The sequence below is a fragment of the Grus americana genome, chromosome 9, assembly GCF_028858705.1.
Source record: "Grus americana isolate bGruAme1 chromosome 9, bGruAme1.mat, whole genome shotgun sequence".
Classification (NCBI taxonomy): domain Eukaryota; kingdom Metazoa; phylum Chordata; class Aves; order Gruiformes; family Gruidae; genus Grus; species Grus americana.
The window spans coordinates 6497080-6569168 of record NC_072860.1 but is presented as its reverse complement, the minus strand read 5'-3'; the positions used below and the strand labels follow the sequence as shown (position 1 = coordinate 6569168).

The 72089-nt window shown below is 37.6% G+C and overlaps 3 protein-coding genes across 3 annotated transcripts; 2 read left to right on the top strand and 1 right to left on the bottom strand.

The window, feature by feature from the left end:
* Nucleotides 1-12631: 12631 nt before the first annotated feature.
* RBP2 (retinol binding protein 2) lies at nucleotides 12632-23398 on the top strand. Its single transcript, XM_054835817.1, has 4 exons — nucleotides 12632-12704; nucleotides 18940-19118; nucleotides 22164-22265; nucleotides 23172-23398. The coding sequence occupies exons 1-4, from the start codon at nucleotides 12632-12634 to the stop codon at nucleotides 23223-23225; spliced, it is 408 nt and encodes a 135-aa protein (XP_054691792.1). The 3' UTR covers nucleotides 23226-23398.
* Nucleotides 23399-40153: 16755 nt separating this feature from the next.
* Nucleotides 40154-58202, top strand: COPB2 (COPI coat complex subunit beta 2). Its single transcript, XM_054835140.1, has 22 exons — nucleotides 40154-40274; nucleotides 42551-42688; nucleotides 43297-43383; nucleotides 45229-45355; nucleotides 46453-46601; nucleotides 47764-47910; nucleotides 49196-49295; nucleotides 49419-49561; nucleotides 49772-49971; nucleotides 50558-50668; nucleotides 50938-51026; nucleotides 51108-51214; nucleotides 51493-51636; nucleotides 52316-52446; nucleotides 52752-52959; nucleotides 53190-53300; nucleotides 54133-54347; nucleotides 54609-54701; nucleotides 54781-54961; nucleotides 55113-55181; nucleotides 57388-57477; nucleotides 57859-58202. The coding sequence occupies exons 1-22, from the start codon at nucleotides 40272-40274 to the stop codon at nucleotides 57952-57954; spliced, it is 2739 nt and encodes a 912-aa protein (XP_054691115.1). The 5' UTR covers nucleotides 40154-40271; the 3' UTR covers nucleotides 57955-58202.
* A 465-nt stretch (nucleotides 58203-58667) lies between these two features.
* Nucleotides 58668-64974, bottom strand: MRPS22 (mitochondrial ribosomal protein S22). The gene is made up of 8 exons (XM_054835141.1): nucleotides 64839-64974; nucleotides 64367-64521; nucleotides 63409-63573; nucleotides 62091-62234; nucleotides 61511-61594; nucleotides 60416-60561; nucleotides 59106-59214; nucleotides 58668-58847 (listed from the first exon to the last, which is right to left on the bottom strand). Exons 1-8 carry the CDS (start codon nucleotides 64957-64959, stop codon nucleotides 58755-58757), a joined length of 1017 nt encoding a protein of 338 aa, XP_054691116.1. The 5' UTR covers nucleotides 64960-64974; the 3' UTR covers nucleotides 58668-58754.
* Between the last annotated feature and the right edge of the window lie 7115 nt (nucleotides 64975-72089).

The following is a 72089-nucleotide window of genomic DNA, read 5'->3' as shown; positions in this document are numbered from 1 at the left end:
ACTCTTGATGCTGACATTTCCAAGTTTATTTTTGGAGAGGAAAAGGGAAGAAAAGTGCCATTTTATATATGCTACAACAACACACCAAAGAACTTATTCAAACACGTTACCAAGCAGCTCCTCCAAACACTCATTTTTAGGTACAACAATGTAGTTCTCTGAAATGCAGTCAGTCCTCTCCACTGTATCACTGATACCACTGTTTATCAGGACAATCCTTAAGGGCAACATATGGTCTAAAATACCACTAGCTAGAAAGCTAATCATCACTACTCCTTTATTCCAACACATATGTTCCATTATTTCAGATATAAACACAGATACTTTCTCAGTTCCTAAGAGCTGCTCACACATTAGTCTGAAAGAATTCTGAAGTAATTACTTGTGAGTTTTAGATCTATTATACCTAAGAAACAGCAGAAAGCACAGAACAGACTTTCACAACACTCTGCAGCAGTAACACATCATACCAACTTTGTCTGAGATTGGCTTCAACCGATCTCAGACATGGGGGCTGACTTAGGAGCTAGACAAACAAGAACTGCAAAATAGATTTCACACTGTCCTAAATGATGCAGAAACAAATGACTCATTCCCTATCAAGCAAAACAAAAAGTAAGTAGAACATCAGAGTTCCATAGCAAAATAGTCTCTGAACAGTCTGGTTCCAGCTCCTTAAGGACCAAAAAACCCCAAATTTCCATTAGAAACATTCCTTGTCATCTTTTGTGCAATGGAACACAAGGTAAACGTCTCCCAAAAACATACGCAGGATTATTTCAGAGTATGTTTGTGCAACATATGTACAATCTTTTATACCGTATTTTTCTCACACCGCGACTCTGCCTTGTAGATATTTGAAGTATCACATTACACAAAACTCCATTTCTGTTTCCAACTCCCAGCATAATGGCGTATATTTTTTACTATATTTCTGAATGTATTTTGGTGACCAAATAAACAGATAGGCACTTAAACTGCTGAAGGTGCTCAAAAACCTTACCAGGTGCTTAACTGTTAGTTAAAATTAGCAGGTACTAAGTACACAATTTGCTTGAACATCATGTGGATTTTTTTAGGACAGCCTTTTTTCCCTCTTCAGCCACGTAAGTGCTTTGAAAAGCTGGCCCAGTGTCATGCAGCACTTCCTACTCCAGCTTGTGTAACTTCAGGAACATTTAGTTGCCTTCTCAATCACATAGTCCCCTGAAGGAAGTGAGTGGTTTTCAGTACAAAAAAACCAGATCAGTTTGGATTAATCAGATTCTTTCATCAGACACTAAAGATTTGAAGCAGGAATGCCTAAATCTTAGTGAAGTGGAGGCAAATGTGGAGTACATTCCCAATTAAAACAAATAATATTGTTCTTCTTTTAAGTCCTCCCTGCACAATGAAAATAAACAAGCCCCACCACAACAAAATCAATAGCAAAATAAATACAGCTTTCAATAACAGAGCTGACCAAAGGTTCACTACAGTTCATCTCTGAAGCCTAAAACCTCAAGACACTGGATCATGTGCCTAAATACAGGATGGCAGACTTCTTATCTTGCCTGGTAATTCCTCCTCCTAGTAATATCTGTATATATAAGTCAAGAGAAAAAATAAAGGCAATAGGTATCCACAGCAAAGGGCACTTATCATAAGAGATATTTCTTTGTGAATTAAAGCCCTTTTGGGACTCACTACAACTTTTTTTGAGTGCGTTATGTGCTGTTGTGCAACATTTGCATTCCATAGGACAAAAAAAAAGGTGTTCATGAAACACCTTGGGCAAAGCAAGATTTCCCTTTCTTCATACTAATTTCCTTCCTGGTGTGAGTGCTCCTTATTTTTAGAAGATTCAGCCTTGTAAAGCTATACCATTTCAGTGCTTATTTGCTGATAATTTTATCTCTTCATAATGTAAGTATTTGCTGAAATAACACTTTTTTCATTCTTTTTTTCCCTTGAAATGATAGCGAAACTACCTGTAATTGCACTGAGGATTTCAAAAGTCAGTATTTCCATGCTTAAGATTAATGCAAATATTTTTACTTGCTGTAATTAGATATCTAAATTCAATCTACTGTCTGCATTGCAAATGTGCTTGAATGGGATTCTGCAAGGTACTAAGATCTCTACCTTGATATGAAAACGATTAAAACACAATGCTATCCACTGACAGAAAGCAAAAACTTATGTCGATGTGCTGGCAAGATAAAAGGCAGATTACTCAGCAGTCTGCATGGTCAGACACTAATGAAAAATATATTAATGGGGGAAGAGGAACAGTTTGGGGCTGCTTTTGTTAAATCTGAACTTTCAAAGTACCCCATTACAGACTCAGTCTAATGAGTGTTCGTTTAACAGACACTATATAAAAAGCTATAATAATGATATGATGTCTTCTTTGAAACTTCAGATATCTCTGCTTGCCACGCAGTAATATAACCTTTACTCACAAGTGAAGGATATGTTGTTGAACAGAGATAGCAAATCAGCCTTCAAAGGCAATGAGTGTATTCCAATGAATGGCAGGCATAAAGCAATTTCACAACTGGCTGTTAGTAGGGCTCTTATACCTTCCAACCATGCTGTACTTTGCCACTGTCACTGTTACATGGTGCTATTTGAATCCTTAGGACTGCTGACTGAAGATGAGCTATATTAGTCACAAGGAGGAAAAGGGACTATTTTTCCTCTCTCATGCTGAATATTGTTCTAACAGATTTTCTTTAAATGCCCATCTGCATTAGTTGCAACTTCTTGATAACAGACCTAATTCAGGCAGCAGTCCTCTCCCCAAAAAGTTCATCTTTCAACTGGGAAGCAATGGAGCACAATACCCTGATAACTAATACACTTTCTTTTCCCTGACACAGTCATCTTTTACTCGCAACAAAGGCAATGATAAACATAATTCTAACAGATATATAGCTTACTACAAAGACTTCTGTTTATGTTTGGCAAGTGAGAAAAAACTACCCATATATATATATTTTTATAAGTAACACATTTCATTTCAGCACATTTCAGCACATTTCATTTTAGACCCCTCATAAGGAGTCTAACAGTACAGAAGAAATACTTCCTGGCTCAAGCTCTTTTTTCATTGTTGCTATCACAGGGGCCAAAGCCGACGCTTCACTTGCACTGCTTTCACACACCTGACAGGGTGAAGATACTTGTTTCCATATTGATTTTTCTCTGCTCCAACCTCAGATCATCTGGAAATTCCCATGCAATCAAGGTGAAACCAAACAACTAATAACTGTAACTTCAAATACAATCTGAAAGGGTCAAGTGGAAAAAAATCTCGAGAGACCTCAGTGGATACTTTCATTTTGCACTAAGTATCAAATAGTTTTAGCAAGACAGAGGTAAATATGGTTGTTCTGCCTTATTCATTCAGCTTCCTTAAGTGCTTTTTGGCAACAATCTAGGCAAGCTGTTATACTAATTATATAATGGAATACAGATAAAAATACACTTTTAAATCCATCGATTGTTTCCATTCCTTCCTTCCTTCCTTCCTTCCTTCCATCCTTCTTAAACCCAGTTAGTATATGAAAAAACTCACTGGTTTTCTTAAAACACCTCCCCCCACCCCTCCCATCTTCCCGGGCTCAACTTCACTCCCGGCTTCAACCTCCGCCCCCTCTCAGCGGCACAGGGGGACGGGGAATGGGGGTTACGGTCAGTTCATCACACGTTGTTTCTGCCGCTTCTTCATCCTCAGGGGGAGGACTCCTCTCATTGCTCCCCTGCTCCAGCATGGAGTCCCTCTCATGGGAGACAGTCCTTCACAAACTTTTCCAACATGAGTCCTTCCCACGGGCTACAGTCCTTCACAAACTGCTCCAGCGTGGTCTCTCCCACGGGGTGCAGACCTTCAGGAGCAAACTGCTCCAGTGTGGGTCCCCCATGGGGTCACAAGTCCTGCCAGCAAACTTGCTCTGGTGTGGGCTCCTCTCTCCACGGGTCCACAGGTCCTGCCAGGAACTTGCTCCAGCGCGGGCTTCCCACCCTCCTTCAGGTGCCTCCACCTGCTCCAGCATGGGGTCCTCCACGGGCTGCAGGTGGAATCTCTACACCCCCTCATCCTTCCTCCATGGGCTGCAGGGGGACAGCCTGCTTCACCATGGCCTTCACCACGGGCTGCAGGGGGATCTCTGCTCCGGCGCCTGGAGCTCCTCCTCCCCCTCCATCTGCACTGACCTTGGTGTCTGCAGAGTTTCTTACATCTTCTCACTCCTCTCTCCGGCTGCAAAAGCTCTCTCTAACTTGTTTTTTCCCTTCCTAAATATGTTATCACAGAGGCGCTGATTGGCTTGGCCTTGGCCAGCGGCGGGCCCGTCTTAGAGCCGGCTGGCATTGGCTCTATCAGACACAGGGGAAGCTTCTAGCAGCTTCTCACAGAAGCCACCCCTGTAGCACCCCCTCCCCCTGCTACCAAAACCTTGCCATGCAAACCCAATACATGGACATTTCAAAAAGTAACTTTCAAATACTGTCTTAAAAGTAACTCTCCTAATGAATTGGTTAGGTTAACTTGCGTTTAACATATAAAGTAGAGAAACGTATCATCATAATCATGACTGAATTTCTGGGGAATCCTTTCCTAATCTGAGATTATATTTAGGCTTCAGTTTTTCAATTTGGATATCACCTAGTTCAATTTTTTTCTCTTTTCTTTTACTCTTCTAGTGAAAGACAGTCTGCCATTCTGTCATATTATGCATATCTATGTATCTATATCTATATCATCTATACCTATACCTATATCTATCTACATCTATAATTTTTTCTTCTAAAATACATATTTTAAGAAACTTTATTTTCATTTATATCTTCTTCTATATTAAATGTACCTAGTACTTTTTATGAAAAACTGAAATTACCATATTTAGCAATTCCCTATTTCAATTCAGACATCCAGTGGTAACGTCAATAAATCAGATGTAAATGATCCTTCCCCCTGCTGTGCATGCATGTTTATCCAGTTCCTGAAACCACATGGTTTCACTGCTATTAAGAACCTATCCTGTCAGATGGCTGGGAGAAATCTTAACTTCACCAATGTATCCTGAGTTATGTTGCTTGGCCCACCACCAATGATTCTTAAATTAATTGATTATATACGTGCTTAAAGAGCCATCTTGCAGTGTCAAGTATGTTGCATTTGCATTTTAGTAGCACAGAGTATACTGATTCATTTAACTACATCAGACAATATTTGGATTTTTCAATTTACTTTTTTTTTTTTAAAGATTACTATAAATTTCCATCTTAAATGCTATTTCTATCAAATAACTTCCAACTTAAAGCCAGAAATTCACCACAAGGACAGACAGACATCTGAACGCCACTGTTACTACAACAAATTATTTTCTAATAAGTTCTAGGATGCTTTGGAGAATTAAACATTGGTTTTGTTTCTCGAATAGGATATGGAAGAATGAAGCCAGAGCCTTTCCCACAGCAGAAGTGCTGTTGTGGAGCTGGAGTTGCAGGCAGAAAAGAAAAACCGTGCAGCACTGTGAGACAAATAAATTTATGAGATTTACAACATGGAGCATCCCTTAATCAACAGGAAATAGAGACTTATGCCTATGTTCTAAGAGATATGCAACAACACAGGATGAGAGCATTCAGTTACCTTGAAGATTTTGTTTCTGGATTAGTAAGCTAGTAATTTTTTCTAGCTGAAGCAGTAAAACTGATTTATGACATAAAGAAAGCATTCAGGAAATAGATACACTCACCTACCTAGGAATTTTCCTAGGAATAGGATAACAGTTCTGTAACTGGTCTACGCTGGTAGCAACATAGTGAAAGAAAACAGGCAGAATATTATTGTGGGGTTTTATCAGTATATCTGGACCTAATTTGCAATCCTTCTGGGACAGTGGCTTTAGGTCCTTAAGGTTACCACAAGAATGGTTTTAATCTTTTTCTAAATTGCTACAGTGAATTCAAAATTGTGCACTAATTGCAACAGCTGATATGACTTTTTCTGTTCATCTGGACTCTAGAACTTTATGCAAAATGTCTCCATTATCAAGTTATACCACTTATGAGGTATGTGAAAACCTGAGGTCTAAGATATTTGAAAGTATCCCTATAAAGTGTTCTCCAGATGAGATAAAGGACTATTTCTGTTTGATAAAATGGATGCTTTAAAACATTATTCTTATAGATGAGACCCTGCATTAAAATGACATTTCAGCTTTTATGGTCAGGCATGAACAAGCTAAAGGAGATACACATTTTCTTAGCTAAATTGTGCTTGTCATAGAAGCATCAAAGAAAAAAACCCATACTGCTTTCTATAGATTCTTTTAATTCAAAAAACATCAATCAGTATTCCAGTTCAATGTCTGAGTAACGCAACCTTTATCTGACAAAGATAAGAAGTGGCAGTTGCAATTACAAAACTTTGCCACAGAATAAATACAATTAAATTATAGATTACAGTTACAGCTATTAATGCACAGCTTATGCAGTGAATTCAGATCCTGAAAAGATCTTTGAAGGGAAAACTTAGGCAGCCTTAATGGCAATGACAAAGCACTTAAACTGGGTTTGGGTTTTCAATCTACATTAAAGTTAGCCCAGGAGGAAGCACGCTTTAGTGGATAATATAAAGGGTTATACTCACTAACTTGCTCTGACTAGTGGCTTATGTCACAACCCTGGCCAAACCATGTCACTACCTAAGTTTTTCTGATTTTATAAAGGCTAATGATTTTTACCTGCTTCCTTGAAGCCTGTAGATAAAGAGCATTGAATAAGTATTCAGGAGAACTAAGGAATAAATTCAGTATTCCTCATTTATTTTGAAAATCAAGGTCAGCTTTATCCATTGGCTATTATTTCTCTACAGCATAATTTTTCATAATGCAAACCACTTTTATTAAAGTGAGTTCTCAAGCCAGTAGGATTCACTGGATGATTTTTTATTATTATCAAACTCAGTAACATGATCACTAGTGACATTATGAAGTCTCTAAGAGCTAAGCCAAAGTCCTTAGCTGGAGAGGAGGATAAAGTATGTAACACCTGCATCCAACTCCATCAGCAAAAGCAGATGGAGTAAGAGAGATAAGAATGACTGAAGACAGTCATTGATTAAAAAAAAAAAAAAAAAAGGAAAAATAACCAATGGCAGGAAGCTAATTATTTTATTTCTAAAAGAGTGATTAACAACATATTTTTGTGCATCATTGTTTAAATTGAAGGTAAACACACAATGTACCAAACTGGCATAACTGCAATTTATGTGTATGTCCTCACCCTACCACACCATTTGCAACCTGTCCCTACTGTTCTGTCAACAAGATGTCAGACGTGTTCCTCTACTGAGATGTGAATGAAGGAATTCTCCCTTCTCTTAGGTGTCAAAAAAAGTTTGTTCCTGCAGATTTCTGTTTTGGCATGCTAAGAACTGACATTAAATAACAAGTGTTTAGCTAACAACCATATGTACAACCGGTCAAACTTCCATCCCTTCTCTGTAGGGTCCAGACCTGAACAAGTAAGCAAGCTTAAGAGTCAGAAGCCAAAACTGTAATTAACTCCAAGACACTGAGGTAGGCTGGTTATACTTGATTGCATCTGACCTGGCAGGAAAGCTTATAAGCTAGAGATATCCAAGGTAGGTTAGTGCCATTTGATATTGGGGGAGGGCAACCATTAACAACTGGGCAATCAAATACTATTTGCTGAGCCCATTTAGCAAATAACACCTTTTGATTCTGTCCTCTCCTGCTGTACATGTCTCTCATACTGCTCCTGCCACTTCTTAGTACATTCTCTGCCCAGTAGCTGATGACTGTCTTCACCCACCTGAACCCCCAAGGCCTACAAGCCATCTTACAAACTGATAAGAAGCGGATTGCCTCCCTCCAACTTACTTTTAGTTGTCATAATGTGACTACTCATGTTTGTGCTGAGCAGAGCCTCAAGCCTGGTGAGATAGCACCTCTGACAGTTTTTGCAGTAGCAGCCATCACTGAATAGATTTTAAGTGATTAATTTCTTAAAAATAAAAATAAACCTAGTAAGTGCACATGTGCTAACAAGTTAAAAATAATAATAGGTGTCTGTGACTGTGCTGCTTCTGTCTGAATCTTTCAGGGGAATTCAGTTGCTAAGAACAACTAACGCAGCTTACCATATTTCTATGTGTTAAACAACAATCAAATAACTATAGGCAAAAGTGCCAGCTGTCAAGCATGAGGAGCGTAGGGGCTGATCGGGGGAGTACAAGACATTTTTCTCCTGTGTTATATATGCATATTAGATAATTTAAAAGGAAAATGAAATGAGGCAAGGACACAGTGGGAAGCACGCTACCCTCTCTTCAAAGTACCATGCCCAAAAGTTTACAGAAAAAATTCTGTTTGACCAGTAGCTCTGTTCTTTATATAGTGCTCCTAACAGTGCTTTACAGCATAATTTTTCCCAAGGAGAGTACACTACCAGCTCTTTCCAATAGCAAGAATGCTGAACTTTGTTAAGCTACCCATGTAGGATTTCTCTTCTGGGCAGGTCTCAGATACAGCAAGAGGAACTGGAGGCAAGTGTTAGAAGTAGCATCCATGACTGCTGACTCATTCCACAGAAACAACATTTGGGCCTCTACTTTTCAATCGTGTCAGCCTAGGCTCTTTTTATGAGATGTTTTGTTTCAAACTGCCACTAGTCAATGTTGATTTCTAAGGCAGAGGCAAGAAAAGCCATCTTTGTTTCCTCATATGCAAATAAAGACTGAAAAAGTTACTTAGGCTTTTAACAAAAGTCTTTTGATTTTTCATGACTTTGCTTTATTTCCAAGGTCTTACTACTCAGCCATAAAACTTATCCCTGGGTTGAAACCTGACACACAAGCTATGAAATCAACGCTTTAGTTTTTAACATTGATTTTATATTGGAAAACCTGAAGAAGACACCTCCCTCCCCCCATTGCCAGGGTTCAATACACGCTATACAGGGCATCCCTAGTGATTTTACTGGTGGTCTTGCAAGGGAAGGATGCTGAGAACAAATAATCATGACGATGAAGAGAAGGCACCTTTTCTTCATTTCCTCAAACTTATGCTGATGGCATAGAAAGGAAATATTGTTTTGCCATTTGGAGATTTTGTCTCTATGTATGTAGTATATAAACAATAAATGTAGAGGAAATAAAGTAATTTCTGAGATTTCAAGTGGATAATAAGTCAAAATTGTGAAGCTGAAATGTGACAAGCAGCAGGTCAGTATAACTAGCAAGGCACAGACCCAAGGGACCGCTGAGGATACAGTGGGTCAGTGAACTGCAAACTTACAATTACCCACAATGGGCTTTAAAAAAAATTGTGTTAACATCATCTGTACTGTCTCTTGGCTTCATATGATGGAGGCATGCATTTGAATGTGGTAGAGGTTTGACTGCCTCTCAAGATATTGATCCATAAACTGAAAATTCTCTTTGTGGAGCTCTTTAAAAGCTCATGAAGCATCACAGAACTCTGTCAAGTCAATATTTCATGTTTTATTAATTTCCTACTTAGCTAGTTTTTTGAATGGTTAAATTTAGTGTCTGTAAACCTCCTAGTTGCATATTTACCTGAAAAGGTTCAAAAGAGCTATTTCAGGCTGATGGATAAACACATGCTTAGAGAATTCCTAATATGGAGTTGTGGTTTAACCCTAGCCAGTAACTGAGCACCACGCAGCTGCTCACTCACCCCTTCCTCCCCAAGGGGTTGGGGAGGAGAATCAAAAAAAACCCCATGGGTTGAGATAAAGACAGTTTAATAGGATAACAAAGGAAGAGAATAATAATAATAACAACAATAGTAACAATAATAAAACAAGTGATGCACAAATAAAATTGCTCACCACTTGCAGAGAGGAAAAAAAACCCCAAACAATGCCCGGACTATTTCTGAGCAGCGCTCTCAACCCCAATTCCCCTCCCCAGTTATATACGGAGTGTGACATTACATGGTATGGAATATCCCTTTGGCCGGCCTGCGTCAGCTGTCCTGGCTCTGCTCTCCCAACTTCTTGTGCGCCTGGCAGGGTGTGAGAAGCTGAAAAGTCCTTGACTTAGTGTAGACACTACAACTACCTAGAGACAACTAAAACCATCGGTGTGTTATCAACATTATTCTCATACTAAATCCAAAACACAGCACTACACCCACTACTAGAAAGAAAGTTAACGCTATCTCAGCCAAAACCAGGACAGGAATTTACAAAATACACACACTGAAAAAAAAGTTATTTCAACAAATAATAAAGGATGGGCATAAACAAAGCATAATTGTGAAAACCTGTACCCTTATATGGGTATGCTGCTAACTAATTACAGCCTTATATGTAAAGGATGCTCTCATCTCATAATTAATTTTCTCTGACTGTGCCTAGGTCTGCATATCTACAGCAATAGAACCGTCTATTTCCTGGTTAGTTCTTAATGGACATTAATTGTTGATCATCACATGTACCAGTTTCAGTCACTTCTGCATCTTACCAAAATGACTGTTACATAGGAAGCAAACTACTTCAGAACTAAAATCAATGAGCATATAAAATCTCTCACCATGAGTTTATAGCATATGCTTTGATTTTAGAAGGTGATTAGAGACATTCAGTCTGATTCATTCATCATAAATCCACCACTAGACATTTGGAGGTATAAGGTAAAACACTGACTACCTGCTTATAAATTGGACATCATCCCTTTAGTACACTGAAGGAGAGAATAACTTCCAGTTGGAAAAACAGCGTAAAAATGCACTTAAAGATTATTATGCATGTGCACGAGGGAACCGATGTTGCTTATACAGCTGATTTTGAGTGGCTGTGAGTGATTGGCTTGGGAATGATAACCTTTCCTTTTTCTTATTTTTCTAGAATCTTTCAATAGATTTTCAATAAAATGTGGAGGCTAAGAAAGCACACAAAGATACGTAAAATCAAACTTATTGCATAAGTATTACATAATATCACTACAGAACAATGTTTTAAGCACAAATATTTTCAAATTTCACTTTCAACATAGCATCATTCATAGTGTTTCATCTAGGGGGGAAGCAAATACATAGGTAGGTGTGTTCAGCCCAATAAATTGTGCCTGAAATGAGGCATACATTTTAGAAAGCCCTCCCCCGCCTATTTAAAGATTTCAAACAGCGATTACCAACTTCCCTGGGTAAACTGGTCTATGGACAAAGTATACTCTACATTTAAAAATGCAGATATCTTTCTGTGTGCATTCACATAGGAATTCCCCTAACTTCAATTTTAAGTCACTGCAGTTCCTTGAGCCTTTGTTCGATATCTGATTGAAAACCCTGTTAATATCTTCTGTAGGTATAGATCAAGATATTTCTTTTCCTTCTCTTAAATTAGGTCCTTAAATATCATGGAAAGGCATTCTAAGAACGCAGCTGCCAGAAGCTCTCAATTTTTTTTAGTTTTTTACTTTTTTAATCCCTGTATAATTTTTCAGCATTCGTGGAATTTTGCATTCAATTTTAATGAAGTGAAAGCATACAGAAGACATTGTAAGACCAGTAACTCTTCAATTTACTTATTTCTGAGTTGGATTTCTAGACCTTAATACTTTTCTAGTAAAATTTTTAATACTATCCCCATTAAAAAAAATAACAAAAGAAAGAAGAGAGAAAGAAAAGCAAGCAGTTTTGGACTCCTCATCACTTCAATTATTCTATCTGTAGAGCCCTCTGTAAGTTATCCTCACTATTTAAAGCCAAAAAAAAAACCAAACCTTAATTTATATTAATTTGCTTTTAGTGCTTACTTTAAATTCCAATAAAGTTCCACAGCACATTCAAATTCTCTATTCAGACACATTCTGAATGTGCTTCTTTGCACAACTGAAATCTGTGCTTTTTCCCACAACAATGTAATGCTGCTGGATGAAAAATACCTTTCTAACACAAACTGCTATGTTTCAGAGTAATTAAAAAATCATTTTTAGGGTAGGATTGATACTGATTATGATTTATTTCAATTTACTTTACATTTGCTAAACTTACTGTTAAATTAAAACAAAAATATGGAAGTGCAGTTGGTATAAGTGCAGTTATTGGTATATAGATAGTTTGAAAATCAAAGGAAAATAAAAATATTTTCAACAGAAATATTCCCTTTTCTGCCCTTCCTTGCATTTTTTATCCATTCAAGATTTCCATCAATTTTAAATGGGACTTCTGGATATGTCAGCTCTGTAAGACTGGTTCCTCATAAGGAAATGTGACACATAGAAAGGAACTGAAAAAGAGAATTCATCTTGGAAAGTTCAACTGGGTTGTACAATTTGCTACTGTGTTCAATATATTTCAAAGGTATCACATAATAGCTAGTACTTCTTTACAAAGGTCACTGTAAAATCATATCCTGTATTACTACATATTTCAGAAAGTGTTCCTTGTCTGCCAGCTGTTCAACTGAACTTTGTTAATGAAGGCAAAGTTTTCTAGGGTTATCACTCTGACCCTTAAACTGTATTATCTAGAAAACCATAAACCTTATAAAAAAAGATATGAAAAGGTTTATAAAACATTCTCATAGCAGATCCTGTTTCCAGCCTCACCTCATCATCTGAAGTTGGTTTTAAGCTCTTGCCACCATGCCTGCCGATTACAATGGGACGTGGGAAATGGAAACCAATGAAAACTTTGAAGGCTACATGGTTGCTTTAGGTAAATGAAAAAATATTAACTATATAGAGATAAAGAGAAAATGTTTCAATTATAAGTAAAATGCTTCTAAAAATTAATGAGAGTATTTCTGTAATGTGCGTTGTGGCATAAGGATTTCTGCAAATCACATTAAAAATCAAATAATTGTGATGTACTTATAATTACAGTTATCTAAGTATATAACTTTGACTTGTAGCCGAAGATATTTGTCTGTGTTTAGATAAATGAAAAAACAGATGCAGATGAGGAAAAAAAACCAAACCAGACTTTCAGATACAGAAGCTCTTTTTCATTCCCTGTATATACTTACTGTAGCAGTCAAGCCACAACTTGGTTGGCTCTCTTAAAGAGCAATAGGTTATTATATATCACTAAAGCAACAATACTGTTTAATACTTAATTAGTGCTTTGAATTAGTAGAAATTATCTGTATCAGTGCATGGTAAAGGTGATAAAAGCCTTTAAAAGCATTTAAAGATAAATGGACAGATATTTCTGACAATTTTTGTGGGAGTCATTCTTATAGAGCAAGGAGACTTAGGTCACAGGAGTTCTTAAACGTATGTTTACATGGTTAACTAAGCTTAATTTGAGTTGGCTATGACCTTCATTGATGACAGCAATATATGTGTACATGCAAAAAGAGATGTTCTGCTCTTTAGGCAACTTTAATTTACTACTTTGTTAGCCTCTTTATCATTAGAGGCCTGATAGCTACAGTTTGTGTATCCATTGTATAGGATATTAAGCATATTCTTGTGATGCTAGAATACCAAAACACTGTTAACTGAATGCAAGCAATATCCTTGTCGGTTCATATCAAGATCAAGTTTATGTTGTTTGTAGATTTATTTTTCCCCACACTGACAGACTCAATTTTTGTAATGACTGTGAGATATTTTTATGAGAGAAATGTCTTCTTTTGCTGCACCTATTATTTTCAATATAAATTGCCTTTCAAGCATTTTTGTTCTCATAAAGGCATAAACTTTTTGCTCCAGGTCATTACGATTATGCAAGTAGTATGCAGGAAATCCTTCCTCTACTTAGGTTAGCAGAGACGTAGATCTTTAATTTGCTGAAAAGCAAATGAGGAAGTACAGTGTACTTATTGATTTTGAACCATCTTATGAGGAAAGGGTGAGAGAACTGGGTCTGGTTAGTCTGGAGAAGACTAAGAGGGGATCTCATCAATACTTATAAATATCTAAAGGGTGGATGTCAAGAGGATGGGGCCAGACTCTTTTTCAGCGGTGCCCCATGACAGACAAGGGGCAACAGGCACAAGCTGGAACACAGGAAATTCCATCTCAATATGAGGAAAAACTTCTTCACTTTCAGGGTGACAGAGCACTGGAACAGGCTGCCCAGAGAGGTTGTGGAGTCTCCTTCTCTGGAGATATTCAAAACCCGCCTGGACGCGATCCTGTGCAACATGCTCTAAGTGATCCTGCTCAAGCAGGGGGGTTGGACTAGATGATCTCTGGAGGTCCCTTCCAACCCCTACCATTCTGTGATTCTGTGAAAAGAAGAAATAATAGAAGACATCAACATTTCTCAAGAATTTCTTCAGTACCCTCTGGACTGGCATTTAAAGAACAGTTATCACCTTTCCACCACTGCAGTAATATAGCTGCATTCTAAAAACCGCAAAAAATATGGGAGTTAGATTTATACATGCATGAGAAGTGTAATCTTTAGAATTGGGAATCTTCTCTCAACTCTAGTACATCACAGATGAAGGGCATAAAGGACTGGTTTCCTTACCGCACATGATGCCTATAAAACTTATACAGGAAAAGTAGTCATTAGAGTTGGCTAATTTAACCTAGACTGGAGGAGTATGTCTGGCTCTGAATCATAAATTAGCATGTGGCAAAAATCAAACCTCTATTTTATTTTCATGCTTATAATTGATAGCCCTCAGGGGTCCCAGTGGGTCTATGCACTTCTCATTCCCAGATGTCTCATTGTTTTCTATCTAGTGGTCATTGATTTCTATCTTCCGTTCAGCTTTTGCTCTTCTTATTTCTCTGTCTTTCTACAGTAGCTGACACCACTGTAACAGTGATGCTGATAAACAGGAGCTTTTTCAGGTCAAAGTACCTTATACGTTTCATCAGAAGTCAAGATCAGACTTGTGGATTCTTGTGCTTTTTTCAAAAGATGTTGAGTCAAGTTAATGGAAAGCTAACAACGAACTTGTTTGCTCAGATTCCAAAATATCTACTTGCAAAGATGTAGATTATAAAAGCAATCCAGTGGTTCAGAATCAATGAGTATGCTGTATAGCCATCTTCCACAAGCTAAGAAAATGTATTTCTTAGGAAAGAGTCTACAACGTGGAAGGTAATTAGGTAATTAAATCTAACAATCCTCAATGTCTACACTAGTGACTGACTGAGGGATAACTACCACAAAATCCTTAATTGAGATGAAAAATTTGATGCTTTAACTGATTTTCTACTAGTTTTACTCTCATCAAAGAATCCTAACCCTAATTTATTTATCTATTCAGATTGAAAAAGAAGAAATACACATAAACACATAAAAATAAACTCTCATCATTATTCAACAATTGAAAATAGTCATAATTTCCTCGAAGCTTCAACTCTTTTAAGAGAGAAAGGCAAGTTTCATTATTCACAGTTTCTAGCCCTTGCGTTTAGGGAGAAAAGCTCAATAACTTTAGGGAAGTCTGTAAATACATATATGCCTGTGAGGTACAAAAAAAATAGATTTTTGAGAAATAAGAATGGTTAAGCCAATATCATGAATTTCAGGAGAAAGATACACAATAACTGAAGTAATTTGAGTGCCAGAGTTTCACAGTTACGCATAAAGAATAATTACTACTTTATATGCAACTGAAATATGATTGCAGCATTAACTATGCCAACTGCAAGGGAGCCATGGGGCCTGTTGGTCTGGATGATATTTCAGTCAACTTCTAGTTGTCACAAATTGACTATTCCAGGCTGTCTTCATCTACCTCAGGTGTCTCTCACTGCCTGCCTCAGCTTCTGGTCTTACCTACGATTCTTGTGTCTAGCCCAGTTCTCTCTGTTTTGGCTCCGCTTCAGTTCAGTCTCAGCTCTTTGCTCCAAGACCTGACCTACTTTTGTGGGGTGTTACTCTAACCACCAGTCATGATGGTCATCCTGCTCTAGTTCTGCCTTGCTTTGTAGTGATAAATTTCATCATACTTGATAATGGTCTTTTGATAATTATCTTGATAAAGATCTCTTTAGGTTTATTCTTTGCTTATTTTTTAGAATGCAAATTAAACATATAAACATTAAAAATATGATGTGCATATTTCCTTTTCAAAAGGATTTGTAATTTTGGTGATATCTTTTCATCTGTTTGTAGTGACCATCTCATTATTGTTCCTTTCTTCCCTTCCAGGGTATTATTGGATGAGATTTTTGTATTGTTTATTTGAGTTGAGCAGTAACATTTCACTTGTGTTTGTCTTAAAATCCAGGAGAAATGTCAGGGAAAAGGATAGCAGCTGCTAATAATATGCATTTCTTTCAATTTTAATTTACCCACTGTAGAATTTAAACTGTTATTTTCAACCAAATTCAATAAGAATTTAGTGTCTAACTGTCATAATACAAGTATTAATTATATCAGCTCTAAACTAAACTTAAATTATTACCATCCTTATATTCTGATCTTTTCATAATAAGTAATCCATTTTCCAATTTTATGATTCCTTTTGTACCATAAATACTAGCATGAACTGGTCTGCAGCAGTTACTCATTGCATCTCAATGGCATCCTTAGAACCATTTCAGTTAATGAATAAATTATGACTTTTTTATTATTAAATCAAGTGGATGTTTGATCCCTTTCTGATCTTATATATCCCAGTGGAAATTGAGAGAAAAATGGATGGATTCAGCCTACAATGGGGTCTGGACTACAGGCATCCAATACTGTGAAGCCTGCTCTAAAAAGAGAGAGTAACAGCTCATGAGAATAAAAGAATTTGACCCACTCGGTAGCCTGAAACAAAGCAAGAGGAAGAATGTATTAGAATAAGGAACGCAAGATAGATGTATTTTTCCTGGGAAATACTTTGATTAATTACCTACCCTGGGCAGACTGTACTGGAGAGGTACTCACTGAACTTTCTGATGAAATTTTCAAACTACTTTCCCAATACGAATGCCAGCAACTGGTTGGGATGAGGGAGCTATTTGCACCGGTTGTCTGGATCTGGCCCTTCATAAGTACATTGTGATTTTTTGTGTATACATGCATATATATACTATAAGTTATGCTATTTAAAAAATACCAATGATTTAGCAAAAAAAAAGAAAAAGCAAAGATGCATATGGCTATAGGTGATTCTCAGAATGGAAAGAAATTACATGGAAAGGGTGAAAAGATATTCTTCTGCTCTGATTCTCACAATTTTACATGTGGTTGATATTTTAGGTATTAAATTGCTCAGGTTCAAAGCACACGGAGTTTTTGTTTTTTCAAAATTCATCCATCCTTATAATTAATACATACACATTTCTATACTTTAATTAAAGAATAGTTTTGCCCTTTAAGCCAGAAACTTTGATTTTATCATAAACATGTTACAAAGTATTTTAATCTACTATAATAGAACAATATATCATTTTTATTGCTTGTATTGTTCAAAATGCAGTTATGAAAACCATGCTTTAATAAAACCTCCCCTGATTTTTCTCCAGGAGCTACAGGACCAATATATTACTCAGAAATAGCATTTCTTTAGAAGTCTAGACTTTTTTCTTCCTCAGAGAGAACTAAATTTTATGTTAGCTAGCTATAAATCAGACCCAGAGATACCTTTAATCCACCACAGCAGATAAAATATACCCAAGAAGTCTTGAATATAAATACTGAACATTATTCCCCATTTTAAAAAGTCCCAATTTTTTTCAAGCCAATCCTCTTACTCAATTCGATTAGTACTTCACAAGTAGTATAATGAATCTACCAAAAGAAAAAGGGCTCCATTAGTATGTGGCATTGCTGAGCTGACAATGATTAACTCACATGCGAAACCACTAAAGGATGGCTAACAAACCAAAACCATTTTTCAATCTCTTGCAGAAGCATGTGAGATTATTTCATTTGCATATAGCACCATAATAAGATTCACTGCCAGCTGGTCAGAAATATTTATTGCAGATGGTAATGCAGCTGGCATTAGGTGGATTGTCTGGGGCAAACTGTCATCATGGTAATATATATTCTCCTTTTGGTAACTTTCAATGCATTCAGTTGCAAGCAGTTGTTTACATTATAATGTTAGTCTTCATCATGAACAAAATAAGGATGTTAAGAAGATCAGTACTGCATAAAATGTTGACAGAATATTAAACAGGAACTGTCAAATGCTGTAGTTTGATACTTTTCTGACTTTTGACTTTGACTTTGTCTCCCTTTGACATCTAAACTAAAATTTATTTCTATGTCTGCTGCCTAACAATAATGGATAAGTCAGGCTTTTATTTCATTGTTTCTTTTTTTACTCATTAGTATAATTTTCATTATTTTAAAATTAATTATTTAACCTCTTGTGTACTCCCACAGGCTATAGGGTCATCATAAAAGTAACATGCCCAAATCCCCTTGATTATACACTCATTCTAACATGCTTATTTTCTGAAAAGGAATATTATTCTGAGATCCTTCTTTTGGGGGTGGCCAACATTTGTAACGCTGCAGGACTCATACCGGTACCCTCATATGCCTAAGATTTACACTGCATGCTTAGAAAAGGGAATGGCTCCCAGGCATAAGATGATAATAGCACTCCTGGCATCCCACAGCTTCATGTGTGAGTGAGGCCAAAAAGGGAATGTCAGTCTTAATAGCTCCTGTTCTTTCACATTCTCAAAAAAACCTGGAGATTCAGGTGATTTAACATCCCGGTATCTATTTGCTACCGGTTGTATGTTGTAGCTCTACTCACAACATTCCCACAGATATCCTGTTAATAAATAAATTTATAATCAGTGGAAGATCCTCAAATTGAAAGTCTACTTGCAAACACAAGATTATTTTTATTTGAAATGATCTTTTTCTCTGCAAAATGTTGCAGGTAAAAGCATTATTTGTGGAAGTATGTTCCACATAATTTTTTTATTATTATTATGTGTAAATATAAGTGCTGTGGTTTTTTATTTTTGGTAACAAATATTGGAATTTTCATTGTTATGCTCTCTTTTCTGTTTTTTGGCAGATATTGATTTTGCAACTCGTAAGATTGCAAAACACTTGAAACAAACAAAGGAGATTATTCAAGATGGAGATAATTTTAAAACAAAAACAATCAGTACTTTCAGAAACTACGAACTGAATTACACTGTGGGAGTGGAGTTTGAAGAACACACCAAAGGACTGGATAACCGAGTGGTAAAGGTAAAACTTTGGTACCTGATATCTGTTTACACTACAGTCAGCACCAGGAGCAGTTCCAAAAATCAGCTGAATACATTAAAAAAAAAAAAAAAGACCAAACAGTATTTTACAGACATCAAAGGATTTTTATAAAACAGAAATAATTTGCATCTTGAGATAGTTTTTTTTCCTGCTACAATCCTTTATTGTAATTGCAAATCAGGATGGTTACTCAGATACATAAGGACAATCATTAATTACATGGTTTTCTAGCAGGGGATATTTTCCCAGCTTTTCTATGATACACCTTTATGTATTTAGAAAGTAGCAAAACTGTATTTTAACTTATGTATCTTCCTTAATGAAACTGTAAATTCATCCCACTCTGTTTTTAATCTGAGCCTGCTCAGCCTCAATTGGACAATTTAACAGTTGGACACTGTTAAAAATAAACCAGCACTCAGCTATTAACTTTAAGGGAGCTTTGGGAAGGGACAAGAAAAGCATGTGAGCCAAAGCTGCCACTGGTACAGGTGGCAGGCCTACTGGCGGTGGTAGACAGGCAAGGAGACCCAGCAATGCATACTTTAATATCTTTAGGATTATAGGGGTAAATTTCTCTAGGAAACTGTAGGCATATGTTCAGACATCTTTCAGTGAGATATGAGGACAAGTAACGTTTGGATCAAGGACCATATTGTGTGTTAGCCCATGCCCTACCTCCTACGACAGACAGAGTCAACTAATAAGTCTGTTCCCGTGAGGTATTCAAACAAGGCTGTATCAGGGAAGTCAGTGAGGAAAAGAGCACTAATGAAATTCACTTACTGAATTCAGCTTCATGTTTCTGTATCAATACTGCTTCTGTTTTACTCTCTTCTCACCCCTAAAATACTTAAGCAAGATTTTCAAAGGTAGAAAGGCCAGTAGATCTTCATTTTCCACTGACTGTCCCCTTCAGAGTCTTGCTAATCTTGCATTGCCTGCCTTTGTCATCATTCACTGAATCTACCCGTATCAACTCTTTTGCCAATTACCACAGTTTTATTCTTCCACTCAGCTCTCAGCTCTCTTGCTCTTCTCCAAACATATGCTGTCTTTCCCATCAGTACCTTCTCAACAAACAAGGTTTCAGAACTTGTTGCCAAACTCTGAGAAGCTGAGATCAAAGCTCACTGTCAACAAGACCTGTCTTGTTTTGGCAATTGCCACAGGAAATTGGCAGCGTAAAGGACATGTTTATGTTTGAACTCATATGATCCTTCACTGGAGTGGCACAAATTTAACAGAAGACATTGTTTACTCACTATGGATCACTTTTCATTCTCAAACTAACTTTGTGCAGTGTAATTCCCATGACTTATTCCAAATTATTTCTCATTCATAGCACTGCAAGCTATCAAATAATAAGACCCATGTTTTTCCAGTATCCTGAATATCCTTATCTATAAATTTTCTTCCTATGACTTTCTCCACTGAGCACTGGGTGGGACATATTCCTGTGACAGAGTTTATGCTTAAAACATTGATCCCATATCTCTTCGGATCAGTTGAAGGCACTACTTACTAAGGAACTAAGGACTCATTGGTTGCATCACTCCTTATAATGCTCCTCTAGTGTTCTTCACCACTACCAAAGCCATTACCTTTCTGTGCAAAATCATTTCACTTGCAGACTCTCCTCTTCATTATCAATTATTAGGAAGGAAGGAAGGAAGGAAGGAAGGAAGGAAGGAAGGAAGGAAGGAAAGAAACACAGCTTGTACAATTATAACCCTACCTGGTTTAATCATTTTTGCCTAATATTCTTTTCTGAACCAATTATATTATTTGTTTCTAACAAGAGGAGAAAGAAAAAGGAAGCATGTCATGCCATTATTCTCTGGACTGCTATCAAAGAATTTTCTGGTCATTTTATTAACAAAACAATGCCTCAAACACATTGAAGTTAGATGAAGGTAATAAAACTGCTAGGCAACATTTAAACGTAAGGAGGGCATGGATAATTTAAAGAGCATGTAGCTTAAAAATTCCGTAAATAAGAAAGAAGTTAACTGAAATGGAATAAGTTTTGTCTCGTTATTAATAGAAAGCTCCCTCGTAAGAGAAATAAATCATCCAGTGCTGAACTAGAAAATGAATTAAGCTCCCAATACTCTTGGAGCTTTTTAATAACTGAACTTCCACTGACTGTAACTGGTCTCTGATGAGGATTTGCCTATGATACATGGTTAAATGTCTCCCTAAAGTACACTGGTTCAAATCTAGAACAATTCAAACAAAGTTGCCTTAAATTTACTCTAGTGTATCTGAGTAGAGAATTTAGCCTGTAAAGAGAACTTCTTCTTACATAGTCATCCTGCTCCTGAACAAGAATCAGCATACACAATACCCTGTTTATTAGTGACAGATTCTGAATCACACTGAATCATGAAATGGTTGAGGATGGAAGGGACCTCTTGAGATGACCTAGTCCAACTCCTCTGCTCAAGCAGGGTCAGCTAGAGCACATTATCCAGCTTATGATCATGTCTTTAATGGTCTTTTGTGAAAGTGCATGAAAGATACTATAAAATAAATAAATTTATTGCATGAGAACATATTAACATACACTTCCTCTTGTTATTTTGTGCAGAGCTGGAAAAGGAGTTAGCATGGCACTAGTTTGTATAAGCCCCCACGTCTTCACTCATGTAACATTATAAACTTTTTATTAATGGCTTTACACAGCAAGAAAATAAAAAATAAAAATAATATTTGCATACATTGTACAAGTATCTGTTAATTCACTCAGGAATTCACTAGTTAGCATGAACACTTTGTGTATGTGAAGAAATACATGAAAATTACAACAAAGCACTGTAAAAGCTTCACATCAAAATGCTGGTTTTATCTTGAATGCATTTGGGTTTTGGTTGAGTGGTTGATTTGGGTTTTTTTAGAATGAAGATGAGGAATGGTAGGAAGCAACTGTAATTGTGTCTTCTCATTGTTAGATTGCGTTTATTTTCAAGTATTCATAAACTTCTCATTAACATATCTGAGTTAATGATCTAATTCATGCAGACACTAGTGACCTGGGATGGAGACAAACTGGTATGTGTTCAGAAAGGTGAAAAGAAAAACAGGGGCTGGAAGCACTGGATTGAAGGAGACCTACTGCATCTGGTAAGGGCTGCTATGCAGATCCAAAGCTCATAACTGAGACTGCTACAAAGTACGGTTCTTCCATTTCAAAGGTTGTGTTACTTGTTCTAGTTAGAATGGTCTTTATTCAGACAGCTCTGATCTCTGAACTCTAAGGAAATCCCTCTTCTGCTGCAACTCAGGAATGCTCAATTTCTTTCCACCTGCTCCCAATTAAGTTATAACCCTGCAGTGTTTTTTTGCTCCAGTCCACTGCCCTCCAGCTATTAACCCTTCTCATTACATTGCACCTCTAACATCATCACATTCTCATATAATCAGTGGTATACAAAAAAAAAACTGTATGGGAAAGATTGCAAGAAAAATATTAATTTTTGTTCTGAAAGAAGCACTATGAAATTTTAGCATACTATGCTGTAATACAGATCAGAAACCTCTGGATACTCAAGAGGATCCTGCAAACAACCTACACTGCAATTATATTGTGCTAGTACAATAAAAAAGATAAAACATTCTTACATCTGAGTTAGTAAACTGGAGCCCAAAGATAAATGAAGTGAGTCCAAGAGAGGCCAGAAGAGCCCGTGCAGGAAATAAACAGTCAGTGAAGTCCAGAAAGATTTCAAAATCATAGATACATAATGATAAAGATTCCGGATCTTGGGAGATCAATCAAGAAATGGGTATGATAATGTTGGATGGTGCAACAGGTGGGTGCAGAAAGATTATGGAGGAGAACTCATTGTTTCTACCTCATGATTTGCATCTAGATATCTACTCCTTCACAAGTTTACCCTACAGATAGTTGGTATGGCCAAACACATTGCCTCAATGCAGTGGCTCAGTTGTAATTTCTGGTAGAATCTGCTGTGTATGCAAAATACAACTTGTACCACAATATACTTACTAATTGTTTTAATACTGTAGGAACTGACGTGTGAAGACCAGGTGTGCCATCAGATATTTAAGAAGAAAAACTAAAATTGACCAGAAAGTCACCCAGATTTCATCACACTATTATGCTGTTATGTTTTGTCTAAAAAGAAGAATCAAGCCAGATCTACAATTCTTTGACACTGTTATGTGAATGTATTTTGTGCATGCTTATGGAAACAAACACGTTTTATAGAAATAACATCAGTTACAAACATCAGTAAAAGGTAAAAAACCAGTCTGGAGCTAAATAAAAGTATTTGTCTTTCAAATAATTCTTTCCTACATCTTTGTAATCATTTCCAGAGGAATGTCCTTTAGCAAAAAGGCTGAAAATTAACAGTCACAATTATCTCAACCACAGTATATCTCTCCACAGTGCTGTAATATCATAATATATTTGGATGACTGAGTAAAATTGGACATTCATTGGACTGTTTCTATTTAATTTAGTCCTGGATCACTAAGTCCACTGTTTCAGGCAACAGAATGGCTCAGTGAACACAATACATGGCCTTTCATATCTAGGTGATTCATTTGAATTTGGCCCAGGTCTATAGCTGCCAGTAGTTATCACCTGATAAATGTCTCAGGGCCAATGTGAAATGCTGTAGCTCCTTAATATGGTCCTAACATGGATCACTGACAATGCTGCTCATCTCCAGTTAGAACTGACATCCTACTAATAATCCTAGTGGAGAAGTCCACTGTTTGAAGCAAACTCTACATTCAAGAGTTGCTCCATGATGTCAAAACTAAGGCATACTTATGACTATAAGAGGAAAACTGCAGACTAAACACAGACTGGGTGTACCCTATGCATAAATAGTATCCAGCGTGCTGCAATCTTCACCTTGTACTTATTTTCAGAGACTTCAAAAAGAAAAGCAATTTCCATGCAACCCTTCTCGGTTTTATTTAGGCTTTTTCAAAAGAATTCATGTTCTTTGCTAAAGGCAAATTTAAGTTAACCATGGATGGTGAGCACTACTTCAGTAGACGAAACCTGAAATTATTCAACAAAATGTGTGCACGTGTTCCACAGAACTGAAGAAGGGCTTGTATGCCCAAAAGCTTATCTGTTTTTTCCCAACTATATGAATTATTCTAATAAAATGTACTGTCTTTCCTACAACCTTGCTTGCAGATACATAAACTTTCACATAAACTTTATCACCATTTCAATTCCCTCTTGTCCATAGACCCCCATCTTCTGTTTAGTATGGGAGGAGCGGAAATTCACTGAACCGATCAGTGGTAGGGAACTAGAGAAAAAATGTGGAAAAAAATTTTGCAGAAATGGAGGAACATATGCTTTCTCCCCATCCCCACCTGCTGCTTAGCCTACTCACTGTCAATAGCTCAGGATAGCAAAGGGGTGAGACAGTCTCCCAGCTGAAAACAAGGTTACATCTGCAAAACTCCAAATCTTATTAATATGTCACTAATACTTACATGGCCATGGGCATGTAAGTGCTTATGTCGGGATATTTTTATGAATTTGGCTTTGCTTCTCCTGGTAAAAGTTGACCTGGTATCAAATTTCCTGCGTACTTCCACAGAGCAATGCTCTAATGTTTGTTCGCATAGAAGAAACTGTACTTGGAGTTGGTAAACTCCTTATTTTTCCATATTCAGCCCTGACCTGGACTGTCCAGTAGAAATATATTTAATTCATATTTCTAAGTCCCTGCTAGTTACTAGGCTAAGAAGTACCACAGTTCATTAAGCATTCAAAATGCTATCAGAATAAAGCAATCACTAGGAAACAAAATGTGCCTGTTTTAATCAGTGACATTTTTCATAGTTGGTAATAGGAATAAGCCTGCACAAGGCAGGATATCATAACTTCACACAAATTTATAAAACAAAGGAAAAGCTTTCATATGTCACAGAGAACTATCATTAATTCACAAATTATGAGTTTGAAGATGGAAAGCAAGCATTCTTCAACTGATTTCTTATTATGCTTACTAGTTTTAGCTAATGGATATGTTTGGGAAGTAAATGAAATAGACAGTTGTGCACTTGACTAGACTTTGATTCGGGGAAAACTGGATCAGACCCTATTTTTTTTCCAATTTTGGAAATGAAAATACCAGACTTTCTAACAGGGAGTGAGAAAATGTGCAAGGTTTTTTACACTCCAAACCAACATTTTCTTCCTGCACATACTGATATGTAAGAACTTGCAGGATCCTTTACCACTGTATGCAGAGAACTGGAGACAGAGGAGATATTCATTATGTTGCATTACTATTACTCCCAAAGGTATACTTGTTTGTATCATATTTGTGATGTTAGGTTGGTCTCTAAGCTGTGCAAAGTCCCTTATCTCCTTGTCAGCAGATTAAATACTTGCACTGGAGGAACGGACCTCACTGGTAAATCAGAGAATGTTCATTGACATTTTTTCAGCCCTCTGGCATGCAGTGCTGTCTCAGCTGTTTTGAAGGATTACCATTTGAATTGATTCTTTTCCTCATAGAGAATATTACTCAAATACAGGAAGGGAATTTACCAGCAATCTTCAGATCCAGAAAACAGAAAACCCTGTAGTATAACAAAAGCACTTCCTAGTGAGTACAGTACTGGGCAAAGAGTCATTACCATTACCTGTCACTGGATTTTTCAAATGACAATGACAAAGATGTGTGTAAGAAATGTTTATGATGGGATTTCTAAAAATCCTCTGAAAAAGGCAATTTCCAAAAAGCCAATTTTTCTCCCTAAAAGTCAACTAGCATTTTCTTATCAACTGTTAAAAGAAGAAAGCAACATTGCAGGCAAACACTGTAGAATAAAGTTGTAAATGCTCCTACCAACAATGTTCTGTGGCTAGTTCCTAAGATGCTATCTTTCTGTTAAGCTCTGAAGGGTCACCTAGGTACTATGTACCATTTTCCATTAATATCCTATGCGCTCTGCTGATTTACTGCTTGTGAAAGATGTCTGCTCCGATGCCATCTGGCAAAAAGTCCAAGTTTTCTAAATCAGCATTTACTTTAAGATCTGATGAAGACAAATAAAATTTCACCAAAAAATTTGTTTAATGGCATTTCTTTGTATTCTTTTTAAGCAAAGGTGCATATATTGCATAAGTGGGAAGAGATTAATACAAAAAAATTATTCCAAATGTTTTTTCCTACTAGAACTCATTCTTTTCACATTCTAATTCATGATTGATTTGAAGGGCAGAGGTTGCAGATATTTTAATTTCAGCTTGCTGATTACACTTGTTATGCAGATGGTGAAGATTAGAAGAAATCATTTTGTGAAAATAAGATTTAAAATAAAATTAACCAGACAAGCTTTTCAATAGCTGCAAAAATTTTGTCAGTTATTCTCTAAATATCACACGTGTTTTAATTATATCTCACACTGTGGTGCTTCAGTCATAATTAAATAGAAATGGGAATGAAATAGATGACAGCACATATTCCAGAGTTCTTACAGGTGGAGGAATCCATGGAAAGATTAGGAGCTTTGCCACATATGACAGTAAACAGAGACTGCTCTTGGCATAAGAACACAAACATGAAAGGCTGTTGCTAAAGGAATGAGGGCACACTATCTGCCATACCCAAAGACAGGAAATGAAAGACAGGACAAGAAGTAACAGACTTAAGTTGCAGCATGGAAACATCAGGTGGACATAAGGCAACACCTCTGCACTCCAAAAGATAACGAAGGACTGGAAGAGGCTGGCAGATGAGCTTGTGAAATCTCTTTCATAGCATCCACTTTCTTCCATCAACACATCAAGCTGAGTCTTTCGTTGTACCTGTAGTAATAGTTGACAAAAAGACTGCCAGGAAGATCTCAAAGATATTATATTCTAACTATTTTTATGAAAAAAAAATGGCCAGTTAGAGTACCTGCCGTAAGAGAAAGCCTACAGCACAAATTCAAGAGTTTACCAAGAGTCAGAAACAAGCCTTAAGAACCATTGGAAATTCTCTTTGCCTGTTTTCATGTTGCCATACTTTGGATTCCTGCTGGTTTTAGTTTAGGTAACAGTCTGTCATAGAAAGGCTTTCTGAAAATCTGGTAAACCCTTCACAAAGGCTTTTTCTGTAAACTTAGTTATGACTTCAGAATAAAACCATGGCATGAAAGTTAAATAGCATATCTCCCTGTGAAAGCTACACAGTACGTTCCTTTGAACTGCTTTTAATACATAGTGCCCTTTGCTGCCTTTTGTCATTGCACTCAAAGTCAAGCATTTTCCTAGAGTTTCTTAATGGTTTTTTTTCTGTCACCTCTATTTAATTAACTTTTGGATTTATACATATGCACCTTTACACACACATGTATTTACATTGGGGGGGAGAGGGGTTCATTAGCCTCATTTGTTAAGAAAATGAGACATAGGTATCCATAATATTTGCCCACACCCCACAGCTTTTGAACCAGTTGCCCAGTGTAGATCGGCCAACCAAATCTGACAAAGGATAAAGACTCTCTAAGATACAACAGTTCTACAATTTTTTATTAAAATTAATGGCCAGATAGAATGCCTTCAGTAAAAGACAGACTACAGAGTGGACTCATGTTTATCAAGTCCCAGAAACATCACTTTGGATAAAAACATGATAAATGCCTGTAACCATGGAAAAACTTCAGCTGGAGTTTATGTCTTGATGCCAATGAATTCAACCACAAGACAAAATCCATAGGAAACCAAGCTTCAGTAGTTTTGCTGCTCACAGTAGTACGTGTTTTATTGGCTACCTTATAATATTTCATATTTTTGCTACTTAATTCTCTGATTTGTCTTTTTCTGGCTATCTATAGCATCTGATCACTTGTTGTTTCAAAATTTGCTCATCTCTTCCTACACGTGTGTAGCAAAAGAGAACTTTAATAACTGAAGAATAAGTATATGTTTTTCCTGGAGGTACCCTAAAGCCAAAGATTGCTTAAATTTTTTGGCGGCCAGACTAAAACAATGTTCTTTCAACATGCCATCCAATGCAGTAGTCCTAAAACCCAACTGAATACTTCACTATGTCTTTTCAAAGCATTGATTCATTGATTGAAAAACACCATACTCCATGGTCATACATTCTAGCTTGATCAGAGAAAGACTATTGAGCCTTTGTCACAAAAGCAAGTAAATTCTTAGTAAAATTCAGTTGGCATAACAAGTAAGCTAACAGCATATTCTCAAAAATTTATAATTTTATCTTTTCTTTACACCTTTTTAATTAAGTGTCGACTTCTGAAATAATTATAAGGGTCTCTAACTGTAGATTGGAGATGGTTTTGCAAGTAGTTCTACTTAAGTCAGAGCACTTCTGTGGAGTCATTTATTCCATTCAGCCAGATCAGACCCTGAGTCAGGTCATACACATCTACTGAATAGAGAGTATAGACTCTGAAACTGCAGAATTTAATACGTTCAAAGTATCAGTGTCAGAAAAATGTGTATTACTATTCAGTTATTGATATCTCCTTCAAAGATTCAATAACAAAACAATGTAATAAACTTTCTGAATGTTTAAGAAGAAGGTTTTTAGGTAAAACATTTTTCTTTTCACTCAGATGTTCAAAACATGCAACTAAAAATAAAAGCATGTGACATATGGCAAATTTTTTTGTTATCTCAAAAAATATTTGAGAATTTAATTTCTTTATATAGATACATATCACATTGTATTTTTTTAAATAAATCACCAACAACTTAATCTTAATTTGACTCTCATTTTCTAAACAATTTTTGAGAATCCAATATCAGCAAAATAGACAGGAATAACACCTGGAAGATGAGCTTTACTGGTTAGAGGATTAAGGCAGAGTTAAATCACTCCCTTTGTGAAATAACAGCCTTGGTTCTCTAAAAACACAGATTGGTGTTTGCTACTAATGGGTGCCTTGAGTAGCATTACAGCAAATTGCTTTCCTTGATGGCATAAACTGAATACACAGAAAATGTGAACACTTAGTTAAAATGTTAGCACATCAAAAGTCACTACAGGAAAATAACTGTTTTCCAGAGAAGGGTTTTGTATGATCATAATTGAACTATTTCTGTTTTAGTGACCTTGTGCCATTTAAAACAGGAAGCAGAACCAGATTTTCTACTGCCATGCTGATTGTATAGTCATTGTGCAGCAGTGCAAAATAATGTTGATGTGACTAAATCACAATGGCGGGAATAAATTAACTATTGGCCATCGGGCTGCAGGATGCAGTGTGGTCCCCAATGGAAGTCTACACAGCTCCAGCCCTTGCCCCAATTTCAACTTCCAAATACAACATCTGCTTACAGCAATAGGGCTATCAGACTGTTTTGGTTATGCCTTTTTCTACCTGACTCACCTTGCTTAGCTTGTATTGTACCTGCACTATGAGATTCTGCAGGGCCAATGCAGTACTACAAGAGGGTAATATTTCTCAGAAGACAATGTCATACCAACTGTCTGAACTCTTTCCATGGAACAAGTTAACTCAAAGGAATTGCAGAATATATTTTAATACAGTAGTTTAAACCTCTGTAATGTTCCATTGACTCAGCATGAAGTGCAAGGTAATGAAGATCCTGGCCCATGAGGTCAGACTTGAGTTTACAGGTTTTCATAAGCTGTTTTTTCACAAGCATAAATCTTGGATATACTGTTGATACAATTTATGTTTGTCTTTTGTTTCAAAGAAGAAAGTCAATCCTTCCCACAGTCATAAATAAAGAGAAAAAAATCTGTTTGGCTTACTGTAGATCTCAATATAAACAAACTATAAGCAAGGCTGTGCATGAAAACACTATAATAACTTCTCAGATATGTGTTTTTATTTATAAAGTATATGAAAGAACTCTGTAGCTGTCCTAATGAAAGTAATTTAAATCAAATGAGACCTAGAACATACTAGGAATCTTCAAATGAAAAAGATTAGAAAAAGGCCCAAATAATTCACCTCTCAATGCATATTTGTTTCCTAATGGAAGTAGACACAGATTAAAATTCTTTCATAGAATAAATGTGAATCACTCTGTTGGGTATAACAACAGTACAACAACTTATCTAAAAATCTGGGCCCGCAAAATATTTAAAATGTATGTAGTCCATTGCCTAGATTACCAAAAACAGTAACAATCAAGACTTCTAAATATATACAATCTGGATATAATCCTGCAGTCACATACGTATACATATTCACACAGAACAGTCAGTTTCACCTTAAGCAGTTTGTAGTCCAAATCACCTTCTCAAACATTAGATCAAAGCTAGAGCATTTGGGCTGCATGTTTTAGTTGTTTTCTGGATTTCAGTTGGACGAAAGAACAAAATATGGAAGCATTTCAATCAATTGGTCTCAGGCTATTAAAAGATTACTAGTTATCCTTCTTTCCTGACCACTCCATTAGGTTTTAGTAATGAAAACCATTACTACTCCTATCCTTTCCTGTCCGCTGCATAAGCAGTAATCTATCTCAACTGACTGAAGAGCATAAAGGTAGCCTGGTGCTTTTATCACCATTTTCCCCCCTGCATTATAATGATTATGTATTAAAAAAGATGCCAGAGAACATCTTTAGGTAGGAAAGGATTCAGTCTGAGAACTTCTATACCTAGTTAAATGCCAGGTCTTATTATCTGGCAGTATTAATTAGAGAGGGGAAAAAAAAAAAAATCTTGCTTTATGTAGCTCTCTTTAATGTGTAAGACTGTAACGTCACTCTATGGCAAAATGACCTGCAAAGTACAGCATGCTTGTCCTATCTAATGCACAATAAAGGTAAGCTTTCTTAAATACTTAATACTAATATGCTCCATGGCCCTTTAAGAAGTTACTTGAAGCCACAGAAGAATTTGCAGCATCTTACTGAAGAGAAATGTTTTAATTTAGTAATTATTTTTAGAAGAGAATTTATATAATGATATTTTTAATAAAATGAGTAATACAATAAGTGTATATATTTTTTTCTCTATACTATCATTTTCAGCATAGAAAAAGTTCCTCAAAAGTGTGGTCTATGCTTCAAATGCTTTTTGCCAGAAACCTCCTTTTGTCACTAAAAGTAAAAATACAAATCTGATGTAAGCTAGTAAAGTCCAGTTTCTGTCTTGTCCAAATCAAATCTACTATCCCAAACAACAGAATTCTCTCAGCCAACATACAGTTACCAAAAATACTGCTGACAAAATAACACTGGCTCCCAGTGTTATTTTACATAAGCTCCCAGCTTCTATTTACATAGTCACTCCTCTGAGTTCCATCTCTGAGAAGCCCCTTAAACAACTCCATCAGTAATTTCTATTACATTTAACATAAAAATATGCATCATTTGTCATGAAATAGTTCACATAAAATCAGATAGTATTTTTGTTAAAGTCTATATTTAAATAATTTTAAAGTTTCAAATGTTGGATAGCATTTCTTCCAGTTACAAATCCATCTAATAAGGCCGGATTTTGTCTGCAAAACAGCCAAGTATGCACAGGGACATAACAATGTCCTATCATACAAGATCTGTTATGGTAAGTTTTTTGTAAAGGATGGCCCAGTGCTGCCCTTTGATACACAAAAAAATTATCACAAAGGAAATGGTTCTTGTTGGTCAACGTGATGCTGGGAACTGCTCACATGCAACTGTCTACCTGCAAATGTCTACACTGAAGTATTATTTAACCAAAAATGAGGAAATTCCCGATCTTTCATCGAAAAGGAGGCTGTTGTGATTTTCCTGAGATTAATGGCAAGAAACTGCCAGGTAGAAACACACACACAGTTTACTGTGGAGTAGCTGACCCATGTTAATTTGTTATTCTATGGTAACCTGCTTGTGTATTACAGACTACAGACCTGAAGTTTATTAGTGCAGAGACTAATGAATGAGGAATAGGAACTACAACACTTGCCTTGATCTATGGTTAAAGAGAATATTTCCGTCTCTCTCTAGCTTGGTCCACACAGGAATTATTTATGGATATAAACATGTCAGTACCAGGATCAGTGATAACTTTTACGAATGTATGAGTACATATCATAAAATGGATATAGTTATGCCAGTATTGAAATGCTTTACAGAAATATAGTATATTCCCCTCCACCTTCCTAGTAAAGAAAAAGGTGCACCAAGTGAAACACATTTATACAAGCTTTTATCTGCACATGTTAATTGTCTGTTAATAGGTGGTGTAAAGGACACTATCCTGACCTGCTTCTATTTTTAAGTTATAGTTGTGAAGCAGACAGACATGAAAAACATGAAACAAAAATTTCAAAAAATGTATGAAGAAAAACTATTTTTAAAAGGGGTTTTGTCAAAGACAAATAAAAAATCAGTATAACAGAGGAAGAAAATCTGACCAAAAAAACCCCAACACACCCCCTCCCCCAAAGCAGACTGGAGTTAAAAGCAGCAAATTGAAATAATTTTTGTTTACGTCAATAGAAGGCCTTCAAAATTATCATTTAAGCATATGCGAAAAGATTTCTTTCCCAGCCGGATTTACTAAAGAAACAATTACAGGATTTCAGGTCTAGACATCAGTCAGGGGAAAGAAAAAAAAAGATGAACAGAATCAAGGCGTCATCTAGTGGCTAATCTTTCAAACACACATCTAAGGGGACAAACTCTGCATTTATTATCTGAGTTTCCTGTCCTTTTCACGGACTCAGAACAACTAATATCATTATTGTAATTTTATATCTCCATAGTAAGTTGAATGACATTCTTATAAAGATTATTTATTTATTTATTTATTAAGACAGTGTGTGTAGTCTAAACCACATCACAACTTTACAAGTACTTTTACTTTGAGATGATTAAATTCCAACTCCATACTAGCTACATATTATTAAATTTCATCAGTTTTAATTTGGATAGCCATATAAAAATAGTAGATATACATTTATGATATAGGATAATTCAATGTGCCTCTTCATAAAGGACATAAACCCATGTGTGGGTGATAGCTTTATCACCTACAATAATAGGTGGGGGGGAAGTTGAATATGTGTTACAGAATGGTAGCATTTTCAAGAGCAGCAGCATAAGAGGAGTTGAACCAGAAACCCAGGATTAAAAGCCTAAACTTTTTTAGCTTGAACTAAGAATCTACATTGATCCTCACTCATCAACAAACTATCTGCTTCATCTTTGAGGGTGAATTTGTCCAGAGGATCTGAATGCTGCAAATCCTATGTCAGGTTCCATTTCTGTAATATATTGACAAAGGACTGAAAAAGAGACATTCAATGCTAAAAGCATTAATTGGTACAGTTAGAGTTTAAAAATTCAAACATTGGACAGGGATGGTTGTGATAACTCACAGTCTTCAGACGAGATGAAGAGGGTACATAGCACACACTTTTACTATTGAATTACATATATGACTGTCTCTGAAAAAATTAGCAATTCAGGTTCTAACAGAAATGGGAAAACGAAACAGAGCTTGTATAGGACTTGTATATATAAATATATTGTTACATTTGCATCTGGCAATACATTATTTATGTGTGATTATTATAAAGGAGCAAGGATAAAATCTAATACAGTTTTCAGCACTGCCTGCTCTACTACATAAATAACTTGTCACTATGTCATTGTGAAGAAAGTTTCAAATACAAAGACATACAGATATGCCATATAATTCTGATTGCTAATTGTTTGAACTACAATGCAGACTGAGAAAGCATGTAACAATCACAAAGAGTGGTCTTAACCTTTCCTAAAATAACCCTACATATTACAACTACTGAAAAAAAAAATAAAAATAGAAATAATTTTTCAAAAATCCCCAAACCTGTTGACAGAGCCACTTTCCATTTGACAGGCATATCTTGACAGAATGGTTCTGGATTACAATCACATTTTGGGTTTCTAAAAGCTTCTTCAGACACTCTGCATCAATTAGGGTGAAAACAAAACTTAGCAGTAGGGTTTTATGTGCCTAGTACACCACAAGCCTGACCTGCATTTGAGCCCATGGTGAAACAACTGCTATCAAACTATAAAACAAAAGACTGCTCATCCCAGAGCATTAGGTCAATTGGGATGAGTGCCTAAGCAATAGGATCTTGGTAACAAGAATTACAGCTACTCTTTAACCTCAGTTTCCTTCCCTTTGTTGAGAAAATACACAACTGAAAGATTTTCTACCATCTTATATCATTGCAGTCCCATAAAATTAATTTTAACATCATTACTCTTCCTTTGAAACAGATACTAATGTAGAATATTTAGACATTAGTGCTGTTCATTTTAACTAAATAAATGTGCTTTGACAGTTTGACTGTATTGTTATGGACATTCTATACGCAGATGTTACACCAGGGACTGAAACCTTATCTCTGCATCTGGAAAACACAAAACTACCTGATCAAGAAAAAACAAACAACATTGTTCATTCACAAGCTATAGTCAATTATCAAAGTCTGGCCACTAAACTTTCATATTGACTGTGTCCATAGTGCTGTTCTTAAGCTTCCTTTTATTACCACTTTATATCTGGATTAAAAATAACTCTATGTCAATCTTGTTTAGCATTAATAGAAAGCAAACACCATATTTTCGGCTTTCTAGAGTGCTGGCCACAGATCATTCTGATGATTGGTAATACTATCCTATAAACATTCTTTGCAAGCTTATGGAAAACCCTGTGCTGAATCATTTCCCAAGCACAGCCCAACTCTGTGGTAATAACAAGGTAATAATATATAATGGCAATTAGAAATGAAAATAAATGAATATTTTTGTCCTGAAATCATGAATATGGCTATAGAAATTTTTAAGTAGCTATTGGACCGATACTCCTCAGTAAAGAAGAAATAATTTTGTAGGTTTTCTAGTTCATGTTATCTCAAGACTACATTCATGGCAAACTAAACTGCTTGCTGAATCAGATCTTAGAACCTGTTTGAGAGATAGGTTTGAAGAAGAGCAGAGAAAATGGAATAAGTTTATCTGAAGCCTCAAAACTCAATAAAAGGACAATAATACCAACATTCAGCTATAGTGGAAAGCATTGTAAATCTGATAAAAAAAGAAATTACATGTTCTAAACTTGGAATACCTGGGAGGATATATAGTGTTGCTTTCCAAACCACTTCTGTGGTTTCAAGGCCTGCCCTTTTGCCACCGATCTTAATGGAAGTGGAATCATGCCAAAATTGTGACTATGGCCTCCAGAAAATAAAACGCAAAGAAGCAAGTGTTAGTAAATCAGAAGCACAAGCAGGTCAATCAAGATCATTCCTGCTAAGTGATTACAAGAATGACATAAAGATAGCACTTATCTAATGAATCAAATGTACTCAGAGAAGCTGTAGCACAAGAGGGTAAGAACTAGAGTCTTTATATTATGTACAACACTTTGTTCACGCTCACTGATAACCTTTTTTGTCAGAGTTCCCTGTTTATGGACATCTCTCTCCTCATTATTAGCATGCAGATAACTTACTGTGCTACCACAGTTAATACTTCATATTATATTTTCTGCTTAAATTAAGTCCATATGAGATGCTGCTAAAAATATTGATGATTATCCTGTTGATGATTGCAAGGAAGCTGGTATTTTGTGCTCCCTTATTAGCTTTTAAAAAATGACTAAACCTTCCTACTGAAACTTGAAAATGCAAGCTGACATAGGTCCCTTGTTGAGAGGAAGACATCCAATACAAAAAATTCTAAACCCACACAGCTGAAGTTTGGCAGAATTGTAAGTTTAAAAGGTAAGTCTGTAATGAAAGTGTCAGGTGATATTATTTTAGGCGACTTCAAATATAAAACTTCCAATCCCTTCTTTGCATACTGCAGTATCTATTTTCTCTGTATGCACCACATATATGTTTGTATTTGAAGCAACAACTGTTTTTTGAAACAGTTTATGCACCATCAGGCTGTTACTGGCAGGTTGCAGGTTTTGGAGAGGACAGGATTATTTTTTCTAATATGAACTTGATGGTTTTGACAATTCTGCTAAAAGTTCTGATTTCTTTACTGGCATTTTAATTCCTCATTATCCTGGTGAGTTTAATACTCTGATCTCTATATGTGAGTCAGGATTGAATCCAAAGCTAGTATGTTTCCAAGAGTGAGAAGAGGCAAAGGCTGGTCATTTTGGACTGAAAGAGACAAACTGCATTCCACAACACTGCTATATCCCTGATCTGCAACAAAGTGAAATACTACAGTTTCAAGGGAGCTTTTAATTCAGATTTACAGTGGGGTTTGTCTCACAGCTCTGCCACCTACATGTTAATAACACCTGTTCTTTAAACCCACTGTGTTCCATCAATCTTTAGCATCTTCCAAGTTAAGCCTGCAATGAGTTTTACTTCAGTTCACTGCACTGCAAGTATTAACTCCTGGCAATGAACAGCACTTCACATTAATTTCGTATATGAAATAAACACTTTACAATACTATACAGTTGACCTAGATAAAAAAAAAAAGGAATAATACAGTAACTCAGGTTACAAGATAACTTAGGGATTCAGTGAGCCATCCATAATACTACCTCAAGATAATAAAGTTAGTCAAGCTCAGAAATGCTGACAAACTGAGACCCAAAGTGAAATGCAGTGATCCTGGGAGGTGCCACATATCCCCATAAAGAAAATAAGCAATGGCTGAAGTCTAGAGAAACAAAGAATTTACATAAGAGTGGTGGTGGCCTGGTTAGAACAATCAAGGTCAAGAAATACTGGACCCTCAGGACTGAGCTGCCTACTGCAACCAGCAGCAGCACACACTATATTTATTACACCAGGTTTGGATCTAGCTAAGAACATGTTAGATTTTTGCCTGAATATGAATTTCCAAGTATATGGAATGAGCCACATGGATATGGCTCTTATTTCCACACCTCTACCATTTACCTGAGAGAAAACGAAAGTGTTTTATTGTTAGCCTTCCTCTTCTCTGTTAAAATTCATTTGGTTCACTGAGGAGAAACTATAGGTGCTTGTGATTGGTATCCCAAACTACTTCAACCTTTTTCTTTGGAAGAATCATATTGTACTATTTTTTATCTTATAATGTTCTGTCTTGCTTTTGGAAAACTTTTTATTGTCATACGTATTCAAAACCTGCTGATAATTTCATAGCCAAAAGGATCTAAGTTGAAATCTCAGAAAAGTAAGGTCAAATGGATTGGCTATGCTGAGAAGCAAAAACCTTGTAAAAAAGAAATCACCAGTAGGCTGAAACAAGACCATAGTCGCTTCCACCTTACAAATGTTGTATCACTTGTTGCAATCCCATTACAGCTGCTGTATTTCTAACTAAATCACCAACAATAAAAATGTGCAGAATGCCTCTATTACAGAACTCAAGTCCGTTTTTTAGTTTTATAAAATTTAATGTGTCAGAAATCAATTTCTTCAACTACCAGCACTTAGCTGGCCACTTGTTTAGAATACTCTTTTTTTTGGTAATAAAAAAGGTCCTTTTTAATGCTTTGTGCTGAGAACTGTCAAGAGATTCGAAAGTGGCTGGAAATGTGTCCTGCGACACTGTATTACCAGTTCCATTATTATACAATTCATTACAGATGCGTATCCACACTTCACAGAAATGCTGTTTGTGTTTCTAACAAGAAGACAGTTGTACAACGGTACTAGACACCACATTGTAAATATTCTGTACAGCTTTACTCTGGTTTCTTAAGGAAGCAAGGCCTATGATTGCACTCTACTGATCTGTAGCCACCTCATCATTTGCCCTACATCATTCTCTCCTCCTGCCTTTCCCTGTCTATGGCCTTAAAGATATCAAGTAGCCACAAAAGTAACAGGAGACAAACAAACTCAAGTTTGTGTCCTTCCTCCAAGGTAAAGACAATGATAGATTTTTTTCAGGCGCAGGAGGAAACAGTCAAATGCCCAGCATGCACCTATGTTTCTCCAGGTAAGCTGCAGCAAGTGCTACTGCACAGGCAAGCAGGCAGGGGTATGAAAGGGGCAATGAGGAACTTCAGGGCAATGTCCACAAGAAGCAGAGTTTCATCTGTTCTACTACTCTGGAAAAAAATGTTTTGTTGGGGGTTTTTACCTGAAAAATATCTTTCAGTAAATAGGTATAAGAATAGCTGTTGGGTCATATAGAAGAACCTGAAGTAGAAATTTTGTTCTTATTTAATGTCTGTATTGAAAGTCTTCTTAGAGACTCCCCATGGTTCCAGCTACCTTGTATATAACCCCTGGTGAAAGAGCGGCTAGTACAGGATATATAGGAAAGAATATGAAAGGAGAACAAATACATAATAATATTTCCTCTGTATACTCATTTAATTTCCAGTAATTTGTGGATCACGGTCTTCTTGGCTCAGAACTGGTACCCTCGCATCTAACAGCTGTGAGGGATATTTCTTATTCTTAATTTCATTGCTTTATTTCATTGCTTCTCTCCTACAGTAAGGTCAGCCTTAGCTTATACCTTGTGCCTCTTTTCTGCACTGTAGTTTTTCTATTATTACAGTTTCCCAGGAGAAGTTAACAGCAAACTAATTTCTTCCTTTCCCTGCTGTTATTTTCTTGACTAACAAGCTCTATTCCTTCATCTTTCACTTACCTAGCTTGCTGTCTTTGATTTCCCTGTAATAACCTCATCTCTCTCTGGACAGGACTTTGTTGAGTTTTTCAAGGAAAAATATACTATGTGTGCTGTTCATCCCCTACTACCTACATTGTTTAATATGGGTAACCTTCCTCTACATGTCTTCTTTCAGTGTTCCAGCCTGTTTTTCTTTCAGTGTTCCACCTCAGCTATCAAAAAATCATGAATTAGACTCAGAAGTCATGTTACTCAAATCATTACCTTTAAGCAAGCTTATCCAGATTCTACATCCTGAAATTCTGTACTCAAAAGTTTTAAGCATTATTCTTCAATCATTAATATAATGAAATGAAAGTGAAAAGAAAGCCTTAAAGAAAACTGAAAGTCTAAACTTACTCATAACAGGTGACAACACTGTGCCCCTTTTCTTGTTTCAGGTATTTCTCTTCTCACTTATTTTCACCAGGCTCGTGTTTTTCAAATATTAAGTATCTGTCTTTTCTGTCTTTGCTCTCTTGGAGTGAAAATAACAAGAGTTGAAGTAATCTCTCTGTCACTCCTTTGTTTGTTTATGTCCTTCAAACTGTAAACACTCTAGGGCAATGTAATCCTTCTTACTGTGTTGTAGTACAGAGCACACGGGGCTCCCAATCCTCAGGTGAGCACTTGTATCAAAAAGAGTATTTTCTTTAACTGAATCCCAATGACTATAAATATCCTCAGTGTTATTCCTCTCCTTTATACATGAAATGTGGGAGGTGCAATTTTTAATTAAAGATGGAACTTCAATCTGGCAGCAGTGCTAAGAGAATTTTTCTCAACAGTGGTTCTTTGTGCCTCGGTGCTTCCCAAAACCTCACCTTCCTCATGACATTTCTACTAGATGCTGTTTGGGGTTGCAGCATCTGTAGCTTTAGCTGACAAAAAAATTAAGAAGAGGAGAAATGTGTCGCATAGTCTTTCACATCTATAAGGTCTGCACAACTGACCAGGCTCATGTCTGTCTTATTGTGTGAGAGAGGCAAGCTGGGCTGCTTCCAGGGGCTTGCTCCAGGGTCCTGTCACACTCACCACTGAGGACCTGGCCCTCTGACCAATGCTGCCATTACGCACACTGAGTGACCACACCGAGCAGGCAAAGGGGACCAGAGGACCTTTCTCTTCTCTAGGTCGCTCATAACTGGGCAGAGCCCGGTAGCTCTCCACCGCTGCCATCATCTCATCTAACCGAAAGGTCCAAGGTGCCACAAAGGACGTGGCTGGGGACAGTGAGGGCCCCACTTCAGCCGCCGTTCAGCCGCGCACCGCAGCAGCCACTCCAGCCACCCTGAGGTGACAGGACGCGCGCACCGGCGCGCGGCAACTACAACTCCCAGCCCGCCCCGCGACGCGCAGCCGCGGCGCTGTCGACTACATATCCCGGCATGCCGCAGGGCGCGCTCGAGCTCGTCCTCTCGCGAGGCCCGGGAGCGCCGGGTGCCGTTTTCGCGAGAGCGGCGGGCCCGGAAGCTCCACGTCGGAGGGTCGGAGCCTGCCCGGGGCGCGGAGACACCTCAGCCGTCGGCGCTGCGGCGGAGCGACGCGGGGCCATGGTGAGTCCGGCAGCCGCTCGCCGAGCGACGCTCTGCTGCCTGGGGAGCGCGGCGGGGCGGGGGTCCGGCCCCAGGGGCTCGGCCCGGAGCGGGCGGCGGCCCGTGCGGGGAGGGTCGGGGGCTGCCCCGGTGGGTGCCGCGGCCGTTAATGACCGGCTGCAGCGGGGCTGGCCGAACGCACTGCGCGCAAGTCCCCGGTGCCGGAGGCTTGAAAGTCGTTCCTGAGCTGTTCGTACGGGGTCACGGTGAGGCAGCCCGGCCTGGCGCCTCGCAGCTGCTGCTCTGGCCGGCTCCCCCGCGCCCCCAAAAAAGCAGCGCCGTTGGGCGGGAGCTGAAGAGCGAGAGGCCCCGCAGGGGCGAGGGCCTGAGCAGCCGCCCCGCCAGGACGAGCCAGGAGCCAGGCCGGGGTGTCGCGGGCCCTTCCGCACACCGCTGGCCCTGCCTCAGGCAGCTGGGTTTGGCTCCGGGCAGGACAGGACAGGGATAAGTCTGTGCAGGGTGTTCTTGCTCTGTTTGACCTGGGCTTTCCTCTGCCTTTGTTACCTGGAGAGGTCATACTGTGATTCTGTAATTTAAGTTAAATGCAGAAGAAAGCACTTGAAAGCCCCCTAGCATAATTATGCTTGTGGTCACAGAGCACATCCCTTGGGCTGTGTTACCAGTGTGGGATTGCGTGATGATTTATCAAACAGACCTAACAGTTGTCAAAGCGTTTTGAGTATGTGTTGCAGTTAAGCTCTTAACCTCCAGTTAACACCTGGAGTACTGTGTTCAGGTCTGGGGCCCCTGGCATGAGAAGGACATGGACCTCTTGGAGCAAGTCCAGAGGAGGGCCACGAAGCTGATCAGAGGGCTGGAGCACCTCTCCTGTGAGGACAGGCTGAGAGAGTTGGGATTGTTCAGCCTGGAGAAAAGGTGGCTCCGGGGAGATCTAATTGTGGCTTTCCAATATCTGAAGGGAGCCTACAGGAAGGATGGTCAGGGTCTGTTTACAAGGGCATGGAGTGATATAGGACAAGTGGAAATGGCTTTTAGCTGAAGGAGGAAAGATTTAGATTAGATATTAGGAAGAAGCTCTTTACTGTGAGAGTGGTGAGGCACTGGCACAGGTTGCCCAGAGAGGTTGTGGATGTCCCCTCCCTGGAAGTGTTCAAGGCCAGGTTGGATGGGGCTTTGGGCAGCATGGTCTAGTGGAGGGTGTCCCTGCCCGCAGCAGGGGGGTTCGAACTAGATGATCTTTAAGGTCCCTTCCAACTCAAACCATTCTGTGATTCTTAAATCAACCATAGTCTGGTCCTTAGTCATAGTAGATAAGAGCAGTTCTAAGGATAAGCACAGAATCACATGCGATTATCTTGCCTACTTTTCTAGTGTTTATGGTAGGAGAAATAAATGACAAGTTCATTCTCTACCATCAGATGTCATGTCCATAAGTTACGGGTACTGTGTGATAGCTAGGTATCTTTTTCTCTTTGCAGTGTCTAACGTATTTTACTACAGGTTTTATTAATTTTATTCTGTATATTTATTTATGCAGCATTCTGTGATCAGGTATTACCCATTAAGTTCTCAGAGACAAAATGTCAGTAGCATGAAGTGAGCTCAACAGTCTTTAAGTATCTAAGCAAATCTATAATGCTTCAAGTATTTTAGAAAATCACTTTGCTATACTTCATGCTTTTTCAAATACTCTGGCTTTACACTGCCAGTGATGAAAGTGGAAGGTCAGATTCTTTATAAGGGAGAGACTTAAACTTTTTCCTCCTCCCAGTTTTTACAACATAGTGTTCCATTCTAAAACTTAATGTTTGAATTGTAAATGGAAATAAATTTATAATGGGCAAATGTTGTTGTGTTCTGTTGTGATAACTGGCTTTTCCACCTGTTTTTTTTAGGTGAAGTAGCAGGAGGATTCTTTTTGTATCATTTGTATTAGAAGCAAATTTGCTTTGCTTTAGTAATTCAGGGACACCAGGAGGATGTGCAGTGCATCTTTTTTGACTGTACTGGATACTTTTTACAGTATGAAAAAGTGCTGAATTTCACAAAAGTAGATTAAATGGACCCATTGCCATTGGTGGAGATGTAATGTTTCCAGAAAGCCCTACAGAAACTAATAAGCAGATGGATAGAAAAAGACTACTAGTCTTCAGTCTGCCTGAGAAGCAGGATTGACTCTTTTTTAAAGGTTTAACTTCAGCTTTCCTTCTTCCATCGTATTTCTGTGCCAGCTTTATGTTGAATAACTTGATATTCTCAATTCTTTTCCTCTCCAGCCTCTCCGACTTGATATAAAGCGGAAACTAACAGCTCGGTCTGACCGGGTGAAGAGTGTAGACTTGCATCCCACAGAACCATGGATGTTGGCTAGCCTTTACAATGGCAGTGTCTGTGTGTGGAACCATGAAACACAGGTGATGATTTTGGTTTTTGTTTATTAGGAAATCTTCGTAACAGATAGATGTATAAATTCTATTTTTCAATACTAGATACAGAAGAAGAATCTTAAATCACTGCCACTCACTGACTGTACTCTCCCCTTATTACAAAAGTCATTATAATAACAGACAAGGAATATCTTTAGCTGTGACTTTAATGCTGTTTAATTTCCTATGAATTTATTTTTCAAGAATTATCATCTTTGTGGATTCATTGCAAACTAATGCCTTTCCTTCTGAAAGATTAGATGCATCTGTCTTTACCTGCCATCTATGTTTGAAGGTTGTAGGAACTGTTAGACCTGTACTTGTTTATCAAATACAGTTGAAATTGGGCAGCAGCTCCAAAATTATTCAAGGTGGGGTTGGGTTAAGAACGGAGAACATAAAGGTGATGTTCACAGAACAGGCAAGTATCTCCCTTCTTGGACAGGTATGTGCCTTTTTAAAAGTGTGCATGTAGTGTTCTAGGATTCTTGGAGAGTTGCCAAAGGCATCATACTGGACACTGTTAAGAAAAAATAGAGCTGTTTTCAAAACCGATATTTTCTCCAGTACTGTAAACTTCTTATTTTTATTTTTAGACTCTGGTGAAGACTTTTGAAGTGTGTGACCTGCCAGTGAGAGCTGCCAAATTTGTGGCAAGAAAGAACTGGGTTGTTACAGGAGCTGTAAGCTATCATCATCTTGTGATTTCCATATGCAGTAGTACTTTAATTTATTTTCATTCCATTCCTTTGTACATCAAATAATAATATAATTTGATATGAATTTGTAGAAGAGAAAGGAATACTTCACTACAGTTTCCCAGAATTTTTCTCCTTAAAGTAAGCTTAGAAACTTAAACTTGTAATTTCGAAGGAGAGCAACCTAATATCATGGCTAATCCTATGTGTAGTGCAAGGCAGGTCCAGATTCAACTTTTACTGCCAATTAGAACATCCTCAGCACCCAATTTTTGCTAAATATTAGTAGTGCTACTTTAACTAAGATGAAACTATCGACTGTCCTAGGTAAGGTGACGTAGAAGTTACTTTCTACTTTTTTCTTGATTATGTTAAAAACAATTTTTTTAGAGTTTTACTCACCTTTAGAAAATACTCTGCTTTTATTCAATGAGTCTTCTTTGAGAGGAATAGTTTTATTCTAATCATGGTTACACATTTTTCTTGATGGAATGTTTTTTGTCTAAATTGAGGTAATGCCTCAAATTTTTGTCTCAATTTTTTCTAGTCTTCTGCCCTATACAGAGTAAAAAAGTTCTCGTCACTTGACTTATGCTGCTGTGACCCAGTTACTTCAAGCGCACATAAGTTAACACTGTTTCCCAAGAAGTACAACACTGCCTCTTCAGCAACATAAGGGTTCAAACAGCTGCATGGGAACTGGATTAGTGACTGATGAAAGTTAAAGTCTCCACTTGTATTTTCATCAACTTAATTTCACCTCAGTCAATTTCTTGATCTGATTCAGTGTGCAGCTGTACTTGTCCTAGCTTTCCCAAGGGAGGCTGCAATGCAGTAGCAGGAAATGATGAGGAGAGGTCAAGACAGCTGCTTTTAGCAGCAGGACCAAGTCTTAGTGACTATGAAAATGTGACCAGCACCCCATCCAGCAGGATCTTGAAAGCGTACAGTGTCAGGGAATCCACCACTTCCGTGGGGAGATGTTCTAATGGCTAATTGTTCTCACTGTGAAAAATTTTCCTCTTGTGTCCAGTCAGAATCTCCGCAGGAGTAACTTGTACTTGTCCTCTTCTGCCATTCTGAAGAGTTTTCTGTAGGTGTTGTTCCTTAAACGGGCACCTGTGTGAAAGAGGAAAAGACAGAGTAGAGAAGTAAATGCTTTGGATAAAACTAGTGTGGAGTTTATCACTGTTTCATTTACTCTGATGCCCTTGAAAGTAGTGTTGCTCCTGAAAGTTTTACCTGATGTTTAATTCCTTGTCAGATAGTTCTTTTTTTTTTAAAAAAAAAAAAAAAAGGTTTGGGAATACTGCTTTTAATAATACTAGATCTGAAATAAAAATATCTCCTCCCTCCCCCGCAAAAAAAAAAAAATCTCAATTTTTAAAAATAAAGTGGAAATCACCTTTCCACTTGACATAGAGCTACAGCTTCTTTTCTCCTGGCCCCACAGCATTAACATGATTTTAAATTTTATGCTGAAGAACCTTGCTTTTCATTTTCATATAAAGCATTAATAATTTTAAAAGAACTTTTGTACTTCCTTAATATAAAAACAAAAGACTATTTTAAATACATCTTTTCAAAATGAAATTTTAGTTTAGGTTTTTTTGATTTCATAAATGCGTTGGAATAGGATTGAGTAATTTACAGACTTCTGAATCAAAGTATAATTTGTATCATTAGCAGTGTACAGAAAATACATTTTATTATTGTTAGAGGCTCCTCAGTGGTGGAATGTTTGGGGCTTTTTTTTAGCTACCCTGCATTGAATATAAGATGTATTATACAGAGTCCTGTTTTAATGGTGGCTTTTCTTCCCTTTCATAGGATGACATGCAAATTAGAGTTTTTAATTATAACACCTTGGAAAGAGTTCACATGTTTGAAGCACACTCAGATTACATCCGTTGTATTGCTGTGCATCCCACACAGCCTTTCATACTGACAAGCAGCGGTAAGAGTTCTCTGGTCTATTTTTGTATTTATTAACCAGCTATTTCTAGGCTTCTGTTTTCTGTCTAGTGAGGGATTGCATGCTTTTCCTTTTTCTGCTGAAACAGCAGTCCTTGAGCAAGTAGCCAGCATGACAGTTGTCATTTAATGTTATTTCTTTGCTAGGTGTGTTCATGTTTTGGTTTTTAGTGGAATATCAACTGTACTTACAAGTTAAAGCATAACAGTTTATGTTTTTGTCAGAGAAGACCAAAGAAACTTGTTGCTTAATATCTGCTAGAGAAAAGGTTCATATATGTGCTAATTAGCTGTTATTTGAGAGTTTGCCATGCTGAAGTTCTGTTCTAAAAAAAAAAAATAATTACATAACAGTCTGCAGTATGTTTTCAGCTGGCAATCTGACTTGAAGCAACAGATAACTTTCATCTTTTTTCCCAAAACACTACTGAGTTTTCTGTTATTTGAGGCAATCTGTGTTACTCGGTATTGGAAGATCACGGTATCCCAACAGATCTGGCCTAAGAACATCTGCACCGTGCTACTGGGTCCTTTTCATTCCTGGAAACCTTACTAATGCAGTCAGAGCTCTGCAAGAGTGCAGAGAGCCTTGTGAGTCAGAAGCACCGTATATTTTTGTGTTTTGCTGTTGAAGCCAATACACTTAAACTTGAAATAAAGGTACCAGGAAGCCAGTTTGGTTCTCTCTGCTCCCCATTCCTTAGGGGTCATCAGAGTAGGTACTGCAGAAGAAAGCATGGGTCCAATTCCTTAATATCTGCCCAGTATTTTAAGATTAATAATTCAATACCTTAGTATCTATTCTATCCCTTTTAAATATAGATGTATTTCTTCTTTAATTTTATCACCATTTTACTGGACGATCTTCTGGAGAAACTTGTACTCCCTGTGGTCCTTCTGCAAGGAAGGACCAGTAATCTTACTGATGAAAAATATATTGAGCAGTGCCCCCTTTCAAGGGGGAAGGGATGAGTGAGCCTTTAACTTGAAGTTATTAAGGATTATGTAGTTTAAGAAGGTAGATGTCAGAATATATTCAACTAACTGAAGCTTGGGTTGTTTGTTTGTTGTTTTTTTCAGATGACATGCTCATTAAACTCTGGGACTGGGATAAAAAGTGGTCTTGTTCGCAGGTGTTTGAAGGACACACCCATTATGTCATGCAGATTGTCATAAACCCAAAAGACAATAATCAGTTTGCCAGTGCCTCTTTGGATAGGACAATCAAGGTAGATAAACTGTATTTTGTTGTTGATTTCTTTTTTCAGCAAGTAAGTATCAGACAGATAAACCAATAGCATTGTATGGGCAGTGGGTCAGAATTCTTAGAAGCAGGTGCAATAATTTATTTTTTTTATTGAGCGAAGATCTGAACATTGGTCAAGTTACTATGTACCTGCTAACTCATTCAGTAAATGTACAAGATCACTTGTCACCTCTAATCATTGAAATATGGTTCTTAAGTTTAAGTGCTGTATTTCCATTTCGATTGCACAGAAATATTGAGGAGGGGTAATAGTTATTCTGTCAACGAGTAGTTTGGGAGAATTGAAACTATATAGATAGATAGATTGGGTAAAGCCTTTAACTGTGTGCATTTAAAAAAAAAAAAAAAATGGTAAAAGCATTCTTCTCATATACTTGTCTGTCTGTTGAATTGTTTCCAAAGGCGTCATCAACCTTCTCATGGTAGATGCTGATGAATCTCATTTGCTGTGAAACTGTTACTAAATATCTGGGACTATAGGTTTACAGCCATCTGAGCAGTGGGAGTTCCTGTAAATTATCAGTGTGTTGGCTGTAAAAAGCTAGTTTTGATTTGATACATCCCCAGATGTTGAGATTAGGTGCATATAAATGTTGGTTTGATGTGATAATCATGGGAAAATAGCAGTATATCTCCAACTTGACTTGATTCATTTTGAGTCCTCATTTAGCATGAGATTTGTCATTCATTTAATGTAACTGGAAAAAATAAAATTCAGGACACAGGTGGGGGCACCCCATGTGTGCACAAATAGTTGATTGGTTTTTCTAAGTGTATTTGTTAGTTTCATAAACAGATACTAGTTCTTACAAACAGTGTCTTTTATGGTTTTATGTCCTTGAAATAAAAAAAAGTTGAAAGAAACCAATTCCATTGTTTTGAGGTAAGAGCATAGTGTGTGCAACTCAACATGTTACTTTTGTTTATTTGGAGAGGGAGGCTTGGTAGTTTTATGTCATTTGTTCAAATTCTTCACCTAAGAAAACTACTGTCTCTGGAATTCCATATTCTATATCTTTGGAATTGTGAAGTACATCAGAATACCTACTTTGTTTGGCAAGGTTGACCTGGATGCAAAAGATCAATAACTGCATGTGGTTGGGTTTGGTTTTTTTCCTTGGAAGGTGTGGCAGCTTGGCTCTTCTTCACCCAACTTTACTCTGGAAGGCCATGAAAAAGGAGTAAACTGCATTGACTATTACAGTGGAGGAGACAAGCCGTATCTCATTTCGGGTGCAGATGACCGCTTGGTTAAGATCTGGGACTACCAGGTATGTGTTCAGCTCTTCATAAACTTTTGTGCAGACTGCCATAGCAAAACCATTAGTGAAGAAATACAAAAGGAGGGAAAGGACTTGCATGCACCAACAGATTTTCCTCATCTTTCCTTGGAAAGATAGGAGTGAGGGGGAAATATTTCATGACAGGTTTTTCAATTAAAAAATAAATTTGTTAACCCTTGAGAAAATCTGCTGTGAATTTAAATAACCTTAAAGTTAATTTGTAGAATTAAATCTGACATAAGGTTTCTATTATTAGCGTTAGTTCTTTTCTTGTAGTGTAGTAATCTCTAAAAGGAAGAGGGTTTTTTTGTGGATTAAGGTGCTCCTCTTCAAATGGAAATATTGTTCATGTATCAACTCTTTCCATCCTTTCACTTCTTGTTAATTTTTTTCCTTTTTTCTTTATTCCCTTCCCACTCTCCTTTTTCATTCTATGCACATTTGTATAGGCAGATGTGTGCATGCACACACATGCATGTGCTTCTACTTGACAGTTTGCAGGGGTCATGAGGTGACTTGTTTGAATGCTCTACAGGAAAGAGAGGTGGAATTCAATTCTACTGCTGGAACCTAGAACTCATAAGTTTTTCCTATGTATGAATGGCCTGGAAGGGCAAGACAGAATTTAAGATAGTACTTTCTGGTTATTGAAGCATATTGCCTTGGAGTAAATCCAAGATCAGAAGTTAAAGCTAGTGCTGTTAATTTAAGTATGTGCTGCCCTAATGACTGTTAGGTAATAGTGCTTGAAACTTTGCCGCCATGTCCAGTGGTACTCATCAGTTACGTAGTCTAATCTTAGTTGTCTCAAGCAGAGCAGACTTTCCTTTTGCAACTGTGTGAACATGCTTAACAAAGACAGTATTAGATCTGTCTTCACCTGTAACTAGATTGATAGATGTGTTGTTCTGACTTTTTTTTTGGAGTGAACTCAGCTTTCTATCTTGCTTTAGTCTAATATGCTACGTAGGTCTGAGAAAGCATATCTTCAAGGCAGAAGCCCATCTGAAAATAGAGGAAAACAACTAGGTCAAGGGAAATAAATTCTTACTTCTGGAGAAGAGAAATTAACTCAATACAATCATAGTTTTTAATATGTCTAACGCTGCTGTTTGAGCATCTTGGAAATAAATGTTACTGGAACAAATCTAGGGAATTATGCTTTCAGATAAATTTTGGATTTGGGAGGAGAATTTTTTTAAGAAATGAAGGTAGAAATGTAGTGATGTGTTTATTATCTGTACTTGTCCTTCTGACTTTTTTTCTTTTGCAGAATAAAACCTGTGTACAAACACTGGAAGGACATGCTCAAAATGTGTCTTGTGTCAGTTTCCACCCTGAATTGCCTATCATTATCACAGGCTCAGAAGATGGTAATTTGGTATTTTCTGATATATGAAGGACAGGGGGAGGACTTCTAGTGGTGTGGCTACATACCTCCTGCCCTCACATTGAAGAAGAGGTAACAAGTGTATATGTCTTTCTTTTTCCTCTAGGAACTGTGCGCATTTGGCATTCAAGCACTTATCGCCTGGAAAGTACCCTCAACTACGGTATGGAGAGAGTGTGGTGTGTGGCCAGTTTAAGAGGATCCAATAATGTGGCTTTGGGATACGATGAAGGCAGCATTATTGTTAAGGTACAATTTCAAATGAGAAATGGTGATTAATCACTATCCTGTGTATAGAGCAACTGATCTCTGGTTCTGTGATATGTAAAATACTGAAAATTTGGCGGTTTAATTCTCATTTTTAGAGAGAGCCAGGGTATTTCACTAGATGTGTTCAACTGAAAAGAAAATCAAGAATGTATTTTCTCCATCTGATAAATTCTTATGCTACGCTTCTAGCTTGGCCGTGAAGAACCTGCCATGTCCATGGATGCAAATGGAAAAATTATTTGGGCTAAACATTCGGAAGTCCAACAGGCTAACTTGAAAGCTATGGGAGATGCTGAAATTAAAGACGGAGAAAGATTGCCACTGGCTGTAAAGGATATGGGGAGCTGTGAAATCTATCCTCAGACCATTCAGCACAACCCTAATGGACGGTAACAGATTGTAGAACAAAATACTTAAGCATTTCTGATGTCGTCTTTTTTTTTTTCCTTTCCTGTTGGAAGACTTTCTGAATGGATTAGAAAAAAATTAGTTGCATGTGTGCTGGTGGCTGACAGCCTGTGGAGAACAGGTTTATCAGAGCCAGGCACTGTAAATTCAGAATAATAGATGGGCTTCACTTGTAAGAGCTCACAGCTTGAACAGACAAGGTGGACATTCTAGGTGGGGGTAGAAGTATGCAAACAAAATATATAAGGTAATAGCAGGAAACGACATCTTTTGTCGCTTCTCTTGAATTGTTTTTTGTTAACAGATAAGCTAAATTAAAAGGTGAAGGCATGCAAGATACAAGAGCCACTGAGTAGAGACCAGGAGGAAGAAGGAATAGCAAGTAGCATGATGCAGAGATAAATCCAGTTCCGTGACCTTTTTGGAATAGATAAGACTCTTCTATTCTGTCTGCATTTGCAGTGATTATATTGGTCTTGGAGCTTTTAACTTATCAATTTGTGTACTTGATCACGCCTGTTGAACTAGACACAGATGTCTGACAAATCCATCTTTCTCCTGCTCTAGGTTTGTAGTAGTGTGTGGTGATGGTGAATACATCATTTACACAGCTATGGCTTTGAGAAACAAGAGCTTTGGTTCTGCACAGGAGTTTGTATGGGCACATGATTCTTCAGAGTAAGTGTTGCTGATTTTTTTTTTCCTTTGTATTAACTTAAATTTGCTGCTGCTAGTTTCAGGCTGTACAAATGGTAAACCAGCCTGAAGACTAAAACCTGTTTGGATGATGAACCTTCAATAACTGTCCTTCTTTAAAACTTCCCATTTCTAGAACTTCGCTAACTTTTGAAGATAAATCAACTACGGTTGTTTTATAGTAGCTTATGATTTCAGTAATTTGCTATTTTGGAAGCTGAATAACTTTTTTTATAATGCAATCTCTTTAGATATGCAATCAGGGAGAGCAACAGTGTTGTAAAGATATTCAAAAATTTCAAAGAGAAGAAGTCATTCAAACCTGATTTTGGAGCGGAAGGTAAGTATTTACTTTTAAAATAGATATGTTGGTGCATTTTTTTGCACCATGTGGATTCCTTTTACCTTTATTTTCTTGCAGGCATCTACGGTGGCTTCCTGTTGGGGGTCAGATCTGTTAATGGTTTGGCATTCTATGATTGGGAAAACACAGAATTGATTCGCAGAATTGAAATTCAGCCCAAACACGTAAGTTTCTAAATGGAACTGAAGATACTTACCTGTCTGTGTTTACTGATTTGTTTGTTTATTTTTTAACTAGACTGTTGATTTTCTTGAATGAAGCCAAGCTGTCAATCATAAAGTAGTAACTTCTTAAGTTTATCTCAGTCTTGTAGCAGAAGGGGAAAAAAAATCCCGATGGTGGCTTCTTGGGTCCTAAAGCTCCTGTGAGAGAATACTTTATACATTCTCCTTTCTTAACCTGAGGTCTCTAAACAGTGCTACTATTGATTCTGATGATACAGATTTTCTGGTCTGACTCGGGTGAGCTTGTCTGCATTGCTACGGAAGAGTCATTCTTCATTCTGAAATATCTATCAGAAAAAGTTGCAGCAGCCCAAGAGACACATGAAGGTGTCACTGAAGATGGAATTGAAGATGCTTTTGAGGTACCTCCTATTTAAAAAATGGAATAGGATTAGAGATCATTGAAGCAAGTCTTCCCAGAGTATAGCAAATTCAGTCCTTACCATAGTCCTATTAAATCTTAGTTTTCAGAACGTATACATCCACCTGAGGAACACTGTTTAATCATTTTATTTGGGTTCCCTGGGGAGAGTATCCCTGTTGGAATCCTGGTATGACAGACCTTGATGCCTACATGTCTCTTCAGACGTCTGTTTACTATTGTTATAGAGGTTATTTTTAAAGCACGCGCTTGGGTAGTATGTTTACATAGCATAAACTTTTTCAGCAATTTTCAAGTTTTCAAATGTTCCTGGAGTTTGAGAAAAGTGAAAAAACTTCATGCTGTCAAGTGTCAGAAACAAAGATTGTGCAAGAGAAATTGCCTTTGAATTATCTTGCTTAACACTTATGTTGGTGCTTCTTTCCTAGACTTATAATTGGCTTAGTTAAGAATTAAGGTAGAAATTTCATGCGTTACAGCGCTTGTAAATAAATAATGCTTTTAGTTTTACTTCCAATCTGTATTTAAACTTATTTTTGCAACTTGCCCAACTATTTACTTGAGTATAGAATATTAAATTTAATTTGAAAATGCAATAGTGTTACTGCTATCTAAAAGTACCTTTTTAAATATCTAATTAAATTAAATTTGATTTGCAGGTTCTTGGTGAGATTCAGGAGATTGTGAAAACAGGCTTGTGGGTAGGAGACTGCTTTATTTACACCAGTTCTGTCAACAGACTCAACTACTACGTTGGAGGAGAAATTGTCACTATTGCCCATTTAGACAGGTAAGTTGCTGCATTGGGTTGTAAGCAAGTGTTAAAGATTCTTTCAGCGAAGTCAGGACAAGGTGAACCTTGTCACCTGCTTGCTTTGCGTTACTGCTTTTTCTTATATATCATGCTAAGGTATGTTCTGAGGGAGTAATGTAATCTTGGAGGGAATAAACAGTGTCATGTGACAGCGTACATATAGCAGAAGTAGAATCTTTCATGTGAGTATTCTTGCTACCATAAGAACAATTGGATTTTTTTTTTAATAGACTATTTGGTAGTGGATCTAGTCAAGACAAGTACTCTTTGCTTTGTTTCAGGACAATGTATCTTTTGGGGTATATCCCTAAGGACAACCGACTTTATTTGGGCGATAAGGAGCTGAACATTGTTAGCTACTCGTTGCTGGTCTCAGTGCTTGAATATCAAACTGCTGTGATGAGAAGAGATTTTGGTATGGCTGACAAAGTTCTTCCCACAATTCCAAAAGAACAGAGAACCAGAGTTGCACACTTTCTTGAAAAACAGGCAAGAAAACTGCTACTTAGTTTTAAAAAACTTAATAAATCAGTTTATTCACATTTCTAATCTAATTTTCTAAGCAAAACTCAGTCATGTTATCTGTAATCATAAATTCTTGTTAATCATCCATATTTATTTGAGAATACTGTAACCTTCTGTTTAGAGGGGTTTTGTTAGAACTTCTAGGATGCTGTTTGACCTGACAGATCAGTCTTACTTCCAGATTTTTATTTTAGGGCTTCAAACAACAAGCTCTTGCAGTATCTACAGATCCAGAGCATCGTTTTGAACTTGGACTTCAACTTGGAGAATTAAAAATAGCGTATCAGCTTGCAGTGGAAGCCGAGGTAAACATAATTTTTGGTGATTCATACTAATTCTGAGTATTAGTGTGAAGCTAAGAGGCCATGTAAGAAAAGACAGTGGTATGTGGGGATGTAGTACAGCTCCCTGAACACTGTATAAATGCCTCTAACTTTCTTGATGAAGCCCTTCTGCCTGTAATTTGAAGGAATCTAAGCTGTGGGATGCGGATAGAAGAATGTTGACTACTCAGAAAGCTATAGGAGCTCTTGGAGAATACAAAACTTGAACCAAGAACCAAGTCTAAATCTCCAGTATTGAACAGTGAGAGGAGGAATGGCTGGACTGAAGCCTCTGGGCCTGTCTTTCAGCCTTGGCAAACTTAGACTGATGCACTAGGAAGACTGACAGGCAGTGATTTGTCCCATAGCCATTATTCAGAGAACTGATCGCACAGTTCCTGTTGTAGAATAATGAAGTTAGTGATAAGGAATGTAAACTTACTTACAGACACAAATGCCTTTCTTGCATTCTGAAGGTTAACTTGGGAGCTTTCTTTAAGAGATTGTTACTACTTAAATTTCCAAAGTTATTTCTGCCTCCTCCCTCCATGTTTAATGAAAAACTGTTTATTTTATGTAGTGGTATAGCTGTGTAATTGTCTGCATATAACACTCACTGCATCATGCTGTGAAGCTGCGGTAATTGTAATATCTCAAAGGGAAGACAAGAGTAACGATGGGCTATAGTACCCTCACAAGTAAACTTACATTTTCATAGTGAATGCTCAGAAAATCTTTAAATGCTGTTCAAAAACGTGAGGGTTTTTTTAATTTGTTTTTTCTTTCCCTCCCTCTTCCCTTTTTGTACCATTAGTCGGAACAGAAATGGAAGCAACTTGCTGAGCTTGCCATCAGTAAATGCCAGTTTGGCCTAGCCCAGGAGTGTCTCCACCATGCACAAGACTATGGAGGACTACTGCTCCTAGCTACCGCTTCAGGAAATGCCAACATGGTGAATAAGTTAGCTGAAGGAGCAGAAAAAGATGGCAAGAACAATGTTGCATTTATGAGCTACTTCCTGCAGGGAAAGTAAGTAGCAAGCAAGAGATTCAGATTGTTCTGTTCTGCTTTCCAAAACTCAAAGAACGTCAGGTTCTTCAAATGGTTAACTTAAGGCATATGCTGGAGTCTTTCCCCATTTTATCAGAAAATCTGATTCTATTTTATGATGGCTGCTACTTTTAAAATCTGAAATGAAAGTACTTTAATATATTAAACAGCTAGACTAATATAAAAAAAACCCTGTCTTTACTAAATTTACTGGTTAAATCGTATTTTAAAATATTTTAGGCTTGATTCATGTTTGGAACTCCTGATTAAAACTGGGCGTCTCCCAGAAGCTGCTTTTCTTGCACGGACATATTTGCCAAGCCAAGTTTCAAGGTAACTTCAAAGGGTGTGCAGAGCATGAATAGCGTTGTCAGAACTAGCTGTGTATAACAAAAGTGGTTTGCATCTCCAGGGTTGTTAAGCTGTGGCGGGAGAATCTCTCTAAAGTCAATCAAAAAGCTGCCGAGTCCCTTGCTGATCCTACAGAATATGAAAATCTCTTCCCTGGATTAAAGGAAGCTTTTGTTGCTGAAGAGTACGTTAAACAAAGTCTTGCTGACTTGCGGCCAGCCAGGGAATACCCCGTTGTCACTGTAAGTAAGAAGTGGGAGTTCTTATTGTCTCTAGAAGAAAAACATTTGGGACTGTGTAAAATCAGCTTTAAGGAAGTCAGCACAACCACTTAAGCATTCCATGAATATGTCTTACTGTTTTTGTGGTTTTGTTACTGTTTTTAACTTTTAGCCAAACGAAGAAAGAAACTTACTTGAAGAAGCAAAAGGATTTGAGCCTTCTGGAGTAACGGCATCTCAGGTCAGCGTTACTACTAAATGATGAATTCTAAGAAAAGGGTAACTTTGCTATTGTACAGTAATATTGGGAGGTGATTCTGCCCCTCTACTCGGCTCTTGTGAGACCCCACCTGGAGCACTGCGTCCAACCCCAGTACAGCAGAGACATGGAGCTGTTGGAGCGAGTCCAGAGGAGGGCCACGAAGCTGATCAGAGGGCTGGAGCACCTCTCCCATGAGGACAGGCTGAGAGAGTTGGGGTTGTTCAGCCTGGAGAAAAGGCGGTTCCGGGGAGATCTAATTGCGGCTTACCAGTACCTGAAGGGGCCTACAGGAAGGATGGTGAGGGACTGTTTATCAGGGAGTGTAGTGACAGGACAAGGGGGAATGGGTTTAAGCTGAAGGAGGGTCGATTTAGATTAGACATTAGAAAGAAATTCTTTACTGTTAGGGTGGTGAGGCACTGGAACAGGTTGCCCAGAGAGGTTGTGGATGCCCCATCCCTGGAAGTGTTCAAGGCCAGGTTGGATGGGGCTTTGGGCAACGTGGTCTAGTGGAGGGTGTCCCTGCCCATGGCAGGGGGGTTGGAACTACATGATCTTTGAGGTCCCTTCCAACCCAAGCCATTCTATGAGTATCTGCCCTGGAGAATATTTCACCAATAATGGACAAGTTACTGCTCTTATTGGCTTGACTGTAACCACTGCAGCTGAGTTTCATCTTCTTTTGCCTCAGACTCTTAATCTACTTCTGTAACTACAAATGAATTCTAGACTGTGAAACTTGTGTGTGGTTACCTGTCTTAGGTTGTTTTTTGTTAGTGTGAGTAATGGTAGAATCTTACCATTGAATTTATCCTGCAGAAAAACAATTTCAGTTGCACATACAAACACTGCTTTGACTGCTGCTAGTTTTCTGAAAGCTCAGTAGTTAGAGCCTGGAAACTCTTGCATATTTGAGCAAATAAAAATGCTTTATATTCTTTGCTAGTGTGCATGGTTACAGAATAAGACTATTCCATAGCTAGGAATGCTGCTCAATTATTTGAAAATATGTTCTAACCAATACTTGAAGTAACTTAAATTGGTTTATTTTTTTTACCACCTCAGTTGTCCAAGTATTATGCAGAAGACACATGACAATGTAAGGTATAAGCATACACATTGAAATGAATGCTTAAAAAATGCTTTTTGAAGCTTACTTATGTCAAATACACTTTACATTTGAACATGAAAGTCAAAATGTAAGAGTTCTTAAAGACAATGATGTTGACACAGCTCTTTGAGGCTGTAAACCTCTAAAAGAACTGCAGTGGAAACTGAGAGAAACAGAAGGTCACAAGTCTCCATTCTGTCTCTTTCTTTTCCTCACAGGATACGTGCTACAAAACTTCATGGAGAGTTTAGAGAAGTTAGCTTACTGTCAAGTAGCTTTAGTGACTATTTGCTGCTTGTGTATCAAAGCAAGTATCATTAAAGCAAAATCAAATTTGTGCACACATTTGTTAAAGAAGATACAGAAACAGCATTGTAAAAGTTATCTAAAACAGATTAGAACTTGCCTTTGAAACTGAAAACGATGACTGTTCAAAAGTGTATCTTTGCATTTAGTTAACGATTGTATAGAAGTCTTTAAACAACAGTTGTCTCTCTTCCAGCAGAGGCTGAATATGGCAAGTTTTGCAGGAGATAATCATATTTAGATTAATTATATAATTAATAGAATAGTACTGTTGTTTCAGTAATGGTATTAACAGATTAATTATCTTAATATAAAACTTTGTGCAGCAGTGAAGTGAGAAGAATAAGTGTTAAACCATTATAGGGTATGGAACACAAAGCCCAGCAGCAGAACTATGATTGACTGCCTTTGCTAAAACTTCTGTGACAATCTCACATAACCTCATCTCCTTCCTGCTGAGGACCTTGAACATCACTTACTTTCTGACAGCACTTCAGTATTTGAAATTAAATTATACTTTCTGAAGGTTGTTTTCACTGTATCAGTTCCATCATCAACTGCTTTAAACAAACTGGATGGGAAACAGTAGTCTCCAGCAGAGTGAGGACCAGAACAATTGCTGGCTGTGAAGATGTGGCTCAAGAATTACTGAGGGAAACCTTGAAAGAGAACCACTGGGAGAAGGGGATTGTAGGTCTGCTGTTGTCTGCTTCTTTTTGTTGAAAAAGGTTAAATTCAAAAGAACTTAAGGAATCTCTTTTTCATTAGAAAAAGGCTGAAGAACCCGTTCCATCTCCTAAACAAGAAGTGAAGACAGTTTTGCAGAATTCTGATCTGCTTCCAACAAGAGATCAAAAGGTACTGAAATATATTTTTATGAAGGGAAGTACAAGTACTATTCATTTTATGGTAAAGACTTCAACTAATAATGCGATTAAACCAAGCTACTCCCTCCCTGTTGTATGCAAACTGCATGCAATAGTATAAACATACAGCCTTGTGGACTTACAAGGACCAAAAGGTGAAGTCCAAACACAGTTGGTCAGAACATGGTAAAAAGTTGCAACTCTGAGAGATGCTTTGTAAGCTAGAAGGTAGCTTCTCTCTACAGCTTAGTCTAAATTATGTTCCACCTGACTACCTCAGCTTGGGGTTTTGCAGAATGTGCAAATACATCATATAAACTGGCTAACATGTAACCATACTAGTATCCCCTTAATCTAGTTTTGCCTTTCCCAGACACTGCTGGACTTGGAAGATGACTTGGATAACTTGGATCTGGAGGATATTGATACCACAGATATCAATCTGGATGAAGAGATCTTAGACGAGTGAAGCTACTTTTTAGATGACCAAATCACTTGCTGCAAACAAACAATGAAGTTCTGTGAACTATGTGCTCCAAGTTAATTTGATTTTTATACTGCAAGTGGACCATGTACATGTAGGAAAAAGGGTAGGCCCTGCATCTGTGCAAAAAGAATCAGTTTCCAGTGTGTTGAAATTCAAATATAGACCTCCAGTGCATACTAAAAAATGTTTTCATTTACCAAGCAATTTAATAAACCCTTTTAAACATTCTATTCCTCAGTTCTCCAGTTACTAGTAATTTTATTATTCTTAACCCAGCTTCAATATCATGTATTGCAAATATTTGAAATGGGAGCATAGTAGCTAAGGATTAGTATTTTAACCTGACTTTTCTTAGCATATACACTCATGTATATGGTGACTCTTTCAGTGTCCTGTTTATCTTGTATCTGTTAACAACATGCAGCTCAGTTACTCTTCCAGACAACACTTTTACCTAAAAGATCTAACAAAACTGTAAGATATCTTAAGGGACAGATGTGGTATTATATGTTTTCCTAAAGTAAAATGAATTGTGGGCAATATCTTAGATTCAAAATGCAACAGTAAAGGAATTAAACTCGGTATATTGTCACCTCAAAACAAAAGTCACAATGACTGTAAGTTCATTTACAGAACTTTTGAAAAAGCTGCTGTAGCAATTCTTACACACTTCAGTAAAAACTCTTCTAGAAAAGTCAGTTGTTCAAAGTATTTATTGTAGAATCCTGTACAGAGAATGTTTATTAACAGACTTAAAAACTTATGATGAACTAAGACTTGTTTCATGAAGCTGTAGAAGTAGCCATTGCTTCTTCATAAGCCTGGAGAGCCAGTTGTATATAGCCTTCTCTCTGGGATTCAGTTTTCACAAATATCTGCAAACATGGCAGGAAAGAGATTAATGTACAATTAAGAGCATAATTGCATCATGAGACTTCATCATTCCAGTGGTAGATCAGCCAGCTACAACTGAATTCCTGGTGCAGCTATATATAGTTAAAAAACCCTGGCATGCACAATAGTTAGAGTTAAATATCTGCTTCTTAAGAAGAAATTTAGACTACAAAATAGGCTTCTGCTGTTTAAAAGCTTTCTCTTTTATAGTGAAGTAGCCTTAAAGTAGAAAAGCATACCTTGATCAGATCAACTCCTTGAAGTTTCCGTTCTTTAGCTTCATTGGCTGATGGACATTCAGGATGAAGCATATGATACAGCGTAATTAAACTTGTAGCATCATCCAGCCTAAACAAATAAAAGCCCATTTGTAGCAATTACTTTTAATACTTAAGAGTATTTAGAGAAAGTATACTTTGTGGTATACTTTGCACACCACAGGCTTTCATAAACTTCTGCTTTCACTGAGTATACGGTCATTAGAATATACAGCTAAAGAGGCATCCCGTCATTTATTGCTACAGCAACCTCTTCATGAGAAGGAAGAGCAGAAGCACATGAACACCAAGGTGCACCAGGTAAGGTATGTAAACTTATTGATACTGCAGTTTAAGCCTGATGCATGCCTGCAGTCTCTCTCTGTAAAATACCATTACCCAATAACAAGTATTTAGTGGAACAACTGTGCCAAAAAGAACCTTTCTAAGACCAACTGCAGTAACTAGCACGTTTTACAGTAGTATCAGAAATCCTGTGCCACCTAGCCCTCAGCTGTATTTAAATGTGGAACTGGTGCTTTACATAAACGTACACATAAGCTAAAAGTGGGTGGGTGGCAGGTAAAGATGCTCCAAACTCCGGTAATTTAAACTGATATTTGAATTTTCCCTTTAACAATTTGATTCCAAAACTGGAACTTCCCTATATTTGTTCATATCTTCAGGTTTAAAAGTAAGATCTGACCACCTGCTGAAAGTTTCTAACTTCAGCAGTAGGAAATGAATGCCACTATCACTGCAACTTAGAGTTACAAATGTACAGACTTCCCCTAGCTCTAGTGACATTTTGAATTAAATATTGTTTGCTTCAGGGAATTTTGAATAAGTTTAGCAGCATAGGTTAGAGAAATCCATCCATTTAAAATGAAAATGTATCTATCTGTTCCTAAGCTACTTAGGAATTGCTCTAAAACCCAGACTCTGTCAATCTTAAAAGCCAAAATTGAACTCAGCAGTATAAAACTGTTAGGCTTTAAGATCAGCAGTGCCCAGAGCTGGAACTGTACTGATAATTACATGGGAAACAAAAATAAAAACCCAACAACTACAAAAGGCTAATTTCTGCAGAAACCTAGTTTAATACCCTACAACTTCATGGACTGTAGTTGGTGCTTCCAGTTCAGCATCTGTATAGCGAGAAGTTACAGCTAGCCTAAAACTTCATGCAAATTAAAACATACATCTTACAGAAATACTGTTTTTATTTTCAAACGGTGGTACTTGTTTTCTATTTGTTTAGATAAGCAAAATAAGTGACAAACACCACTTACAAGTCTCTGTGGATCATATCTATGAGTAAGCCATCCGTTTTCTTTTTGTTTACTAGATACCATACCATGCCTCCAAAGTGTCTTGTTGAACGAAGCAGATCATATTTGGCATGTTTCTCTATGTCATCATATGTCCGATGATGAACCTATACACAGAAGAGGTTTTGGTTTCATTAGCATAACTGGAGCTTGATGACAATTTCTCCTCTCTACCTCTCACTTAAAGTTTTTAATCTATTTTCAGACCTCAATAAAGTGCAGGAGTAAGCCACAGGCTGAACCACACTACCTTAAAGCTTTATGCATGTTATAATTCAGGGTAACACTGGGATAACCCAGTTCTTACTACTTAGCATAAATATTTTCATGGTAAGAGAAAGCTAAATACTAGCTATGTACTGAAAATTTGGGGAGGGAGGGATATAACCTCTGAACCTTCATTTCACTGTTGCCAGGTTGTAATCTGTACTTTAAGGAGAAAAATGCTAGAGCAAAGAGCTGAAATTTTACTTTGAGGAGAAGGTACTTGAAGTTCCTGATAGAAGTTACACTCTTGGTGGTTTGAGAAATTATTACAGCTTTAAAATGTTTACTTCTTTTTAAGGCAAGTGTAGACTAAGATTCACCAGTACCTACAGTTACTAAATTTAAATAGTTCAGCTAGAAATATCCTTTTATTCCTGGTCTCTGTTAAAAATAATACTTTGTGTGCAGTGCTCTCAGGTGCACTTCATCAGTTACCTACCTGGTCCTCTCAGATCCCAACATAGCAGTTAGCATGACTTTACTGCCTAACCAGAGTTGTGCTACTATCGTCAATTCTGGTTTGATACCAAAAATACCTAGATAAAGACTATTTTTATGCATCTGTAGTTCTTTCTACACTGTTGAAAATTATTTAAACAGAATCCTGGTTTATTTTCTATAAGAAAAAAAAATTCCTAAGAAGGATAATAGGTAATCTAATGGGGAGAAAAAAAGAACACCTTATGAACTCCACCTTTGATCCCCAGATACTACTAATGTTTACAAAACACACCCTACAGTTCTTCACTAGTAATTTTTTTTTACCAGAAAAAGGGAAAGTGAACTCACTCTGATATAGTCAGGTGAATCAGGCTCAAACTGAGCAATGCACATGTTAAGGATATCCTCATGACGGTCTTGCTGGAACACAGTCTAAAACAACAGTTCAAATTCAGGAACTGGTTCTGTATCACAACATTCCAACACCCCAAAAATCAAAACAGCAGCCACAACGTTTCTGTTCTGGGCAACACTTACAGTGAGTATCCTTTTAATCACAAGCCAAAATGGATACAAGTGCACTAACTGCCTTGATGACATTAATACAGTGTTTTGCCATTTTTGTTTCTGAACCACCCATTCAACATTTTCAGATTAAGCATACAATTTCATCAATGTATAACAATTAAATGTAGATTTATAGTATGACAGGATATTTACATTTACCCAGGATTTACCTGGTCCCAACTTTATTATAAATATTTTAAGTTCTAAATTACAATGATAAGCAAATGTTCAAAACAGTATTCAAGCAGCTTAAAATATATAAGCAGACTGGCATATTTAGATCTACTGTAACTAGCACAATTTCACTGTCAGAGCACAATTAAGTAAAAATGATCAGTTTTCAAAATTAGGAAGATCTTACCACAAGATGTTCATCCTTGAATACCACTGGGGGAATAACTCTGCGCCCTTCTTTTGGGAAGAATATCTGTATCATTCTGTCTCGTTCTTCCCAGGTTGCTTTGCGTAATATACCATTTGGTTCTCTAACTACAATGAAACGTTCCTGAAAAGAAGGTAAAAAAAAAAAGAAAAGAGCATTATCTCCCAAAGTCATTTCTCTTCAGAGCCAGAACCATTGTAAAAAAAAAAAAAAAAAGTCTCCTATCTGGCAAAGTCCCTCTATACCTAAACCCACAGTAATAATACCACTTTCTAATTATTGTTGTGCTAAATTCATCATTTCTCTCTTGGTATGTGCTAATTAAGTACTACATTTGCACCTTAATTTTACTGTATGATATAACTGCACATGTGACTACACTAAAAACTACAGCTCTGTGAAGTTCAGACAGATAACATAACTAATACCCAGAGAAAGTTGCTGCAGGCCTGATTTTATGCATTTAATAATACTTAATTAAGAATACAAATGTCTTGTACTTTGTTTCAGAGGTAGGTGCTAGAACCAAGTAAGGGCGAGTGCAAAACAAGAAATACAACAAATAAAACAATATACTCAGAGCTGTTCACAAGCATATTTGACTTAGGCCACAGACAGGAAAGAGGAAGTTTTCAATGTATTGAGGCAGAAAATAGCAGGTTCCTGGAGACAGCTCTTAAATGGAGCAATAGATGGAAGACCTGGTAATTCACAGGATCATCACTGTATGTGTGTTTGAACCATGGAGACTTCGAATCATAACTGTTGTTAAGGATTTTTCCAGCCTCATATTACTGGTACTTAAGACAATCTAGATGTTTCATTATACAAAGAAATCTAATTGTCATCTTTATCCCTGTACTCCACAATTTTATTTGACAACTGTTTCTTCACAGCTTTCCCATTAATTCATTTATCATTTACTCGGATTTCCACCAGATCTTTGCAACTGTGAAGTAGCTCCATCTTTTGGTCTATGCACAATACTAAGTAATCCAATTCCACAGAAAGCTTCTAGGAAGTATGGAAGAGCTCAGCATTCCTAGCAAATCACAAGCATGTGCTTTTAAAATAATTAACTATCTCACAGCTCTCCCCAGCCCCCATGCCTGCTTTTGAGCACCAGAATTAATTTATCATATATGTTAGAAGCAAACATTTGGAAATACCTGTCTTTGTATTGCCTGGTACCAGACTGAATTTACAACTGCTGTAACTACAATTTATTAAAACCTAAAGCTTATTTTGAAATTAAGAATGAAAAGCTTTTAAAATAAATTAATGTATTGTTACTTACACGATGTGGAATGGAATAAGTTAAGTCTGTAAACACATATTTTGTAGTTTCTGTTCCTTCAAGGAATTTGTCTTCTGCTAAGACATCATCAATTGGCTCTCGTTCATTCAAAACAGGGGGCATAATTAGTTTTTCTTTAGCTTCTTCAATGGCTTTTCTTGTAGCCTTAAAAAAAAAAGTAGTATAATTTTACAATTTTAAAAAACCCATCCTGTTGGAAAGCTAACATATCATTTTTGGGACAAATACTTTTTATTTAAGGAAAAACTTTAAAAAATACTTTTTTCATTTAAGGAAAAAGTTAATTTTTTTTTCCTTCTGCAGTTGAGAAGTGGGCCACTGATTCAATAATCCCAAGGTAGATGAATTGCATGTGAACAATATACCACTACTGTAACTTGGGCAAATTGCTGGAAGAAGTTCCAAAACTAAAATCTACATATGCTACTGTAAACACCGAGTTTATTTCAGGTATTTTTCCATGGTAAATTTCTCCCAAAGCATAAACCACGATAAACAGTTCATGTATTGCTGTGATTGTGGTTACAGAAGAACTGGTCTAAGTCAGGTCCCTTCGTCATCCTGGACCATGGTCAGACAACAGGAAAAAAAGGTAGCCAAAGGATTCCCAGGGCCACAATTTAAGCATCAGATAAATACATTGAACACAATTAGGAAGCATAAGGAAAGGGGATAATAAAGAGAACCTTTCACTCAAGAAAAAAAAAAGTATCCAATGTCCTTCTTTATTCCATAAAAATCAGGAACAAGTGGATAAATAAACCTGACCATTTAAAGTGAAGAAACACTGATTTACACTAATTTAGGAAATGACCCGAAACAAAGGAAAGAAACCAAAATGTTTTCAACAGCAGCATTAATGGAAGCAGAACTATGGACTGTCACAGACTTTCAGACGAACTCAAAGCTTATTTCAAAAGGAAGCAGAGTAGCCTACCTCCTCCAGCTGAGCTTCTGTCATCAGCTTGTACTTGGGCGGCTTAAGCTCCTTTTTCACCGGCCTAAAAACCTTCTGCAGGTTGAGCCCTGTCATCTTGTACAGCAGATTCTGAACCGCTTCATCCGCAAAGGCAGGCTTGGCGGCTCTTCCTTCTGCGGGAGGGGGTTCACACGCTGCTCACCCGGCTGGCGGGGAGGCCGCTGCCTGCGCGGGCCGGGGGGCGAGGGAACGGCCGCGCTCACGCCACGCGCTCCCCTCAGGCGAAGGCCCTGCGACAGATCCCACGCCTCCTCCCGCCCTCGCCGCCGACCCCCTCCCACCTCATCCCGCTTCCCTCCCACTCGGCTCCCCGCCCCCCCCGGCACCGCGGGCGCCCACCACGAAGGGCGCGGGCGGCTGAACGGGCGCTTGCGGGCTATGAGACAAGGCCGGGCCGGGGAATCTCCTCTGCGCCCCCCCTCTCACGTACCGTCCGCGGCCCCCGCGTCCTGCCCGAGCCCCCGCCGCGCGCGCCAGCCCCACAGCGTTCGCGCCACGCGCGACAGCCGCGCGGGCACGGCCACAGAGCCCCACGCCCCGAGAGCCGCCATCTTACACACGCCCCTTCCCGCCCCGCCGACGCCGACGCGCGCGCCAGGTCGCCTCTCAAGGCACGCCGGGAAATGGAGTCTCCTCTCGCCTCAGCAGCCTGTCACCGGTGCCGCGGGGGGCGAGCGGCATCTCCGGGTGGCGAGTCCGCCCCGGTGAAAAGAAACACTGTTTCCCAGGCAGGCTGCCCGGAGGGAAAAGGCAAAAAACTGCTCCAAATGCGTTTGTGTTATCAGAACGCTGCTGAAGCGGAGGTGAGGGGCGGGTTAGAGTGGGAGCCCATTCTGCCGTTCTAGGGGCGAGGGCGGGCGGGAACAAAAGGGACCCCCGGCTCCGTCAGCCGGCAAGGGGATGGAGCAGGGCTCCAGGCTGGCAGGTTTCCTTCCTTCGTGGAGAGACAAAGTAGTAGAAAAAAGAGGATTTGAGGCCACTGTGCACGCTGCCCTGATTAAACCACTGGTAAACCGCAGCTGCTCAGAGATTAGGAAAGGTGTGAGGTGGCAGGTGGGTGTGCTTTATCAGCAGCTGCTGGCAGGGCAGGTAGCTGCCTGAGGGAGAAATGCGGTGGTAATTTATACAAAACTCCGAAGAACACAGCAAGTCAACCATGAGTATTCATACCTGAGAAGTACCTGTGCCTCCAGTGCATTGGTTTCCTCAGTCTGGTAAAAGGTATCACTGTCATTGGTGCTGATGAGTTTTGTCTTCTCATGTTTGGGGAGCGTGAGTATTTTCATAAAGAAGAGAAAATAAATAACTATTCAAGCATAAAAACAGAATTAAATTTTATATCCAATAGATAAGGCAGATCAGATCTAATGGCTGTGAAGAGGCAGTATGCAGCTGAAACTGGTATATTACTTCATGAAAACAATAACTGACTTCTTGTAACTGAGTCTGTTTCAACAGGTTGAAAGTTTATTGTTACTTGAAGTTTGTTTTCTCTAGCTGGCCTGTGTCTTCTATTGTGAATTTCAGTCTTAGAGACTGTGGTCAGGAGTGTGCGAGACAAAGAAAACCTATTACCAGCAGGCAAGTCTCCGTACAGGGGCCCCAAATGCTTCAAATTTTAAAATGTTCAAAGCTGGCTGATGACTTCCTGTTGAAACAGGAAATATTTCATCTCCAGGAGGGAAGATATGGAAACACAAGTAATGTGCTTAAATTCTGTAGACTTCTAATTGTTTTAAAGTTTAGTGGGTTGTTCGTTGCTTTGCCAAATCGGAGTCTAGACTATGTTAGTTTTGAAAATGGAGATTGAAGTCTTGGAGAAAATGAAGCCTTTATAGCATATATTGGGTTTCATTAGAATAAAGTTAAGCATCAGATGAAAAATATATTTGTTTCTAATATTAGATCTTCATTGTACTGGGGAGTATTCCTATTTTCTTCAGCCTTATTCAATATCCAAACACATTTGCTGAGTTGCATTTATATTCAAATTTTTCAATATCCTGGCCTTTGCATTGTCAGAAAGGTTGCTGGAGGGCATATTCTCATATTTGTATTGTTACAATTAAGTGTAAATTATTGAGAATCGAAGAGTGTAAATGAACCCTTAATATTATGTTAATGTAATGTTGTGCTTAATTTATTTAAATAATGCTAAGAAAATGAAAAATAATTTTGAGGAAGTGGAGAAGATGTTGTTTTTCAATTCTTGCTCGGAAGATCTCTGGAGTGAGACCTATACCCTATAAGGGAATTGGGAAGTTATTTGGCAACTTGCCTAAAAGCCACTTCAGACCTGTTCATGAATTTGGATGGCAAGCCAACGTCCATTTTAATTCACAGAAGTGCTTAGAAAAACAACAGAATTTATTAGGCTATATCCAGGAGAGGTTAAATTCACATTCACTCTGTACTGGAGTAGTAACAGCTGCTGTGAGGATTAGCCTTTTGGCTGGTGGGATGAAAGGAAATATTAACTAACTATATTGTAGATGGAAGTACAGCAGATTAACATAATTTATAAAATACTATCAATTTATATTGGATAGGTTGATTGTATTTGTACTGAATTAACCATTTTAAGTAGGATGTTTTATATTGGTATACTTAAAAATACAACACCAGCTTGAAGAATCAGTGGTGTAAAAATTGATAATGAAATAAAGAATCTTTATTAGCTTTTGTTACTATTTTGAAGGCATCCCAGGACAGTTGTTGTTGGAAAATTGCAACCATCTGATGATGGGTGGATGTCCCCTGTGAAACACATTGGTGGTCTAGGTCTGGATTCTATTGGAAAAGTGTCAATACAAAATCACCTCCATGATTGGCATTAATTTCCTTTTTGTGAGTAGTTTCAGGAGGGCAAAAGGATCAGATGGCTGCTGAGAGTGAACCAGTTTGGTCAACATCTCAAGGAAAGAGAAGGAAATGGGGAGGCTAGGAGCTTGCATTGTTGCTTTATCTATTTAGCTGATAAAATAAGGGGTGTAGTTTACCAGACTTTCTGAATAATAAATATATCAAATTAGTAGTAAGAAGTTGTTAGGAAGGAAGAATTCTTTCTTGGAAAAAACACAGTGAAAAATACAAAATACAAGGTTTGGTAACTGCATGTCCAGCTGCTTTAAGAAGAAACAGAGTGAAGCCAGTAAGGCTGTGTGCATGTCCATAGTTGATGACGTGACCTTTCTAAAATTAATGGTTGGATCTCTTGTTCCTGATGATAAAGAATCTGGTAATTCTGTGGAACATTTTTCTGGGGGACACAGTGGACCAGGTTGGAAGCTTTTTTTACTACACCTGCATGGATTAGTCTGAAGAGAAATTATTTTTCACAGAGAAGGCTGAAGTAACAGAGCAAACCTCATTATATCATTAAAGTCACTACATTAGATGTGGTTGGTTTTGTTTCCCCATGTACATTGATGGAGACGGGTATTTTTTTGCTGAAATTATTGGGGTGGTCATTTGTAATATGATTGTCTATTTTTAGGCATATTACCTACAAGCATCTTATTTGCCAATTTATTTTGTTTAAGGGAGAGAATATTATTTTCTCTTGAATTGCCTTTTCAGGTCTGTAGCTATGGATTTGCATTGCCATCCAGAGCTCTGAGTAGCTACTTTATGACAGTGGTGATGATTATGCATGATTCTTTGCTAATACATCAAAGTGGCTGTTTTATATCTTAAAGAGCATATAGGTCTTTAAGGCGGTTTATTTTCAAGTATCATTTTGATACTTGACAGCAGGAACAGATCTGTGTGGCTGTAGAAGTCTGGCCTGGGCTGCTGGGCCAAACTTACCTCCGAGGGCAGAGTTACGGGTAGTTCTGTGGACAAAGCCTGTTTTTACAAATAACTGAGATGCCCACTGAAACTAAAGTTATCGAGCTCCGCTTTAGCCATTGTCACCCTGCGTGAACAGCTGCCTTCTATTGCCCATGAAAATATCCTTACTGAGATGCAATGGGTGAAACACTATGCAAAAGTCTTCCAAATTTGTTGCTTTGGTGCTGTCAGTTTTAGCACATGCTAATAGTAAGCTAAAAGTAAGCATAGATTGAAGAGCAAATGTCCCTCAAGGTTTTATTTGTGTCTTGATTATTTGACATTCATATTTCAAATTTGAAAAAAAAAGTACAGAAAGGATTATACATTCTCTGTATTTTTAGTTTTCAGTGTAGTTTCAGACGAGCTTACACTATGCACGTATGCTATATTCCTATGGGCCACAGGGGGGCAAGATTGAGATTTTCAATGTGAAGTGTAACTCAGTGCCTAAGTAGTTATAGCAGATAATGTAAATGAACTGTTTTCAGTTATGACCCAGATTTGCCTCTGTCTCACATAAAGCTGCCATAATCTCACTTTAATAATGATAAATTAAATATATACAAATACCGTCTCCAGTAATTGAGATCACATACATTATTTATAGTAGGGATATAAATTCCAGTTCAGTTTATATTGTTTTCTTTGCTACACTATAAGTGCTTGAGCCAAAGTCCATTAAAGCCATTGGAAGTCCTTCCCTGACTTCAGCAAGCTCTGAATTAAATCCCTATTTTTCAAATAAATTTTATTCTTCCTTTCTGCTCTTGTAATATTTATCTTTTAAAAAATGAATTCTGAGGAAAAAATAATAGTGAATATTTGGTATTATTCAGAGTAAGGTCAGATGTGAGTAATTGTTGTTTTCCCCCTTGTTAATCAGTTTTTAAACTCTCTCTCCTTCCATCACTATTTAAAGTTCTGTCCATCTGAATCCAAGCACTTGCCAGGACACTGTGAACTAAATCTGGTGTCCAGCACAAATTGTTATGTGTGGGCAGAATGGGACATATCTGATACCTTTATTTCCACAGTAGAAGGACAGAGAAAGGATCCTGGCAGATTTGTTGGTTAGTTTAATTTTCTGGGGACAGGAATGTTTGGAGGAGATGGCACAACCCAATTCAAAGATTAATTATAGTTTTTCCCTCCTCTCCTGCTGCTAACACAAGTAGTCAATACCTTTCTCTCATAATTTTATTTTTATCTGTTTTTCATTGAAACCGGACAGAATATTCTGAAATCTAGACTGTCCGGATTGAACCTGGATGTGTATTATGTGTATTGCCTGACCTGTTGTCAAAGGCTTCATAAAAATCCAAATCAGATGTGTTTACTAGTTACACTATGTCATATTTTGTCACTCTCCCAAAGTAGCCTGGAGATACGATTTTTCTGCTTTTTTTATCCAAGTTTCATTAGGACTATTGTGTCATTTTATATCATATAAACTGTTCTAATATCTGTTCCATAGTAACTGTGAAATTTTGGTTTTTTCCAGCCTTTTCTAATAATAGCTGATTTTATTAACATACACAACCACTTCATTCTTCAAGACTTTCAGAAGTAGGTGAATTCATTTTTCTGCTGATGACTTGTTTTAGTTAAATAGATTCATTTTTCCCAAAACTGGTTGAGTCTCTATCATAAGCTTCTTCATTGTTTTTTTTCTTTTCAGTTTAAAGAGCAGTTACCTCACAACCAGTCATCTTGTTGCTTAGCGATGCAAAGAAACCACTCTTAACCACGTGTCATTCCCTTCCGACATTCTTTTTGCCTCTGATACTCCATCTGTGTCCGCGATTCTTTCACAAGTTCTCTTCTACTGGTTTGTGTAATTATTTTTCTTTAAATCGCCTAATTGTTCTTCATATTGCCCCTAAGCCTTTCTGTTTTCATCTGGATTTATTAGGATTTGTTTTATCATCTTGTTTTCTTTTTTCTTCTTTCCTCAAATTAATTTTTCATGGAAATAAGCTTCTGTAGTTTGCTATTTAACAATATGCATTTTTTTATTTACTTTGTTGTTCTTGATAAGAGCAATGCATACCTTTGGCTTGCTTTTATATATTTAAATAGCCTACATGACAGGGTTAACCGATTTCTTACCCATACCAGACTAAAGGACTTTTTTACACTATTTAAAATAAACTCCCCTCTCTTCTAAAGGTGGTGCTGGAGGAGTTTTTTGGGGATTTTTTGTTCTGCTTTTTTTTTTCCCTTTTCCTTTGGATCCAGAATATAATACCAATTAAATTTGCTTAGGCAAACCCATTGTGCATTTAAAAAAGTCATTATAAAGACAGGATCCTGGGGGTCTGACAGAAAAGCTAAAACAGCTGTGCTCTCCGGTACAAACAACATATAAATCTACAGTATCTTCTCTTCATGATCGAACAAGTGAAAGAAAAGGCTCAGAAAGTAAAAGATATTTTTATCTCACAGAAGCAGAGCTAAAAGAATTTAGTGACAGTTTAAATCTCAGCCATTACTGTTGGGCTGTTAAAATCTGATGTTATTTCATTTGTTTTAAGCAGAAGTATTTTGATTTGCTAGCCAAACAACTCCACTTACCTGTTTGATGAGAAGGTTGCCTTCAGGTCCAAGATTAAATGGTTATTCAGCTGTTTAGTGGAGAGCATACCTCACAAGAACAGTTTCCAGTTGTGTTTATTCTTGTTAGTTTCTTTCTATCCAAGTAAATCAAGAAAATCCTAGAAACAAAAATGAACATAGAATTAATTTGGTCAAATAGTTATCAGATTGTTTTCACCATTTATTTCCAGTTAACCTCTTGAAATTTATTAGGTTGCCCACTAGACTTAATAGGAAGACTCCCATCCATTTTTGAACAAACTGAGCAGAGTATGAGATGTCACTAGCTGGTTTCCAGAACAGCATGGACAAAAATGATTCAGCTGGTGCTATACCTGCTTGATCTGGGGCAACATAGTCTTTACAAACTGTTTTAAAACTGTGTGCTGAATGAGTTATTGCATTTATGCTTCTTTTGGTTTTCAGAGTATGTATATGGGTAGAAACCTGTACGCTGTGTTACCACAGCTCTTTCTTTTGTGTACCCATAATCCCTGTATGCTTAGCCATGCCATTTTGCAATACATGATATGATCATTAACACATGTCAATGTTTGTACGTTTGGACTAGAATAAGTGCTTGGATCTTTATGAAGGCACATATTACATATCTAAATAAATAATGTAGCCGGGCAGCTGGAGAGATCTAGTAGTGGCTTTATAAAATGTTTCAAGGGAAAAAAACCAGCAGACAGCCCAGCATGCCAGGAGAAATATTAGTGACAGAAACATAAAAAACACAGGCCTAACTCTGCCCCATGCACTGTATGCAGCATGCCCCCATTTGTCAGAGGGATGAGTGTACGAGACACAGTCAAAGCATGGAATTCTTTCCTTGTTGGGGAAGGGGATGGAAAACAACCTTACAGCAAGTAGACTGAAAATTAAGATGGAAAGCTAAAAGTGCTAGAAGTCCAAATGTTTGAATCTGGTTAGATTATTTTTTTTTTTTTTTTTACAACCACACAGCAAAAGGGGAATGTCTTGGTCCTCCCTTTTATTCACCCTATTCTAGGCTGCCTGATTCCGATTTCTTCCCTTACATCCACTCCATTCTCACACATCATATCTTTTCATAAATGGTCTCAGTGTATTATCCAAGTTGAAACAATGAATAATTTTCTTTCAGGTTATTGAGCTGAATCAAGTCACAAAGGGGTCTAATGAGTGCCAGAGCCTCTGAGGAAAAAAAGAATGGAAGCAGGATCTTCTCATTTCATTAGCAGCAAGCCTCCAGATTGTGTCACAG

Coding starts and splice junctions, on each gene's coding strand:
- RBP2 (XM_054835817.1), top strand. CDS start 12,632: ATGCCTGCCGATTACAATGGGACGTGGGAAATGGAAACCAATGAAAAC. Junction 12,705..18,939: donor AGGCTACATGGTTGCTTTAG/GTAAATGAAAAA, acceptor GTTTTTTGGCAG/ATATTGATTTTGCAACTCGT. Junction 19,119..22,163: donor TGGATAACCGAGTGGTAAAG/GTAAAACTTTGG, acceptor TAATTCATGCAG/ACACTAGTGACCTGGGATGG.
- COPB2 (XM_054835140.1), top strand. Junction 49,972..50,557: donor CAGCACAACCCTAATGGACG/GTAACAGATTGT, acceptor CTCCTGCTCTAG/GTTTGTAGTAGTGTGTGGTG. Junction 52,960..53,189: donor CACACTTTCTTGAAAAACAG/GCAAGAAAACTG, acceptor TTTTTATTTTAG/GGCTTCAAACAACAAGCTCT.
- MRPS22 (XM_054835141.1), bottom strand. CDS start 64,959: ATGGCGGCTCTCGGGGCGTGGGGCTCTGTGGCCGTGCCCGCGCGGCTG. Junction 64,522..64,838: donor GGACGCGGGGGCCGCGGACG/GTACGTGAGAGG, acceptor CCCCTCCCGCAG/AAGGAAGAGCCGCCAAGCCT. Junction 61,595..62,090: donor TCAAGGATGAACATCTTGTG/GTAAGATCTTCC, acceptor CTGTTGTTTTAG/ACTGTGTTCCAGCAAGACCG.